This window comes from Triturus cristatus, chromosome 8 (genome assembly GCF_964204655.1).
Source record: "Triturus cristatus chromosome 8, aTriCri1.1, whole genome shotgun sequence".
Classification (NCBI taxonomy): domain Eukaryota; kingdom Metazoa; phylum Chordata; class Amphibia; order Caudata; family Salamandridae; genus Triturus; species Triturus cristatus.
Window position 1 is genome coordinate 1,280,936,134 of NC_140591.1, and position 72,089 is coordinate 1,281,008,222.

Genomic DNA, 72,089 nt, shown 5'->3' on the forward strand with positions numbered 1-72,089 from the left:
ACTGGCTTGATGAAAATGATAACTGGGAGAACCAATTGCTGAGGGGTACTCCTCAGGATATTCCACTCCAGAACTTTTGATGATGGGCTCCCGTGTACCTGAGCAACTCCCATATATTGTGAGACATGTGGCCTTCACCTGGGAAGCTGCAATTAAAGTAGCGATACCCTGTGGGCAGTTGTCCCATTTGGACAAATTGGCCAAGTTATGTCCATCTCCAGATGGGTGGAGGGAGGCTGTAAGATGATGGGCGATCTATATCTGAATCAGCAATTCCTAACCAGGAATCCGCATTTGACCTGGGCAGAGGTCAATACCTTCAGAGAATCTAGCCGATGTTCGAGGAGGAGCCGTCTATAACCGCCACCCTCCAATCTTTGTGACTCTAGCTGGGGGCTGTAGACTGGTCTTTCATATCTATCGGGCACTAAGGGCGGATCTCACTGCATGCCCACTTCCGATCCAGGCTAGATGGGATGAAGCATTGGAAGCACCCCTCATGGTTTCTGAATGGAAAAGGGTACACAAAGCGGTTAAACAAATTAGTTCCAATACTAGATTTAAACTTATCCAATTTAATGTTATTCATCAAACCTATTTGCCCCACGAGTGCTTCATAAAATATATCCTAATCGCCTCTCTTCTTGCCCCCGCTGTGGTTATAATGACACCCCCTTCTTGCATATGGTGTGGGAGTGCCCAGAGCTGCAATCCTTTTTGACTTCCATATTGGAACGTTTGCGCCAAATCACGGGTTGGGCGCTACCCCGATCCATCAAAGAGATACTGCTGGGTCTTCTCCCCTGCACCAAGGGGAGGAAACTTACCCATAGATTTCTTCAGCTTGGACTGGTGCTAGCCAAAAGGATAGCGATTTACTGGATGAGCTCCCGGCCCCCCAGGGTGGACTCTTGGGCCAAAGATTTAAGGGAATGGGCAACGGCGGAACTAGTCTGAATGAAGAGGGTTAGGAGGGATGAGAAATTGGAGGAAGATGCTAGAGCCTGGTACATCCAGATGTCCGAGGTCCCTCTCGAGGAGGCCGCTGTAATGCAGGTGTCAGAGGAAACACATGTAGACCTTGATAATGCTAAAATTGTGGTGCAGCAATCGGGCACTTCTATGTTGAGTATAGAGTAATCCCGTGACATTAGAAGTGGTCAGATGACGTGCCATAAGGCACAGTCGAAGAATTTCTATGTATGTGACCTTGGAGGGAGGGTTTGTTTGTTAAGTTAGATTTTGATGATTAGTTTATGAGGAATTTCATCCGCTAAACGCACTGTGCAGAGTTTTGATACAGATATCTGTTGTTGATATATTCAGTCTAGTCCTGGAGACACTGTTGAGTTCATGAGTAATTTTCAATTTCACTACAATCTTTGCTAATTACAGGAAATGTTCTACCATATTGTTCTGCTGATTCTTGAGATTGTACAATGCTGGAATTTGTATGTATCTATATGGATTTCCTGATGCCGGATGGTTAAACCCTCAAATAAAAAAGTTTTTAAAAAAAATGACAGTCCGGAGACTGTACCGATACAAGACGACAGGCCTCAGCCCCAGACCTTTCCAAGAGCAAATCCAATTACCAGTTGGTATGGCAGATTACCTATGAACGGTCTCTGACCTTTTCACAAAGAAGCCAATTACCAGTTGGCAAAGTAGACTGCTAACAAGTGCTCTGTGTCCCTCAAGGGTCCGCAGACCCACCAAGTCCAAGACAAGACAGTCTGCAGACTGTACCAGACACAGCCCACAGGCTTGTGTCATTCAAGCAAGGCACAATTTTCCAAGAATCAAATCACTCACCTGGTGCACACAGGTTAAGTCAGGTTATTCTCCACTGCCGACTCTTTGGACCAAACGGTCAGCTCCAAAGTTTTGCCTTCTCAGGACCCCAGCCGGTGACCACAAGCCGAGGATCTGCCCGATTGGAAGGGTAGGACAGCTGCGAGAACCAAGCTCGATCTTATGGATGTGGGGCCCCGATCTGCCCGACCGCCCAGACCAGACACCACCCCGGCCCCTGCGACCCGATTACGGAGGAGGGGGCCACACTCTGTGGGGTCCCTGTTCGGGCGCCATCTGAAGGACCTGGCCCTCTATGGGCACGCGGGTTGTACGCAACCACCTGCTATGCCTTTCCAAGAATGAAGAGTCGGTCAGACAGTAGAGAATGAAAACTCACATTTATTCAGGTATGTACTCTGCAGAGGAGCCCAGTCAGACCTTAACCCTAGGATGTCTGTCGAGGGGACTGCCTTCCCAGCTTTCTGCAATATTAGATAAACCCTTCTGAGAGACTTCGGCCACGCCCCTAATGGAAAAATAGCGGCCTGAGCCAGGCATGAATAAAGGAGGTACAGAGAGATGAGCTAACACCTGCCAGATGGGTACACTCTATCAGTTGTCCAAGGCCACTGTGCCGAGTTTCAGCATCTGCTAACATGGGAGCAGAGCTACATGTATACAATGGAATGCAGAAGCAGAATAATTGTCTGTTAGTGATTCGAGTTACAGCCTTGAACAGAATAGAAAATAATAACGAAGTACAGTGTTCTGCTGAGGCAAGCAATTCTGAATACACGGGGCCTAATACGAGTACAGCCCAGGCAGTCTAGTAAGGATTACGAAATACAAAATGGAGTCACACTGGCTAATAGAAGGCCTACATGCTGCAAGGGTAGCTCAGTGGGTTACATAGCGCAGTACAAATGCATGTATTTTAGCCACACAATGTTCACCTAATATAACATAACAAGTGCATTATGGGAGAGGGGAATTTCAAATCTAACAACCTCATTCTCAACTCAGCCCTGTGGCCTGAAAATTAACCAGTAACCCAGTACAACATCCAAACTGGTGCACTAAAAACGAATCTGTATCCTAGTACAACACATCCCTGCATCCTAAAAACGAATCAATGAACCTATGCAGAACCCATCCCTGCATCCTAAAAGCTAATCAATAACCTGGTACAATTCACACACCTCTCTCTAACAACTAACTAGTACCCAGTGCAATATCCACACTGGAGCCCGAACAATTACTAAACAGAAACCTAGTGCAACACCCATCCCTGTGATTTAAATACCAATCAGAAACTCAGTGTAACACCCATGCTGGAACCCTAGTCACTAACCAGTAAACCACTGTAATATCAATCTCTGTGATCTAAAAACTAATTAGTAACCTGGGGCAACACTAATCCTGGTAAACTAAAAACTAATCAATAATCCTGTGCAACACCCTGCCCAACACTCTGAACACTAATTCTAAACAGGTGCCATACCAATCTCATTGCCTTAAGAACTAATCAGTAACCCAATGCAACACCAATCTATGTGTCTAATGTCATTAAGTGCAAAAGTAGAAAAAGAAAGAGGCGTGGGTGGTGCACTGCAAGCTAGGTGAAAGGTATTTTCGTTCAATAAGGTCTGGGTGCGCAATCAGGGTGGTGTTATCCGTCCTAACACCATCAGTGAACAGCTGAGTAGTGTCTTGCAGAGATCTGCAAGTACATCCCCAGGGGATGTACTTGCAGATCTCTGCAAGACACTACTCAGCTATTAAGTGCAAAAGTCCCACTGGCTCTCTAACACTATACAGAAACCTGGTGTAATACCTTTCCCTGTCTCCTAAAATTTGATTGGTAACCAAGTGCAATACCCACACTGGCACCCTAAAAATTAAGCAGTAACACAGTGAAACACTCATCACTGCACCCTGAAAACGAATGTGGAATCCAGTGCAACACCCACTTCAGTGCCTTAAAAATTATCAGTAACAGGATTCAACACCAATGCATGTGCCCATAAAACTAATCAGTAACCCAGAGCTACACCAATACATGAGCCCTAAAAACGAATCAGTAATCAGGTGAAACATCCTCACCGGTGCCCAAAAAAGTAATCACTAACCCAATGGAACACTGATCACATTGAACTATAAACTATTCAATACCCAACATTGTGCCCTAAAAATCAATCAGTAAACCAGAGCTGTACCGCCACTGGCACTCTAAAAATGTATCATTAATACAGTGAATCACCTATCTCTGTGCCCTACGAAACTAATCAGTAACCTTGTGCAACACATAAAGTGGCATTCTAAAACCTAATCAGTAACCTGGTGCCACACCCATCCCTGCATCCTAAAAATTAATTATAAAACAAACCAAACACTCATCAATAAACACTCAATAAAAACAAATTAAAAAGCGTATTAATATATCTTTAAAAAATGTAGCTGTATAATTCAATGCACTACCTAAAAGAAAACCTCCAAAGCTAAACAACAAAGTATAAATTAACATGAATAACTTCAAAATGTAAAAATGCAAAAATCAGTTCAAACCTCTCCCTCCGGCCTTAAAAACAAGCCATAACATGTTAAAACACACATCCCTGCTATAAATAAACAGGTGCAATACCCATCCGTTTGCCCTAAAAACTAATTAGTAACCCAGATCAATACCTTTCCCTGTTTTCTAAAAAGCAATTAGTGACCCTGAGCAGCACCCATACTGGTGCCCTAAAACCTAATTAATAAGCCAGTACCACACCCATCCCTGCTCTCTAAAAACCAATCAGTAACCCTGTGCAACACCCACAATGGTGCCCTAAAAAACAATCAATGACCCGATGCAATACCTATCATTGTACCCTAAAACCAAACCAGTAAATCCGTGCAACACTGATCACTGTACCCTAAAAACTAATCAGTAACTCGGAGCAAAACCCATCCACCCATAAAATTAGCCAGTAAGCCACTGCAGCACCCATCCCGGTGAACTGAAAACGAATCAATAAAATGTTGTAACACTCAACCGTGCCCCCTAAAAGCTAAGCAGTAACCAGGGGCATCACCCATTCCTGTGCACTAAAACTAATCAGTAACCCAGTGCATCACCCATTCCTGTGCACTAAAACTAATCCGTAAGCCGGTGCAATATGCTTCCCAGCACCTTCAAAACAAATTAGTGAAATAATGGAGTTCCCACACCAGCACCCAATAAAATTATTGGTGAGTCATTGCAATAACCATCCATGTGTCCCAAAAACTAATTAGTATCTAGGTGCAACACTCACACTGGTGCCCAAAAAACTAATCAGTAACCAGGTGCAACACTTATCCATGCACCCTGAAAACTAATCAGTACTAACTTGCCATCCCTGCAAAACTAATCAGAAACCCAGTGCACCCCCCAACCCTAAAGCTGACTAGTGAAGTGACCTGTTACAACACCCATGCGTGCTTACTAAAAACTAATAAGTAAAATGGTGTAACACCCATCTCTGCCCCGAATAAACTAATCAGTATATTGGTGACACACTCAAACTGGCGCCCTAAAAACTGATCAATAAACCGGTGCAGCATATATACAGTACTCTAAAAACTAATCATTAAACTGGTGCAACAACCAAACTGGCTATAAACTAATCAACACCCTTCACGCCCCCTAAAAATAAATTATTAAAACAATACAACACCCAATAATAAACCACAATAAAGAATAAGAAAAATGACATTTAAATTAAAAAGTTTGCAAATACATCTTTAACATTTTAATAATGTACTAAATACATGACCAAACACACTCTATATAAATAAACAATCCAATTGACAAGCAGCATAAATAATTTCAAAATAAAAAAAAACATGAATTTAGAATCAGAAAAAGAAAATTTACAGCCTTGTGCCCTTATAATGAATCAGTAGCCTGATGAAACACCTATATCATCACACTAAAATATAATCAGTATCTGAGTGCAAAACCCAAACCTGCACATTAAACACCAGTTAGAAACCCTAACAACTAATCAGTAACCAGTTGCAATATCCTTCTCTGTGCCCTAAAAACAAATTACTAAATCAGTGCAAACCCAATATGGAGCCCTAAAAGCTAATCTTTAAGCAGGTTCAACACCAAACCCTGCCTCCTAAAACCTAATTGGCTACTCAGTGCCATCACTGTGCACTAAAAATGCATATGTAATCCAGTGCAATGCCCTTCCCTGCACACTAAAAAGTAATTAGTAGCACAGTGTAACTCCCACACCTCTGCCCCCAAAGCTAATCAGTGACCTGGTATAACACCTATAACTGTGTCCTAAAAATGAATTAACCCCTTCAGTGCCCGCCCCTTTCCCCGCCCTGTGCCGACCGTTTCATTAGCGGGCGGGGTTTATGATGAGCTGGTCTCGTCATGGGCACAGCGCAACCGCGGCCCATGACGGGACCAGCTCGTCACGGGCATTGAAGAGGTTAAGAACCCTCCTGTGCAACATGAATCCCTGTGCCCTAAAAACAAATCAGTAATAAAGTGCAACACCCATCTCTGTCCTAAAAATTAATCAATATGCTGGTGCAACACCAACACCGGTATTCGTAAAACTAATCAGTAACTCGACCCACCTTACAACCCTATAGCCTAAAAACGAACTTGCAAATCACTACAACGCACACACCTGCACCTACAAAATATATCAATAACACGTTGCAACTCCCATTCTGACAAACTAAAAACTGACAATTAAACCAGTGTAACACACATTCATGGGCCCATTAAACAATTTAGTAACCTGGTGCAGTCGACCCACTGGCTCCCTTAAAAAGTATCTACTGAAATATCCTTCACTAAAACCTAATTGGTAACCCAGTGCAATTACACTCGCACCCTAAAACCAATCCGTAACACAGTGCAACACCCATCATTGTGCTGTAAAAGTAATCAATAACCCAGTGCAACACCCACACAGGGCACCCTAAAAACTAATAATATGGTGAGACACCAATCCCTGTGCCATAAAAACTAATCAGCAAGCCAGTGTAATACCTACATCGGTGCCACTAAAACATGTCAGGAACCCAATACAATAGCTCCACTGGCTCCCTTAAATCAAATCACTAACCTGGTGATCAGCCTTCCCAGTGTCCTAAAAATGAATCAGTAAACCAATGCAGCACCCATCCTTGTGCCCTAAAACCTCTTCAGTAAGCTTGTGGAAGACACAGATGTCTGTCCTAAAAGGCAATCACAAAATCAGTGCAGTACCCCTACAATCACCCTACAAACTAATCATTAACCTGGTAGATCACCTAGCCCTGTGTCCTTCAAATCTCGTCAGTAACCCGGTGCAACACCCAAACTGGCATCCCAAAAATTAATCAGTATCACGGTGCAACACTCATTCCTGCACCCTAAAAATTAATAATGAAAAAATACAACATCCATCAATAAACACCAATAAAACATAAAAAAGTACATTTAAACTTCATCCGGCATTAATAAATATTAACATATCATATCCCGCGTGTTTGTAGGTACTAGACCAAAGTACTCTCTACAATGTGATACACTGGAGAAAAACCATGCTTCACTTTATGCAAGTGCACCCCTGTTTTCCTCATCTTGAGGGGCATCATTCCTTTAGTGTCAATGTTTGTTATTATGTAACAGACCATTATAATGTACCTAGGCTTCAGTTACCACTACCACTACAAAATCATATTTAAATGGTTGAGCTTATTTTACTGTGATATATTACGGACATGCAAGCCAGTCATGTGCATACTATCATGCTACAGTGTTTTACATTGTGATAGACTCATAAGTGCATTGCCTTCACCCTTGTCTTTAAATGATACCTATTAGGCCAACCGAACAACTCGCAAGGATTGAAAACTCTTTCCTTAGACAGCTGGTGGGTCTTCCTAATAGTACCCCTTTAACTCTGCTCTGAATGGACCTGGGCGTGAGCCCAATGGCACAGGAGGTAGCGCTCAAACCCCTACTTTACTGGCACCACCTATGGAGTACCCCAGAGTTATCCACGTATAAGGAGGTACTGAGGGAGGTGGCAAATCTCATGGGGGGCTAGCAAAATTTCCTGGCTCTACTACATTAAGAACTCCTTTGTAGCCATTGGAATGGGAGATTTATGGAATAGCCCGGAAGAAAGCTCTCTGGTTACACCAAGAAAAGTCCTGATAAAAAACTTTAAGGATCACCATCTCAATTTACTCCAGAGGGGCCTCAGGACAGGCACACTTACTACATCCTTTCTAGATGTCAAATTCCTATACCTCCTAGAACCTAGCATCGATGACATACAGCCCTTCCTAGCCAAAAAACTCTACATGCAGTTCAGGCATGGCGTATGCCCCTTACATGCTGTCACCTATAAGTGGGGGGGTAGTCAGACGAAAGCTTGTCCGTCCTGCAAAAAATGTACGGAGACCGACTTGCATGTGTTGTTTTTCTGCCCTATCTACAAGGCTATAAGGGCTCGTTGGCTAAGACAGCTTTGCAGGAACCTTGGCACTTCCCATTGCCTACCGGCCTATAGAATCCTGAAATACGACACTGGCACGCCAATTGTTTATTCTGTCCCCCGTTATTTGTTGTGTTCGTTGCGCAGTTCTAAAGAAAGTATAAGTCTAAACTGCCCATCCTCTGCACCCGGACACCTCATTTTATTTAGTCTGACCTTTTAATACATTCGACTGTATTTTATGATTGAGATACCTAATGCCTACCAAGCTACTTAATATTTTATTTGTTTAAGTTGTTAGATGTTTTTATATTTATGAGTATACAAACATTTTTATTTTGATAAATTGTAATGAATTTGTAAATGTTTTATATGTGCTTTTAAGGTCTTGTAAGGCCGAAATAAAGCTTCTTTTGACTTGACTTGATACCTATTTAGGGCAATCTTCTCTCTAGAAAGTAATCAAAGCCACTTACTTTAAAAGGTGTTCAAATCCCCACCTATTGGCGTGTATTACGTAATGGAAATATATTGCGTGCATCCAAGGTCATCCTGCCTCCTACTGCAAAAATGACAAAAACTGAGCTCACTATCTAGAACATTTGATCTGAGCAACAGTACACAGTCATAGATTACATTGCTCTTAGTGCATAATAGCCCAATTCCAACTGGGAATATTCAAAAGTGAAATGTGAGCAAGCTATTCCCCGTGTTGGGACAATTCGCAAAAGACGTGCACTCTTGGAAATAGGTAACCCTGGGCGTAGTTCGCGAAGCAGCACTTCGCGAAGCTACGCAAAGTGCAGTTCGCACTACACGAGCTACGCGAAGCACTTCGCGAACTGCGTAGTACCTTGTTCGCACTGTGCCAGATGTCGTTTTAAATGATTGCACAGTGCGGACAAGCAACCAGCACTGTGCAATCATTGAAAATGGCATCTTGCACAGTGTGAGCTGTAATTTTCTGCTGCTCGAGTAGATTTTTACTCGAGCGGCAGCTTTCTCAACGCAAACTGGTAGTTTCTCTTCACGAGCGGTCGCGAGCATACGCGACCACTCGCAATGAGTAACCTGACCTCCTCACGTTGGGAATCTCGCCGGGAGGTTTACTTTCCATGCTCACGATCGCCAACTTGATGTTGCTGATCACGAACAAGGAAAAAGTTGCGCCGGGATGTCATTTTGCTTTCTTGCGGTCACCAACTTTACGTTGAGGACCGCGAGCAAGCAAAAAATGACCGCAGCACTACGCAACACTAAGCTACGTGTGTTCGCACTGTGCTACATGCAGTTCGCGTAGTGCGAAGTAGCGCGAACTTCGCAAACTACGCGAGCGTAGTGTAGTGCTTTGCCCAGGATTAGAAATAGGTTAGGCAAGGCAAAACCTGTTATAGGAACCCTTGTCTTAAATAAACATATAACATCATCATTACTGAGCTCTTCCTGAAACCATAATATCCCCTCATCCAAATCATTTATACAATCAGTATTGTAACGGGTGCACATCGGATCGAAAGAGCACACCACTTACCTGTGTGTGGCCCGCCATTTCTGTATCTGCCTGCTAGATGGATGTACCTGCATTTGTGAAAGCGCCATGTAACAATGTGAGGTGTATTTTATTCTATGTACTAAGGCGCACAGCGGGTAAACTCAAATCCTAACGGTCCCGCCATCTTTCAATTTGAGTAAGAGTTAGTGACTCAAATTGGTATACAACTGGGTAGACGACTTCAAATATAGAGTGAGATGTATACTGAAACTTAAACAGCTATGTTTATAGTATAGAAGCTCAAAGTAATATCAACATTTTTTAGTCAGCAGTATATGAATAATTATTGTATTGTTTCCCACAAAAACAATCTCTAGCGTAACCTGTGATGTTCTCCACTGTTAAACATAGTGCCAAATACTCAGAGATACAGGGCTTGCACGTCTAACCTATAATTGTCAGTGTATAATTTTCACAGTCACGTTCACGTTTGGAGCAATAGATTCTAATATAATCCTAGTGTTTGACTGTCTATTTTGTGAATTGTGTATATATTTAATACTATTCGAGGAATTATCTTGGTCGGAATCTTTGTTCCAAATTATAGTTATAATTAATATCCAAATCTCTGTCCTTGGTATGTAGTGGCAAGTGATTGCAATCTAATTTAATAATTCCATATGTACTTTTCACTCTGTTGTCATGTTCAATACCGGCCACATTTTATCTTGTGTCGGTACAGAATAAGTATAATTATAATGATGGGATGTCCACAACTACAGTTTCCAAAATCTACAATTTTATACCGTTTTATAAGACACATAAAACTATAATATTCATGTAAGCGAATCCTACGTACAATTCCTAGCACAATTCCATTTATTTTGGGAGAGTGATGGAAATAGGAAAATGTATGTCTACCGACATCAGTCTACCATGATTCATCATTCGGTTATCTGGCCTATCCAAAAAATAATGTAATTCCTGATCCGTGTTTAGGCCATAATCTGTGTACAATCTCATAATCCACATTGCCTCATGTCTTTTTAGGAGCAATTCCATATTCCTACCCCTAGGTTCTCTTTGTACATGATCTATTCCAAAAGCAAAGTTTTTATGTATTCCTTGTTATTGACAATCTTTACTATGAACCGCCACTGGGTATTTCAAATCTCCTGTTTTCACTGCCCTCATGTGTTCACACACTATGTCTTTAGAGCCTGAAGTATACTCCCCACATACATACGTTCACATTCACACAATATAACATATACCACAAACATAGTTTGGCATGTGATGTTCATACGTATAATATATTCCTTCATTCTTATGTCTGTAAAGCTTCTAATTTTGTCCTTGGCCCATCTGTACATTGTGCAAAATCTGCATGTATAAACTCCCTGTGTCTGTTTGGTGAGCCAATAACCTGGTGCAAAATGCAATCCCGTGCCCTAAAAACTCATCATTACCTCTGTGCAATACTATTCCCTGTGCTCCAAAAACTAAACAGTATCCCAGAGCAACAGCCATACTGCTGCTCTGAACTAATCAATAATAATGTACAACACCCGCTCCGACACCCTAAAAAATTATCAGTAACCCAGCACAACATCTATTACTGTGTTGTAACAAATAGTCAGCAACCTGGTGCAACACCAATCTCTGCACTAATCAGTAATCAGGTGGAACACCAATCATTGTACCATAGGAACTGATCAGTAAACCGGCACAACAAGCATCCTCGCAAACTAAAACCTAATCAATAACCCAGTGAAGCACCCAACCCTGCACTGTATTCCAAACCATTAACCCAGTGCAAAACCCATTCCCGGACCCTAAAAAAATAATTAGTTGCCCAGTACAATACCCACACTGGCATCAGTAACCCAGTGTAACACCCATTCATGCGCCCATTAAACTAATCCATAAAAAACAGTGCAGCAGCCCAGCAAGCTCCTTATAACCAATAAGTAACCCAGTGCAATGCCCTGCCAGTTGCCTTACATAATTAGTAACCACAGGACATATCTAAACTGGTGCAGTAGAAACTAGTCTGTAGCCTGTTGCAACACCAATCCCTGTGCCATAACAACGAAGTAGTAAGCAAGGCAATACCTACACTGCTACCTTAAAATTGAATCTGTTGCAAGTGCAACACCCATCATAGCAAATGAAAAACAAATCAATAACACCCAACCCTGTTCCCTAAAGCTTAATCAGTAACTCTTGCAAAATGCATCCCTTTGCCCTAAAAACTAATCATTAATCCAGAGCAACACCCAAACCTGCCCCCTAAAATTCAATCTGTAACCCAGTGCAACACCCACACTGGCACCTTCAAAACTAATCATTAGCACGGTGCAACACCTATCGGTGAACCCTAAAAACCAATGAGTTAGATGGTGCAAATCCCACTCCGGCACCATTATAACTAATCTGTAACCTATTGCACCACCCAACCCTGCGCCCTAAAAACTAATAAGTAACCCAGTGTAAAACCCACACCGGCACATGAAAAACGAATCAGTACCCTGGTGCATCACCCATACCTACACCCTAAAAACTAATCCGTAACCCGAAGCAACTGCTATTCTGTCTCCCTAAAAACTAATCAGAAATTCTATGCAATACTATTCCCTGCACTGTAAAATCTAATTAGTATCACAGTGCAATACCTGTACCATAAGAACTAACCAGTGACCTGGTGCAGCACCCATCCCTATGACCTAAAAACAAAAATGTCTTCCAGTGCAACCCCCAAACCTGTGCTCTAAAATCTAATTAGTAACACATGAAACATCTATCCTGTGCCGTAAAAACTAAGCAATAACCCATTGCAACACCCATCTCAGCTAACTAAAAATGAATCAATAAAAGGTACAACATCCAAACCTATTTCGTAAAATCTAAACAGCAACTCAGTACAGAACTCATCCATGTGCCCTAAAAGTTAATCAGTAACCCGGTGCAACACCTCTTCCCTTCTCCCTAACAACTATTTTGTAACCCAGTGCCCTACCCACACAGGCACCCTAAAAACTAATCCGGAACCTGATGCAACACCCATCCCTGAGCCCTTAAAACTAGTCAGGAAACGTACGCAAAACCCTTACTGGTACACATAAAATCAATCATTACACTGGTGTAACTCACATACCAGTGAACTAAAAACCAGTCAGTAACCTGGCACGTCACCCAATTCTAATCAGTACCTAAAAGCTAATCAGTAACCCAGTGCAACTCCCATCCTGGTACCCAAAAAAACGAATTGGTAAGCTGCTGTAGAACCTTTAAACTAATAAGTAACACAATGATCTAGCCCCACAGGCTACCTAAAAACCAACAAGTAGTCCAGTGTATTACCCTTCCCTGCACTTAAAAAACGATTATTAACCTCACAAAATACTTACACTGGTGCCGTAAAGACTCATCAGTAACTTGGTGCAACACCATTCCCTGTGCCCTAAACAATAATCAGTAAGCCAGTGCAACACCAACACTGGTGCCCTAAACACTAATCAGTTACAAGCGCAACACCCATCCCAGCAAACTAAAAACTATTCAATAACCGGTACAGCACACTACCCAGTTCCCTAAAATGGATAAGTAACCAAGTGCAACACCCAAACCTGCACCCTAAAAAGTAATTATTAACCACTGGTACCAAGTGCAACACTCATCTCTGCTTTCTTAAAATAAATCAGTAACCTGATGCAACACCCATCCCTGCGCCATAAAAAAGGATCAGTAAATGGGTGCATCACCCATTCATATGCCTTAAGAACGAATCAGTGACCTGGTGCAATAAACTTTCCTGAGCCCTAACAATTAATCCCTAACACAGTGCAAAACCCTCCCTGCATCTTAAAAACTAGTCAGAAAGCTGGTACAAACCCGGGCTGGAGAACTAGAAATGAGGGAACAACCTTGTGCAACACCCAACCCTGTGCCCTAAAAACATACCAGTGACACGTTTCAACACTCGTCCCTGCACCCTAAAAATGAAGCAAGAACTCGATGCAAAACCCATCCCTGCACCCTAAAAACGTATTAGCAACTCAGTACCATACCCATCAATGAGCCCTAAAAAATAAGCTAATAATCTGGTGCAGTAACATTCGCTGAGCCCAAAAAAACAAATCACTAACCCAGTATAACAATGAAACTGGTTCCCAAACAACTAATTAGTAACTCGGTGGAACACCCAAACCTGCACCCTGAATACTAAGCAGTAAGCAAATGCAACACCCATGTAGACACCCGAAATAAAAACTAATCAGTACCCGGAGCAACACCTATCACTGTGCCAATAAAATTGATCATTGTTCTGGTGCAATAACCTTCTCTGTGCCAAAAAAACTAATCAATAAACCACACTGGTGTCCTACAAGCTAATCAGTAACCCACAGAAACATCCCTCCCTGCTCCCAAAAACTAATAAGTAATGTGGTGCGACACCTATCTCTAACTCCTAAAAACTACACAGTAACCTGGTGCAACATCCACATGATGCACAAATACGAATCAGTAACCTGACATAACGCCTATTCCGACGTTCTAAAAATAAATCTGCAACCTGGTGCAAAACCCATCCCTGCATCCTAAAAAAGAATTAATAAACATATGCATCACCCATTCGTGTACCCTAAAACATAATCAGCAACCCGTGCAATACCCTTATCTGCACCCTAAAAATTAATCAGTGACCCAGTGCAGCACTCACACTGACTCCCTACAAACTATTAATCAAGCTGGTGCATCATCCATCACAGTGCCCAAAAGCTACTCAGTAATTACACTTGACTGCACCCTAAAACTAATTAGTAACCCAGAGCATCACAAATCCATGAGCCCTAAATACTAATTAGTTCCCGGAGCAACACCTATTCCTGTGTCATAAAAATGAATCAGCAACCTGGTGCAACACTCTTCCCTGCGCCCCAAAAACTATGCAGTAAACCAGAGCAACAAACACACTGTGCTCTACAAACTAATCAGTAACCTAGTGCAATAACTATCCCTGTGTCCTAAATACTAATCAGTAACCTGGGGCAACACCAATCTCTGTGCCCTAAAACAAAGATTAGTATCTGGTATACCACCCATTCCTGTGTTCTAAGTACTAATGAGTAAGCTTGTGCAACAAGTATCATTGAGTACTAAAAAATAAAAAATAAAATGGAAAACACCCAAACCCTACACTCTAAATACTAACCAGTAACCTGAGTCAAAACCCTTTCCTGCATCCCTCAAAACTAATTAGTGCAAAACCCAACTCTGCACCATAAAAAATAATCGCAACCCAGTGCAAAACCCCACCCTAAAAACTGGTCAGTAAAAGTGCAACACCCACGCCGGCATCCTAAAAACTAATCAGTAACTTGGTACAATACCTCTCCATGTGCCTTAAAAACTAATAACAATTCATGAGCCTTGAAAACAAATCTGTAAACCAGTGCAAAACCCACTCTTGCACCCTAATAACCTTTCAGCAACCCAGTGCAATCCTCTTCTCTACAATCTAAAGATTAATTTGTAACTTGGTGCACTACCCATCCCTGAGAATAGAAAGCTAATCAGTAACCCTGTGTAATTTCCTTCCCTAAAAATTAATCAGGAACCCAGTGCAACACACTCACACTAGTGCCCTACAACCTAATCAGTAACCTGGTGGAACACTAAGCCCTGCGCCCTAAATGCAACAGGCAAACCAGCCCCCTAAAAACAAATCATGCGCCATAAAAATGAATCAGTACCCCAGGGCAACACAAATCACTTCACCCGAAAATCTAATCAGTAATCCAGTGCTTACTAAAAACTAATCAGGAAGCAGGTACAACACCACACCAATGCCCTAAAAAGCATTCAGTAATGTGCAGCAATAATCATCCCGGCACTCTAGAAATGAATCAATTACCCAGTAAAACAGACAAGCCAAAGCCTTAAAAATGAATCAGTAACCTTGTGCAATACCTGTTCCTGCACCCTAAAAACTAATCAGAAATCCAGTACAACACCCACACTGGTGCCCCAAATACTAATTAGTAACACAGTGCGACACTTCCCCTGTTTCCTAAAAACTGATCAATTACACGGTGCTCCACCAACACCTGGGCCCAAAAACTAATCAGTTATCATTCGCAACAACTATACCTGCGCACAAGAAACCTATCAGTAAACCGGTGCTCCACCCATCTTGGTGAACTAAAAAGTATTCAGTAAACTGGTACAACACCCAACCTTGTAACCTAAAAACTGATCAATAACCAGTGAAACACCCAACCATGCACCATTAAAACTAACCAGTAACCTAGAGAAACACACAACCCTTTGTCCTAAATACTAATCAGTAGCCCAATGTGAGGAACTTCGATTTTTGATCGTGATCGTGATCGTATCGACCCACCATTTTGTGCTCCGCCGCCATTTTGTGTTGCCATCACTCAGGCAGCACGGTGAACAAAGTCTATTCTGCTTATTCTGCAGCTTCGTGTCGGAATAACCCTTCTGCCTCTATTTGCAAAGCTGGTGTTAGGTCTGGCCGAGTACACTAATCCCTGTCTGTTTTTTTTTAATCCCCGTCTCAACTATCTTTTGGTTCACACTATTCTTTTCTGACTTTATCTTATCGTCTGGCCTTCACTGTCCTCATGAATTAGTTTAAGGGAGGGGTGACAAACATAGTTGGAGGAGAGGTTTCTTCGAGTCATCTGACACTTTGTTTTCAAACCTTTCCTATTGGTTCTGCCCTGTTTTTCAACTTTTCTTATTGGCTCTTTCTTATATGTTCTGGGTGTGTATTTGGTTAATGTATATGTTACCTATATGGTATAAAAGTTTGTGCGCCACGGAGTGAAGTGGCAGTCTCCTAAGAACCTACCTTGTGTACTTCTGGGATAACTCTACTCGGTGCAGCTAATAAATCTGATCTTCTAACGCCTAACAGAGTGTCCCGTGTCTCTGTGTAGCTGAGCAGGAGAACCCAGGAGATTAAGGCGTACCCTGCGCCGCCAGGCCCAAAAGGTTCTGGTTCTTCAACTGGCGCCCAATGTGTGGCAGCTTCAGTGGTACCGGTTCTGCCTGAAGGTCGTGAGGAACCCCGCAAGAAAATTCCGGAGGATTCGCGAGCCACGTCAAGCGACCCCTGTATGTCGAAAGTGGTCCGAAGGTCTTTTGCAGCGTGGTTACTCCTTCCTGACGGCTACGGACGACCGCTGCAGTGACTGCCGCCCTGCCTTGGCCCTTCCTTTGGTGATGTATGGTAAGGCGAGACGATAGACGGGCCTCTGTTGGTGTAAGAAGACGTCCTTAGTTAAGTATTTTGTGGGTCACACCCACAATTTTTGTCCTTTGTTCCTTAGTACCTCTGGTTCTTAGATTCGACTATTGCAATAGCCGAAGCCGAGTGGTAAGTGCATTTGTGCTGCGTAAACTGAGTTTTACCCCCTTGAAGTTTGTGAACAGTCCGGTGAAATCACGAGATGCCTGGTCTGACTAAGTTTGGAAAATTTTGTTGCTTTGGTTGTAATAGGGATTCCCGGCTTGAGGACTCTTGTCCGATTCCTTCGGTTGGAACTCCCACATATGAGCTCTATTCGAAACATGGTATTGGCCCCATTGCCTTTAACGAGGCATGGACCCGATACACAAAGAAAGATGGTGTTCTAAAATGGCCAGAAAATGGTAGCTTTGAGCCTGATGTGCTAGATAATTTAGAAGCAGTCTTATTAAAAAAAATAGCCCGGCCGGCAATGTTTGACTCTTTCCGCCTTTGGCGTAAGGAAGCCAAACAGAAAGAAATTAAGCAAGCAAAACGAGATAGAAAAGCACAGGGTATGACAATTATTCAGGCTGCTCAACAATTTAAGGATGATGAAATTGATAATGCGACTGAAATTTCAGAGAGACAGCATCGTATGGCGATAGACAAATGCTATCCGGTGTTGCCTGTTTCCCCTTCCGAAAACAAGAAAGATATAGAAGAAGATCCCCTAATGTCTCACTTATTGAGATTGCCTCTGCCCTATGCACAAAGTGCCAATGCACCCCAATTGTTCCAGCCTGTTCAGCCGCCAGCGGTACCTCCGCCTGTTCCGGGTCTTCCGCATTTGCCTCTTCCAGCATTACCGCCTCTGCCAGTTTTACCATTAACTTCGACTTCTTTACCCTCATCTCCTGATCTTCGACCCCCTTTGCCTTCTGCACCTCCTGCAATTATCGGTTCTCCTTCTGTTAGTTCGCCTAATACCTTGTCTCCTATTCTCATGTCCAATTCTCCGTCTATGCGTAAGCGACTTACGGACACTGTCACTGGTATTCTATCTCCTTTCTTTGTAGCTTTAAATGTGTCTCCGGCTTTTGCTCGAAAACAGTCTCGTAGTCAGTTTCCAGATTCGGAAGAACGAGAGAGGTTGGAATCTCTTGCACATAGATGGATCAAAAAGGGTCCCCAATACAGTGTACTTGATATCATGCCTACTTTCTCACAATGGAATGCACCCACACAAAGATATGTTTTCGATATAATGTGTGATACTCTCATTAAAGAATGGGAGGATGTGAATTTAAATTCGGTTCCTCAGGGTCTGTTAGATGTTCAGGCTGACTTTGATAAAGGACTTGTAGTGGGTCCTAAAGTTGAAAATGCTGTAAGGACACTTATTTCCTTTAGAAACTTATTATCCTCTCAGATCTTCCTTGATTCTGATCCGTCGGCTAAACTAACACTGAAAATTTATCCCATGAGAGAGGTTCCTCCAGTATGGAAGGAAGAGGTTGCACCAGTAGGTAATAATCCAGCTATTCCCGCTCATTTTCAGCGTATATGGGTACATGTCCCCTGGAAGAGATCTGAAGTTTTGGCCCTTAAACAGACTCTACCGGATCCTCGTAAAAAAAGATAAAGAATTATCACAGACAGTTGACGCTTGCATCATGAATTTAGCTGATATCGACATATTGATGGGAAATGTAGTCCCACAGACAATATGGGCTAAGATTCGTAAGGAAAATCACACACAGGAATTAGGTGCTAATTGGGATGTTATAACTGCTACAGATAGAGACCAAGTGGGTGGTGCAAAGCCTGATGCTTTGATTTCAGAACTCCCTGGTAGGATTATTACATTAATGAAAACGATGATGCCTGCATTGAGAGATAATTGGGATAAACTAGCGGCATGCAAACAAAAGAAAGATGAAAGTGTCTCTGATTTCTTTACTCGTTTCGAGGAGACATTTATCGATCACAGTGATCAAGATATGGCTACAGAGGGTGGACAGCGATTATTTGTGGACAAATTCGTGTTTAATTTGCTTCCCGAGCTGTCACACAAATTGAAAGATTCTGAAAGTTCATGGGCTGTCTCTTCTTCTGCCCAGATATTGGCTACTGCACAATATTACGAAAAACAGAGATAAAGAAGAAAAAGAAAAGCAAGAGAAAAAGACAAAAGAATTAAAAACGAAGGTTCTCTTGCAACAAGCTTATCCTCCTCGTCATGCTCAGCCTCAATTTTAACAGCCTCCGCAGTTTCAGAGGTTGTATCAAAAACCTGAGCCATACATTCCGCGACCTTTGTTAGGACCTAATCAATGTGCCTATTGTAGAGAGGAAGGTCATTTTAAGAATAATTGTCCGGTTTTATTGCAGCGCAATGGAGCTTTATCTGCTCCACGAGGTCATGCTGGCCTCCAGTCAGCAAATAGAGGTAGAGGTCGAGGTGTGTTGACTCAAGAACAGCATGCCCTTCCTTCTCCCAATTCCATGAACTACTTTGATCAGCAAAATGTTAGGTCTACTCAGTACTACAATGAAGATCATTATATTGAAAGCGGAAATGAAAGTCTTCATGCCAACTAGGACAGCCATGGACAAAGTAAGGGAGTTGTGTTGGTTCCAGTAGACCAGAGTGGTCCTTATGTTAACGTCACTACAATGGGTGTTTAGAGCCATTTCTTCTAGATACTGGGGCGATGAGAAGTTCTATCATTCATTCTAAACTCCCTGCGGCACCTTTGTCTGGCTTAACGAATGTTTCTGTAGGATTTTCTGGCGCCCCTGTTCGTAATCCGGTTTCTCGCCCTTTGCCTATTTCAATTGGCCCTTATGATTTGGAAGCTCCACTCCTTTTGACGAGTGGTTTCGGTGAGAATCTGTTGGGTTTGGACCTATTGAAAAGAATGCATGCTACGATATATTGTTCTCCTTCTGGTGTACATTTTACTTTAGGACAGAAACTGATTTCTCCAATGTATTTGTCCACCAGTTTCCACCTGAATTGCTTTCTCTTCCGGCAACGCTTTGGGCCACGGGTCCGAATGATGTGGGCTGTCTCGAAATTCCACCTTATGTTGTCACTCTTAAGCCCAATGTTGAATTGCCGCGTATTCCGCAGTATAGAATTTCCACTGAAGGTGAAAAAGCGCTTTTGGAAATCATTCATGATTTGATCCAGAAGGGTGTGGTTGAGGAAACAAGAGGAAACACATGCAATAGTCCTATTCTTCCTGTTTTTAAACGCACTGATCCTTCTCAGCCACCTGTATATCGTTTCGTAATTGATCTTCGGGAGGTAAACAAAATTGTTGTACCACAATTTCCTGTTGTTCCAGATATCACTGCTCTGTTGACAATGATACCTTCCACAGCGACTTGGTTCTCTGTTATCGATCTAAAGAATGCTTTCTTTAGTATTCCTATTGCAGAAGAGAGTAGGGACATTTTTGGCTTCTCTCTTGGAGGCCGAAGCTGCTGGTTTAAGCGCGCACCTCAGGGCTATTGTGAAAGTCCCTCCATTTACAGCCAAGCTTTAAAATGTCATCATGATACTTTTCGTTTGCCGTCTGATGCTGCTCTTATTCAGTACATGGATGACTTGTTGATCGCTGCTGATTCAGAAGATATTTGCAAAAATGTCACAGTTGCATTGTTACACCATTTGTTTAATCTGAATCATAAGGTTTCACCTCACAACTACATTATGTCCGAGAGAGGTTACTTACTTGAGTCATCTCCTATCAAAGGAGGGACGTCGATTAACACTAGAACGAATTCAGGCAATTACGCAAATGTCTGTGCCATCCACACAAAGGGAGGTACGGGCCTTTCTGGGTATTACTTCCTATTGTAGGCAGTGGATCCCTAACTTCTCTCTGTTGGCCAAGCCTCTGTTGGCACTCACTTTGAAAGATACGCCTCAGCCCCTTCCTTGGACTGACGAGTGCCAAAGGAGTTTTACTGATTTACGTACTGCTCTGTGCTCTGCTCCTGTATTGGGTACTCCTGATTACAGTAAGCCTTTCACGCTCTATGTTTATGAGAGAGAGGGTTGTGCGTTGTCAGTTCTAACACAGCAATTTGGAGACAAACAGCGGCCATATGCCTATTTTTCGGCTACATTCAAACCTTTCCTATTGGTTCTGCCCTGTTTTTCAACTTTTCTTATTGGCTCTTTCTTATATGTTCTGGGTGTGTATTTGGTTAATGTATATGTTACCTATATGGTATAAAAGTTTGTGCGCCACGGAGTGAAGTGGCAGTCTCCTAAGAACCTACCTTGTGTACTTCTGGGATAACTGTACTAGCTGCAGCTAATAAATCTGATCTTCTAACGCCTAACAGAGTGTCCCGTGTCTCTGTGTAGCGGAGCAGGAGAACCCAGGAGATTAAGGCATACCCTGCGCCGCCAGGCCCAAAAGGCTCTGGTTCTTCAAATGCAAACCCATTCCTGTGCCATAAAACCTAATCAGTAACCCAATGCAATGCCTAGCCCTGAGCCTTAAAAACTAATCAGTAACCAAGTGCAACACCAATTCTTGTGCCCTAAAAAGCTAATCAGTAATCCAGTGTAACACCTATCCATGTGCCATAAAAGCTAATTAGTGAGGCGATGCAACAGCAACACTGGTTACCTAAAAATCAGTCACCCTGTGCAATTCCCATCCTTGTGAACAAAACTAATCAGTAACCCAGTGTAACACCCAACTTTGAGCCCTAAAACCCAACAGTAACTTGGTGCAAAACCTATTCCTGAGTCCTAAAAATGAATGGGCAACTAGGAGCAAAACTTCCTGCACCCTAAAAACGAATCAGTAAGCAGGTGCAACACCCAGCCCTACAAACTAAACTGAATTAATAACATAGTGCAACACAAAGCCCGGGGACCTAAAAATAATCAGTAATCCAGTGAATCACCAATCCTGATAAACTAAAAACGTTTGAAACCTAAACCTGCACCCTAAAAAGTAACCAGTGTAAATTCCATTTGTGTACCCTAAAATATCATCACAAACCCAGATTGTCACCCAGCCCTGCCCCCTAAAAGCTTCTCAGTAATCCATTGCAATACCCTTCCATGCACCCTAAAAACAAATTAGTAACCCCACGCATCACCCATCTGTGAGCCCTGAAACAAATCTGTAACCCACTGTAACACCCACAGTGATGTCCTACAAACTAATCAGTAACCCAGTGCAATTCCCAGCCCTGTGACCTAAAAAAACTAATCAGTTAACCAGTGCAACACCAATACTAGTGGCCTAAAAACTAACCAGTAAGCTGGTGCAACATCCATCCTTGCATCCTAAAAACTAATTAGTAACTCAATGCAACACCAATCCCTTAGCATTAAAATGAACAAACCAAACAAAAATGGTGTAACACCCATCTCGGGAAACTAAAAACGAATCAGTAACCAGGAGCAAAAACTATGCCTGTGCCCTAAAAAGTAATCAGTAACCCAGTGCAACACCAATCCCTTAGCCATAAAAGCTATTCCATAGCCCATTGCAATACCTACACCGGCCCTACAAAATCTAATCAGCAACCATGTGCAACACCCATCCCAGTGCCCCAAAAACTCATCAGTAATCCAGTGAAACACACACATTGACACCCTAATAACAAATCAGTGAGCAGGTTCCACAACTATCCCTGTTCCCTAGAAAGTAATCAGTTGCCTGATGCAACACCAAACCCTGGGCTCTAAAGATTAATCAGTAATCTGAAGCAACACTCATCCATGACCCCTAGAAATTAATCAGTAGCCTGGTGCAACACCTATCCCTGCACCCTTAAAACTAACCAGTCATGGTGCAACACCTATTCCTGTGTCCTATAAGCTAATCAGTAACCAATTGTAACACCAATCCTTGTGCCCTAAAAACTAATCAGTGAACTGGTAAAAAACCAGGTCCAATGCCCGAAAAACTAATAAGCTTGCTATCTAAAAATGAATCAGAATCAGTAACCCAGTACAACACCCATTCCTGCACCCTAAAAAACAGAGTAATTTGGTTCAAAATGCATCTCTGCATCTTAAAAACAAGTCCATATCCCCTTGCCTGTGCCCAACCCAACCCAGCACCCTAAACACTGATCAGTAACATGGTGCAACACCTACATCGGCAACTTTAAAACTAATCAGTATCCTAGTACAACAGCTATAAATGTGCCCTTAAAACTATCAGTATGCAACACCCATCCCTATATCCTAAAAATTAATCAGAAAGTGGGTAAAACATCCGCACCTGTGCCCTAAAAAATAATCAGTAACATACTGCAATACCCATCCTGGCTAACTAAAAATAAATCAGTAACCAAGTGAAACATCCAGCCCTGTGCCTTAAAAACTAATCAGTTACTATTTTGTGCAAAATCCACACAAGCATCCTAAAAATTAAATCAGTAACTTACTGCTACACCAATCCCTGGGGCCTAAATCTATTCTTTAATCCAGTAAGCCAATGCAACTGCCATCTCGGTTTATTAAAAACTAGTTATTAACCTGGTGCATCACCCAACCCACTGCCCTAAAAACTAACCAGTAACCTGGAGAAAAGCCCCATCCTTATGTCCTAACATTAATCAGTGACTTGATGGAAAACAGATCTCGGCATCTTAACCCCTTCCATGCTCATGACGGAACGGTTCCGTCATGAGCCACGGTTGAGCTGTGCTCATGACGGAACCGTTCCGTCATGGGCTCGCCCGCGCACGAACCCTTCAGCACCGCGGCGGAATTCGCCCAGCGCTGAAGGGGTTAAAAACTTACAGTAACCTGGTGCAATACCCTTCCCTGAGCCCTAAAAATGAATCAATAACATGGTGCAACAGTAGTGCCCTACAAACTAATCAGTAACCAAGTGCAAAACACAGCTCAGCATCCATAAAACTAACTAGTAACCCAGTGCAACACCGATATCGGAGACTTAAATATAAATTAATAGCCAGGTGCATCTGCTATCCCTATGCCCTAAAAACTGATCAATACCTCTGTGCAAAACGCATGTCCACATCTTAAAAACAAAATAGTTACACAGTGCTATATCTATTCCGGAGCCCTAACAACTGCTCAGGACCTGGATGCAATACCCTTACCTGCACTCTATAAACTAAATAGTCACCCAGGGAAATACCAACACTGACACCCTAAAATTGAATCAGTAATCCAGTGCAGAACCTATTCCTGGTCCCTAAAACTATAAAGTAACCCAGTGAATCACCCATTCCTGCGTCATAAAACCTTTCAGTAAACACAGTTCAATACACTTTGCTGCACCCTAAAAACTGGTGCACCACCTATACCCAGCAAACTAAAATCTAGTCAGTAACCTGGTGAAATACCACATCCTGCACCCTAAAAACTAACTAGTAAACCAGTGTAACACCCACAAATGTGCCCTAGAAATTCATCTGTAACCCCGCAGAAAAACCTGACCTTGTGACCTGAAATCTAATTAGTAAGCCAATGCAACACCCACACCGGCGTCTTAAAAACAAATCAGTAATCCGATGCAACACCTACCTCTGTGCCTTAAAAGTACATCAGTAGTGAATAGCGAAACCAGTCCCTTTGCCCCTTAAAACTAATCAGTAATCTGATGCAACATCTACCCCTGCATTCTAAAAACGAAAACACGAGACTGATTTAACTATCATCCTGGTGTATTAAAAAAAATACTAATAACCTGGTGCAACACTTATCCCTGTGTTCTAAAAACCAACCAGTAACCCAGTGCAACACGCATTCCTGAGTCCTAAAAACTAATCAGTAACTCAGTGCAAAACCAAACCCTGTGCCCTAAATTCTTAATGTTAACCTGGTACAATTCTCATCCCTGCACCATAAACACTAATCAGTAACACAGTGCAACAGCAATCCCTGTGCCCTAAACACTAATCAGTAACCCAATGCAACACCCATCACTGCACCCTAAAAAGGAATTAGTAACCTGGGCATCACCCATCCTTGTCTTCTAATAATAGGGCTGGGCGATAAATTCTGCTCCGCTGTACAACTTTGTCGAGTGTTGCCTACTCTGTGCTATGCTTGTAATACAAAATTCCATGAAAACTCCACCAACCTCTGAGATTGTTCTCAAGCTCGGCTCGCCAATGTTACGTTGGTGAGTGTGAGCGAGTATTGGCATCTCTTAGCATTATTTGTGGGTGCTAGGATGGCACCCAGAGAGAATTTCTCAGTACCAGTGGTCGCCGGTGGTCACAGGCAGTCGTGACCATTTGCGGTGAGAAAACTGTCGCTCGTGATGAGACAGCTGCCACTTCGGTAGAAAATCTACTTGAGTGCCAGCAAAAAGCAGCATCTCCTGGCACACAGCGTGTTGCCATTTGCACTAGTTTTGCAGCTTGGAACAAGTTCCTGGCATTAAAAATCAACCTGTCTTGCTTATTGCGCCCACATGTGGAACTCCACGGAATCTCCCTGAGTTTCTAGGTCACTCTGAGGAATTCTGTGGAGTGAAACTCCATAAGTTCCCCCCTCCCCTACCTAAAAACTAGTCAGTTACTCAGTGAACTACCCTTATGTGCTTCCTAAAAAACAAATCAGTAGACCAGTGCAACAACTCATAATGGTGCCCTACAAACTAATCCGTAACTAGGTACAACACCTTTCCCTGTGCCCTAAAACCTGAACAGTAATATGGTGGAACACCCATCCCAGCGCCCTAAGTGGTGAGAAGTAAGCTGGTGCAACATCCACACCGGTGCCCTAAAAACCAATCAATTACACGGCACAGCAATCATCTATGCAAACTAAAAATTATTCAGTAAATTGGTGCTACACCCAACCTGGTGCCATAAAAACGAATTAATATTCAGTGCAACACCAATTTATAAGCCACAAAAACAAACCAGTAATCTGCGGAAATACACATCCCTGCATCCTATAAACTAATCTGCAACCCTGTGATTCACCCATCCCTGCGCCCTCAAAATGAATCAATAATCCACGGCAGTACCCTTCCCTGCACTATTAAAACTAGTTAGGAACCTAGTGCAGTCTCCACAACGGAACCCTAAAAACAAATCAGTAATTCGGTGCAACACTAAATCCTCTGGTCTAAATACTAAGCAGTAACCTGGTACAACACCTAGGGCCTGATTCACAGAACTAACTTAAGACAAAATCCTAAACTTACTACCATTTTGGTATTCACAGAAGGCACTTACTCATTTTGGTATTCACAGAAGTTAGGAGTCCTATCTTTAGGACTCCTAAATGCCTTCTGTGAATACCGAAAGCCTTAAAATTAGGATTTTTCTCAATTTAGTAGTACTAAACTTAGGACTCCTAACTTTAGGACTCCTAAATGCCTTCTGTGAATACCGAAAGCCTTAAAATTAGGATTTTTCGCAGTTTAGTAGTAGTAAAGTTAGGAGTCCTAACTTTAGGACTCCTAAAATGAGAAAAATCCTAACTTTAAGACTTTCGGTATTCACAGAAGGCATTTAGGAGTCCTAAAGTTAGGACTCCTAACTTCTGTGAATACCGAAGTGAGTAAGTGTCTTCTGTGAATACGAAAATGGTAGTAAGTTTAGGATTTTGTCATAAGTTAGTTCTGTGAATCAGGCCCCTATTTCTTTGCCCTGAAGTAAAAAGTAATCAGTGACCCGGTGCAACACCAATCTCTGTGACCTAAAAATTAATAATTAATTCTGCCCATATCGACACCATAAAGACTAATCAGTAACTTGGTGCAATTCTCATCCTAGCACCCTAAAAACTAATTAGCAAATCAATGTAGCACCCATTCCTGAGTCCTAAATACTAATCTGTAACTTAATACAAAACCCAACTCTGCTCCCTGAAATCTTACCATTAACCTGGAACATCACCCATCCCTGCATCATAAAAACTAATCAGTAACCCGGAGTAAAACCCATCTCCGCACCGTAAAAACTAATCAGTAACCTGGTGCAATACCCTTCCCTGTGCCCTAAAAAGTGATCAGTAACCAACAGGAACACTCACACTGGTGCCCTACAAAGTCATCAGTAACCTGGTGCAGCACCCACATCAGCAATAGACTAATTACAACAACTTTTTCTGTGTCCGTAAAAGTAATCAGTTATCTGGTGGAAGACTCATTCCTAGGCCATTAATAGTTAACAGTAAGCTGGTATCGAAGCTGAAAGCTGATCTGTTATCTGGTGCAGCACCCATCCCTAAGTCCTATTTCCTAATCAGAAAGCCTGTACAATACCTACTCCGGTGCCCTAAAGATGAATCAGTAACCCGGTACAAAACCCATCCCATTAAACCAAACACTTATCAATGACCCAGTGAACCACCCAACTCTGTGCCCTAAACACTAACCTGTAACCCGGTGCAATACCCATCACTGAACCCTAAAATCTAATCAGTAACCCAGGGAAAAACTCACATCGGTGCCCTAAAAACGAATCAGTAACCCCATGAAAACCTTTCTGTGCCCTAAAAACTAATCAGTAACACAGTGCTACACCAATTCCCCAGTCCTAAAGCTCAGTAATCTGGTGCAACACCCATGCCTGTGGCCTAAAATCTAATCAGTGAGCCGGTGCAACACCCACACCGTTGCCCTATAATTATTCAGTAACTCGGTGCAACACCTTTCCCTGTGCCCTATGAACTAATCAGTAACACGGTACTACACCATTCCCTGGGACCTATAACCCATCAGTAATCCATGTCAAAACCCGTCCCTGCTCCCTAAAAACGAATCAGTAACCCGTTGCACCACAAATCCTGATGAACTAACAATTAATTAGTAAACTGGTGAAGCTCCCAACTTTGTGCTCTAAAAGGTAACCAATAACCAGTGCAACACACAATCATGCACTCTAAAAACTGACCAGTAACCCAGAGCAACACCCATCCCCGCGTCCTAAAAACTAACCAGTAATTCCCAAACTCCTGGTTGGTGCCCCAGATGTTGCCAGTCTGTGTGTAATTCATGTGCTTATCCCATGTACTGAAGCAACTAATGCCCCTATAGGATAGCGGTGGAATGCCACCAGAGCACAATTTACCAGTATCTGAAAAGGAGCATACAATTGAACCTAATACAAGCATGTAATTAAACATCTTTTTTCCCAAATTATACAGAATATTATGGGATCCACAAAATATATGCTAAAATGGAGTGCAAGGAGTCTTGAGATTTCTTATTTTCAATTATTCTTAATTTGTAGTCAAATGCAGCAGCCCAGCCAACACGTTTCGTCCAACATGGACTTCATCAGGGCTGAAAAAACAATAATAAAACATACGTCACTTGAAATATCTCAAAAACACCAAAACGTTAGTAAAACCTAGGTGCAAAGACTAGATAAACATGATATATAGAAACAGCCAAAACAAATCAGCCTTTGAATGAACAAACATCAATAATCTAAAAGATGTGTTACCTCTCATCAAAGACTCCCTGCCTATATTCAATCTCAATATAATATTACAAATAACAATTGATGGTTATGAAACACAGCAGTATTATGAATTCAAAAAGTGACTCCAATTACTAAAAGTCAGACATGGATAATACAACATAGATTCTATTGTTAGTCTTACAGTTTTCAAATTGAACATGTTCAATCGTCCATTATTGAGACAATACATATGTTTATCAAAACCTAAAAATAAAGGAGAAATTCTCCTATCAAGATCTAAGGGCCCTCTTCAGTATGGCCAGAAAAAGAAATTACTTCCTGTTTGACTGTATCGACCAATAACAGTCTGAACAAAAAGGCAGCACCAAAATCAAATTCTCAAGATAGACTCACATGGAATTGTCTTTCTGAAGATCACCAAGGTGTTTCTCTAATATATTCACTGTAGCTTCTGTTAGATAAAGACCTTGAAGGAATTAATGCCTTCAATTCATACTGGAAAGGAACAGGAAATCGTTTACTATTAAAGTTCAGTAATCACTCTTTCAACGATTGGATTGAGAATATTATACCAAGGTATGGCTAAAAATTAGTTATCAATTTGAGATATATAAGTCCTCATCATTGTATCCGGAAACAGTTTTAATTAATGGTTAAATATATAGACCACTAACCATAGGACTAAGATCACAGCACCCAGATTTAAGGGTTCTCTTCATTGTGACCAGAAATTATTTAAATGATGGTTAAGTATATAGACCATTTACTAAATGAGTAAGATATCAGCACCTAAATAAATCTCTCAAAAATAGAATCACTTGAGATTATGGTATTGATGATCACCCAGAAGCTTAATTTATTGCTAGATGTAATGTCAATGCACTGGTAATCACCTTCACGTCCCTTCGATAAAATCATAAAATGATAATTGCCTAGGATCATTGCTAAAAGACGAGAGAATTTCATTTGCTATTTAGGATCAAATAGTATAGTATACCTTCCTAAAAGTTCACTTAAGATTATGAGAGATGGGAATAGTAACTACTTAAAAATAGTCCCGTGGCCAAGAATGGTTTCCCCTTAATAACAATCGTTCTGGACAAATATAAGGGTCCAACAACCAGCAAGGTTACTTGTCCACACGTCTAAAATACTACCAAGTGATCAAAAAATCCACCCGCCCCCGTAGAGGTCCCTTCCTTCATTAGGACTCACATAGCATGTTATCCGCTCAGGTATGTGAGGCCGTCTGTCTATCCGTTGAGGATTGTGATGGTTTCTCTGTCCCTTATATATGTTGTATCAGCCAATGGAAAAGCTTGTTGCAAACTCCAAGAGCATCGTAGGAGAAACTATTCAGTCTGGGAAATCAACCAATCAAAACGTGTCATTTGGATCCAAGCACAAGAAGACCGTGACCACTTCCTGTGTTAACAAGAAGTTCCTTTCAAACTCCCTGAATCTGAGCGAATGTTCCCTCTCTGGTCCGGTCCGGAGTGTACCAATCAGAATGTGCTATATCAAAACTAACAAAAAGGAGCAGTATTAACTTCTTTTTCGTTCTGTAATCCTGCTCTCTCTCTGGTCCATTTATTGTGCAGACCAATTATATTATTCCCCTTTTTTTAGGCTTTTAATTTAACTGCACAGGCCAAACCCCCATTCCGAATGTCATATCTTAAGTTAAAACTAAAGATCAAATCTACATTCAAAGATATATTTACCGTAAAGACCAATCTATTGTGGAGATTTAGAGTGTATGATATCGTCACTGATACATCTCTAATTATTCACAAGTGCATGGAAAATGCATGTTATTCAGACTTATATCACAAATATCCAGATTAGTGAGATATGTTCTATCAAATTGACTGAATTCTACAAGCAAACAGTAAAGTGCAAAGGGAGTTATAAAGTGGCAAACCCGGTAGCGTATTTGAAAAGCCAAAAAGTTCATTATCTCAATAATGGTAAATTTGCAAAAGCTTGTTTATATATAGAATGAATACATGTTATTCAAAGAATTCCGATTTGGCAGGAAAAATAACTAGGGTATTATCCTAGGCAAGCAATAACAAAGTGGAAAGTGCACTATATAGAGGCAGATCCGATCACATGTTTAAACGCTAAACATCCGTTATCTCAATTCGTAGGAGCTAGTTTAGTGTACTTTGATGATTTCCATATATGCGGATTAAACCACTGACACCTCTTGCTGAGGCTGATATCCAAAGCAAGGTGACAGTGTACTAGATAGTGATAGAATATATATTCTGGGGTGACTGGCCTTAACGTATGTGTCCTAATGTTACTGACCCATTACAGAATGAAAACAGAAGAACCACAGTACATACAAATAATAGAATACTTGATAAGCACAAAATATGTCACACATGTCTCACTTATATATTTCAAATATCCCTAACTATTCTCCATTTCATTATAGAATATTAGCAATATTATCATTGTACAACAAAGAGGGAGCTTGTGAATTGTTACATGATTTGGTGGGCAGATTTGTTGAATTAAAGCCAGCGATCATTTGGCAATGGGTGACACTATAAAGGCTGAATGTACCCACATAAAGCCAGTGATCGCAGAATAACCAGTCTATTTAACAACACAAACAGAGGGGGAGGTTTACTTTGATTTTGCGCTGTGTTTGCGTCGCAAAAATGTTGCAAAATGGCGCAAATTCTTTTTTTCCTAATTTACTTTCCAGCACTAAACTTGTTTAGTGCTGGAAATAACGTAAAAGTAATGCAAAGCAGCGCATAGCGCTGCTTCGTATTACTTTGCGCCATGGGGGCGTGCCAAGGGTAGTGCATGGGCGTTCCCATGGAACCACCCAAGGTTTCTCACGCTATACCCAATTTACTAAATACAGTAGATTGGGTTCAGCATGAGAAACCTGCGCCCTTTTACACTAGGCGCAAGGAAGGAGAAATGCTTTAATTTCTCCTTCCTTTTCCAACTTTGCATGTGTGCTGCACTGGGCAGCACGTATACAATGTGGGAAAAGCGTTCCCTCGTGTCTGGGTATAGTATTTTGTACAAGAAGGATACTCCTCCTATACAAAACCTATGCTAGACTCATACAAACACACCCTAGCACTATGGCGCTAAGGTGGTGCGTGGCGCACGTCAGCTGTAATCAGTGCTGGCGCAAGGGAAAGGGGAGGAGAGAGCCATATCTATGAAAATATGGCGCTCTCCGGTTTCTTCCTTGTCGAGCAATTTAGCACAGCCTTGCGGAAGGCTGTGCTGCGTTGCGTGGAGATTTGGTCAATCTCCCCCAGAGTGTCCAAATAAACCCTTGCAATTTGGAACCAGATCAGCCTCAGGTTTATACGCACGTGACAGGTTAATGCCGGAATGAAAACTATCATCACACAGAGACTTATATGTTAAAATAGCGCAACAAAAACCAATAGGAAAGTAGTTAGGTTGATAAGGGAGTTGTTCAATACTGATTCATGTACACTACCTCACTGACCCCTGCTCTGCAAGGAACCTCTTCGCACTTGATTGCAATTCCTGAGGGAGAAGGGACACTATTTACAGTCTACACATCATATAGGAATGTGAGTATTTAGCACAATGGTCATTTTAGCAGGTAATCACCTTTGCTCAGCACATCAACATTGAAAAACTGAACTTTCTAACATATAATGCCACAAGGACTTATTGTCTCGTCTTTCTCCTCAGGTACGAGACCAAAGACCAAGTATGGAAGGGAAAAATATTAGAAACCTATAGGACTTATACATTTATCATATATGTGGTGCTAAGGTTTCCTTTCAGTTTGACTGACACTGATGGACCAACTTTGTGATTGAAGCAAAAGAGGGAGAACGAGGCTCAGAGCACAACGATCAATGTACAGGGGTGTGTGTCTTGAACAAGGCCCCACACTAATGGTTGAGGTACAGATAAAAGAACAAACGAGACTTGAAGACATCTTTTATGCGTAATTTAATGGTTTCTTTCCATAATAATTATATTGTCTGAATATCTTCACTTTTGGAATTCTGACCTTCAAGTTCCGTGCCTACAATTTTGTGGAAAAAATACTTTTTTAATGCTTTCATGGTTACAGTGTTGGTAGTAAATTACTAGGACATCAAACAAAATTGCATTTTATAGCAAGGTGAAGCGCCACATATGTTCAAGAATAGTCATTTGGAGCAGAGGTGTGAAAGGATCTGAGCTATCCAAGAATAAAGTGGACATATATCTCTTTAAATATACTTCTAGGCTCCAAATCCATGAGAACTAATGTGAACACAAAGCAATCAGTAGAAGTTTTGACTTTCTAGCTCACATTCAGGAGACATTTGTACCTTTTTACTTTAAAACATCTAACTGCAAAAAACATTGTTTCTCGATATGCATGCAGGCTGTCATACGAAGGCTCACAATCTCTGTATTCAGTGTGAATTGCAGCAACATTGGCCAATCAGAAAAAAGGAACTTTTAAACAACCAGAAAAAATAAATGTTGTGGGAGTTGACCACAAAATATCTGTAAGACAGACACTGAAACAGACTTTAAAGTCTCAACAGAGCATGACATTGTTTTAAAAATGGATTCAGAATTTTCAGCACAGTACTGTGTTGATTATTTGAAAGTTTTTGTACCTTGAGGAATCTCTATTACAGGTAAGATATTGATTATTAAAGTGTACGTATTAATTTTACAAAATGAAATAAAGTGTTGCCATGTGTAAAAAACAAGTGTACTGTCTTTTTTTCCCAACCTCTGGAGTTACCTTGTCGTGGTGGTTGGGCTTAACTGCGGTTTCAGGTTTGGAATCACAGGACCAAAAACTCCCTACTAGAAATATTCAAATTATTTGTTTATAATGTTCAGGCCCATACTAAATGAGGACTAGTAATCTGATGGTACCATTTTAGGGATTTACTGGCTCAATCAGGATTACAGACTCTGCTGGCAGGGCTGGCTTTAGCGCCGGGGGCGCGCGGGCAACAATCTTTTTTAGCCCGCCTATGACCTCCTCCTCAAATGAGCTCACTACTACCCTGCAAAAGTGCCCCTCATCTCTCCATAGCCCCTCTCTTGCATATATTTCATTTCTTTTGAAGGGCTGGTAAAGGCTGGTTTTACTAATCCACTCAGCTATTCACTTTAAATACAGATCTGTGCTTTGCATGTAGGCATATTAAACCTCTGCGCTACTTTATGGCAAGTCAAAACTGCCACTAGGCAAAACTCTGATCTCTCTCTCTAGCAGGAACATTGATCACGAGTTATCTTGACTTTTTAATTGCTGCCTGAATTCTGGACGCATAAGGAACTTTGCATCAGCTGCTTTTGAATCATAAGTTATTGTTAAACACAGCACCCCCACCTTAGATCTGCACCCCAACTCCAGGTCACCACCCAGTGCGACTGCACCAATCACACTGCCCTAAAGCCAGCCCTGCCTGCAGGTACAAGGTAGATCCAGTATTTTTCACCTGACACTTTGCAGGCTGAAAGCAGGCAAACTTTAAAGTAAAATAACAGGCAAAACCGTAATCATTTGAGCAGTATCACGGATTCCTGCAGGCTATTGCCCTAATAGCATGCTTTTAAGAGTAATTCTGTACCCATGGGTTACCAATGTCCATGCTGTTGTCAACTGCAGAGAGATTACTGGGTGTTTTCAGGACAAATCATGTGCACTATATAATAATTAGAAATCTCAGTGCAAATATTTAGGACCGCACTACATGAGAGACAGTGATCTGATGGAGTGCCATAGAGGTTAAAGGTCTTGCAGAAACACTGTGGGTTCCTTTTTGTTTTCATGTGAACTTCACTGGCTGACTTCAGGCATAGTGCCCACAAGTAGTAAAAGGTGAAAACCTGTGACTGCAGAAACATTGAGTCACTCATTTTATTGCCCTAAATACGTACCCCAAGGGTTACCAATGCCTGCAGTTTCTGATCCACACATAATATGCCCTTTACAATTATCAGAAATTCCAGTGCTTGACTGATGTCAAGTTTGAGGGTTTACATTGTCTCTAGTCAACAAGAATCCCAGTTCTGCAAAGCATGCCCAGATTCTTACAATGTTTTAGGGCCATGCAAGCAGTGGTGGCCCCTCCGATAAGGCGCAGGAGCGTCACACCACTGCTTTTCGCCGTGGAAAAAGGCAAAAAATAAAAAGATAATAACTCTACATTATTATCATTTTATTTTTCCTGCTGTGGCGCCTCGGCGGAGGGCCGGGTGGCAGATCTGCTCTGCTCTCAGAGCAGGGGGAGGAGTGGTAAGCACTATGTAAGTGCGCATGAATGCTCAGGAATGTAAGTGCGTATGAATGCTCTGGGGCAACCAAACAGTCATGCGCACTTTGCATGCAGGCTACATTACAGCCTGCATGGAGATCATGCCCAGCCTCTCATCCCCTGGTTGAGTGTTGAATCACGGCACTCAGACGAATTACAACGCTGCATTGCAGCGTTGTGATTGGCTATCAGGGGGGCTGGGAGCCGGAGCTTCCTGTTTCCTTTGCAGAAAAGAAGCCAAGAAGAGGACACAGGAGAGGCGGTGGTGTCCGGCCAGAAGGCCGGCAGGTAAGTGTTTTTTGGGGGGTTTTTTAGACTCCCAGCCTCCCCTTTTTTCCCCCACCTCGCCCCACTGCTTTTTCCCGGGAGAAATGTTCTATAAAATTGCACTTGACGAGATAACCGGTACGGCAATGAGGCAACACAGACTCCTTTGAGGGAAGGCCGGGAATAAGGCATCTCCTCTTTTAAAAAACCAAAAGAGGAAAGATGTTTCTGGGATAGGGCCAACCGGCACCCATGTTTGGGGACTAGTAGTTATTTTTCTTCCAGAGACCTTAATCCAGAGCAGGAGAGAAAAAAACACAAAAGAAATAAGGATTAAGAAAAGAAAGACAGAAACAAAATAACAAAAGGAGAAAGTAGGAACCCACAAGAGTGAAACAAAGAAACAGTTGTGTCTAGGGGTGGATTAAAAAGACATCAAGTGGATTCAAGACTACATATCCTTGGCTTTTGGCACCCCAACTTCGATAGCGCTGGCTGTGGGATACTGAGCAAAACTTTGGGCCCTAGAAATTATTTATTTTCAAGTTAGGCACTGAACACCTAAGCATGTGAAAAAATCTGATGAAAATACTTTGAACATCATTTACGTTAGAAGTATGATTGAGACTTGGTTGCACATCGTCTTCTGGAAAACAGCAGTGACATGACAGTGAATGGGATGATAAATTACTGCCATTTGCCATATTGTATCATCCATGCCACTGCGGTCTCATAGAAGATCAATCCTCTGCAGTCCTCTAGTCTTACTTCCATGGGCAACTATGTTTTGTCTTTGGGGCAGCTTGGTGGGACAAAATAAGGCATATTTTCCATGGCTCCTTGAGGGTAACAAACATTTTTACATCCAAATGAATCCTAACAGAGGCATTTGAGCACAGTTTTTAGGAGTGCACTGACTCAGACATTCCTGTCATTCTCTTGAGTCAGATGAATTGGTTAAGGCTTGTTGAATAAATCAAGGTTTGGATATAAACAGTGAGCATCACAAAATATTTCGTTTTTTCTTGTGTGAAGATTACTTCAACCAACAGGCGAAGCAGACATAGGTTTTATTGGGGCCGATTCACAGAACTAATCTGGGATAAAATCCTAAACTTACTACATTTGGTATTCACAGAAGGCATTTAGTAGTAGTAAAGTTAGGACTCCTAACTTTACAACTACTAAACTGAAATAAAATCCTAAACTTACTACTTTTGGTATTCACAGAAGGCATTTAGAAGTAGTAAAGTTAGGACTCCTAACTTTACTACTACTAAATGCCTTTTGGGAATACCAAAAGTCATAAAGTTAGAATTTTGTCTCAATTTAGTAGTAGTAAAATTTGGAGTCCTAACTTTGCTACTACTAAAAGGCCTTCAGTGAATACCAAAAGTAGTACGTTTAGGATTTTATCTCAGATTAGTTCTGTGAATCAACAATTTCCCTTTCACGCCATAGAACTGTCAAACAATTTTGTCAAGGATCCTAGTGTACCGCCCAAGTTAATTCTGTCCAGTTTGTAATTCATGTGCTTAGTTTGTCATTTAATGCAACATCTGAATTCCCTACTGGACAGGATGGTCCGACAGACAGTCAAGCTTCTCATTTACCCGGACATTGGAAGGCGGAATGGGAGAAAGAAGCGTGGTGCTCTTTGTAACCCAGTTGTTTCATCCTGGTCAGAAGCACAGTGATCACAGGTTAGTACAGAAATGTAAACATATGAATACACAACATTCTTATTTTCTGCAACATCTACCGATCCGTCAAATGAATCCTAGCGATACAAGGAGGAATTTATTGCTGCTGAACATACTCACATGGAAGCTTATGACAAGAACTTAAGAATAAAATGGAAACCAACACCCAGGACGATATGATCAAATAGTAAACTACAAATCAACACTACACAATCAATGGCAAAGCCAATAGGTCTTGCCTTTTGGCGTTGCTGTTGTTTTTTTGTCACTGCTGTTCAGCATTGACATAAAAAATGGTTAAACTCAATAATAAACAGCATTAGCATAAACAAAAGTTAAAACAATGCAATAATGTAAACACATGCTTGCATCATCAAGCATGCACAATGATTCTTAGTGGCCACTGTGTCAACACACACTTGGACTTGTCACACATGGATCTGCTTGTGTCATAGTGGTCATTTAGTTTGTTTGTGTTTATTCATATAACAGTAAATAAAATAAAACGTAATAATGCGCTGAAGCACATTCTTTGTAGAAAGACAATATCAAAAAGGATGCTTTTAAAAAAAGAGAGTGAGATGGATGAGGAAAGGGCAGTGCAGGGCCTGTAATTAGAAATTGTCAGCGGCACTCAAGGCTGGATTCACAAACAACCTTGGTGGGTGGGGCTGAGAAAAACAAAGTAATGAAAAATTAAGAAATGAGAAGCTTAAGTGGGACTTGGAGGGAGCAAAACTAGTAGACAGCATGGGGGCAGCAGGGGAGTGGCAGGAAAAGCAGCAGATATGCTGGGACCGTGAAGGAGGAACAATATGAAAATTGTGGAGTAGCTTAATTTTATTCTCATCCTAAGATATTGTAGAAGTGCATCATAATCATGAATAGTCAGCACTCAAAAATATTTTATGTGGTTAACGTTACTATAAGAAGATGGAGAACTGTATATATAAAATGCTGCACGTATAAGAGATACAATTTATAATATTTGTGTTCGAGAAATGTGACTAACAAGGAAGTGTGATGTACTTTTAATTAATACTGTAGAGGGAAATGTACATACATGACCTAAATTATTGTGAGAATAATTAAATGAAATATATGTGCAAACTAATGTTTAGAAGAGTCATGTGTAACACAGCATTATTTTCTCTTGAGTGTATTTTATTACTATTTCTTAATATTCTTTTGCATTGTTCATGTGTTAAGAAATTTTGTTATGCAATTATAATTGTGCACGTATTTTTATGCCAGAGCAAGGCTAAGTTAACTTTAATTTTGAGACCCCATATATAATTTCAGTGCAAGTACATGATGCAGTTTAATATTTGGTTTGTGCTTAATCTTCAATGTGGAATGTTTTCATTGCATTTTGTTCGCACTGCAGGTATGGGTAAAGCCTGATTAGTTAGCATTGAAGAGTTTTTGTTTTCATTAGATAGCAAGTTATGAGAAAACGAAGTGTGGCAAGGAGAAATGCGGTAACGAGCTGGGAGATGAGTTCTCATGGAGGAGGAGAAAAATAGCCAAGGACGCATGAAGTTGCACCTTATGAATGTGGGAAAGGTGATGCAAGTATCCAATTTGTGCTGCAGTCATGGAATAATACTGGAGAAAGTCACATGGGATTGTCTACCTTGAATGCAACTGAAATTATATGCTGTAATTTAGTGAGGGAAAGGAGACATCTTAGGAGTTCATGGGGGCAGACTTATGCTTTTGCTCTATTTGGCTTCATGCTATATGCCCTGTGGTTAGAGTGCTTCAACTGAAGAACTCTGACAGCTGGCACCTTTCTAATTTCTACTTTTTATTCAAATCCTGAAATTCCTAATGCTCCTTAGAGTAGACGGTCCTGTTAAATTAGAGTAGGGAAAGTTAGGGCTAATGCTTACCATTGAAAGCCAACTAATGCAATTTAACTCTCAATTCTTTTTCCTAATTACTTACATTGTTATAATCAAATTGGTAGCATTCTTTCCTCTGTATAGGGTGATTCTCTTCAGGAGATTTGGATATATTTTATTTGTTTTGTATTTCTATACCATCATGCTAAGGTTGGTATATGTGAATCTATTTTTGAATTTTAAATTACATCTCACTAAACTCACATTCAGTTGTAGACTAGATTGGTGTGTGGCCACAATTTGGTTACACTGTATTGACATTTTAAATTGTGATTGTGTTCTCTCTCTTACCTCTCATGCAGCTAACAAAGTCCCTCTGGTTGATGGTAAATGTTTAAATGGGCCCAAGCTCTCTCAAGGGCAGGGGAAATGTCATTGGGAGGTAACACACAAGGGAGTGAGCAAGAAAGCACATGCAATCACACAGAGTAAAATATAAAGAAAAAAGTAGTTCCCTGCATTGGAAGGATGTAAGTTGTTCAAACAAAAGAAACATAAAAAGCAAGCAAATTATATTGACATCTCAGCCAACCAATAATAAACAGTGGGCAGGCAGAAAACCTCTATAAGCTCTGTAACTCAGTCAGTTGATCAACAATCAGGAGTAATCTCCTTAACGTGTAAGTCAATGATAATTTATACTTGTGTAAATATTTTATCAAATTAAATAAAGCCATAATATGCGAAAAATGGTAAGTGCATTCTATATTTGACCAACTTCTAAAGTTTCTTTGTTTTGCTGGTTAGGCTCAAATGCATTTTCATTTTAGAAATAGCGACACCAAAGATTCCCATCTTCAAATAAGCAAATGTTTTAGATGGAAATACTTTCATCCTGATTACTGTTGCTTGAATACAAATTTACCTTGAAAAACAAAGACAATATGCGTTTGGCAAAACAAGAACAGTTGGTTTAATTAAACACTGCGGCTGGGAGTGCAGCATACAGAAACAGGTCTGTGAACTGACTCAAAGTACAATTGTTTACAATAATTCACCATATATGTAGCATATGACAGAGAACGCCCACAGTTACAGTAATCATATACAGGTTACAGTTTGTTGACGAGTTCTGTGGCATGAGAGAACTGAGTGAGAACTACAAGCATAATATGTTGCATGTGATGATCAGAAAATTTCCATCAATCCACCTTCTGAAGCGAGGGCCATAGAAAGGAAACTTAGCGAAACTATGTTAAACAACAAAACCGTAATGTCATGGTGCAGATATTAAAAAAGAAAAAGGGGGTTGTGAGGGGTGGGCCTTTGAGCATTAGTCGCAACCTCCTCTCCGTGTCTGGTCACCAACCTTAGAGTTGGGTTGTTAGATGTAGAACAGGTTAAGAGCCCTAATCGCGGGGCACAGGCCATCAATGGTAGCCCCTCTCATAAGTAGCTCACCAATGGGGACCATATGTAATCAAATTATTTTCTAGTGTCTTCTACAATGCCGACTGTGCACTCCAGAGTCAGCGTCTTCCACAGCCACGCATGCCATTGAGTTATAGATGGAGCCTCTTGCTTTTTCCATGCGTCCGAAACTACAATTTTTGCTGCCCCCAAGCAAAGCCACACAACAGAGTTGGCGCTTCAGGATTGCATCTCGCACCCCTAATAGAGTGTGTTCTAAGGTTTGGGGAATAGGGTATCCCAACATAAGCTTTATTTGGTAAAGGATTTCCTTCCAAAAAGGCTGTATGGAGGGGCAGTCCCACCAGATGTGACGAAAGTCGCCGAATAAGCCACACCCCCTCCAGCATCTGTCCAAGGTGTTGGGGAAAAGTTTGTATAATTTCTGGGGTACCAATTGTACATGATTTTGTAGTGAGCCCTCCCTTAGGTGCATTGAGCGGTTGAATTTTGATATCTCTTTGCTTAAGTGTTCCCACTGTTTGCCCCCCAGAGGAGAATCTATAAATGTATCCCAAAAGCGTTTAAATCGCGGGGTTGCCTTGGGGCTCAGGGCCTGTATGAGAGCATATGAAAAGTAAATGCATCCCCTGGAGGAGAATCCTGACTGGGCAAACTTGTCTATGGGGAGCAGATCTCTGGTAGCGGCCGTACAATTGTTTTGAACGGCTTTTTATACATTTCTCAAAGCATCATAAAACAATTAATGGATCCTGTTGTGGGAGTGGAATGTAGGCTTATTCATGAAGCCAGAAATACCTCCCACCTGATGACCAATGCAGATGGGTCTCGACCTTGCATGGCCACAATGAGGGCCAGTGGGTAATGTGTCCAGGTGTCCAGCATGGTAAGTGTGGCACCACTGTGCCTGCTGTGTGTGCTGTGTCCTGATTGGCTGAGTGTTCCTAACTTCATGTGGCATCCAACTTTATGGTGTTTTCGGAACGCGCGCCCCTCCAGCCATGTGCGTTTTATTGGGGCCTATCTCCCAGGACCACTGTGATGATTTTGCCTATGTGTGGGACTAATCTGGGTTTTTCCTGTTTGCGCATTTGTCCTGCTGTTTACGTCTTCATGATTCCAATGAAGCCTTTATCAATCCTGTCCAGACTGCAGAGGTCCCCATTTGTATGGCCCAAGTCTGAATGTCCCTCACTTCCATTCAACATATTGCACACTTCCTACAGCTTAGATTGCTCTTCTTCCCCATCTCATTTTGTTGATTCACTTCAAGATGATGCATATTTGATACCTCTCAGGCTAACAGTGATGCATCATACACATGGTTTACAAAGCCCCAAGTATGTAAATACAACAGCATTTACACACATGGCAACTGTTGTGAATGTGTATCTAACATCAGACCTCACATTTTCCGCCATGTTTCAACCAGTGACCACTTGTGTTGGTCAGTGAATAGCATGTGTTGTCACTGTTACAGAGTCAGACACATGGACTCACTCCTTGTAATGGAGAGAATGGAATCTTCCACACAATCATGTGACAGGCCAGTGTGACAGATGACCAGAGTTAGCATATCTATAATTGGCCCATGAGATACATTTTATAACACAGAGCAACATAGCTGGGACCTAACAGTGGCACAATTAGCAAGCAAAACTCACTGATGCCTCAATCTGCCACCTGCTGCAGGGATGTATAGCATGCCTCACACATTTGTGGAAACCACACTGAGAACAGGACACACATTAGTCAATGTGCTGGTACATGTTGGGCATTTCTATTACTCCAGAAGGTTACCTCCATGCACATGTTTCTGTGATTTGTGGTGATCACATGAGCATGGCTCTATGGTCACTTCCCTGAATATAACTTACTCACATCTCCCTGATGAAAGAGGCATAACCAGGCATCAAATGGTCCCTGTGCATATGCATCTTACAAACCGGATCAGTGGGTTTGGCTGACTTACAACCAGTAAAAGGGGCAGCAGGCTAAGGTACTGTAACATGCATGTCTAACAAAGGTTTGCGAAAAGGCATATATTCACCCCCTCCTTGCTGCTGTCTGGCTTTCAACTGCCCATCCAGGTCAGGGAAGACCACTACTATGATGCAGAGCATGTGAGGGGTCAGTGTTCGGCACCCACCCCTCATGCCAGGACATGACAGGCCCAGCTGGACCTCAGCGATCTTCTTGGCCCAGCCACAAAGCTCCTGCCATCTCTTGCGGCAATGACGTATGCAGAAAAGCTCCATCCCCATGGAGCGCATCTTCTTGGGGATGGTCCTCCACAGTTGGGCCTCTTCATGGGCGTTGACCTGTCAGGATGACATGGTGATAGAACCTTAGTGCACATGCAACATGTTTCTGAATCAGACACCTGTACACACTGTTCATGTTCAGTTTGGCTATAATGTCTAAGGGCTAGGCATATGGCATTCTGTGGAGTTGTCCTGGGTTCAATGTTTGCTCCGTCCCATGGGAACAGTGATAAGATGTTAATCCCAGGACACACACTTCTACAGCAGTGTACATGCCCAGAAAAGTTATCTATACACTTTTAAAGTTATAGATAACATTTTACATGCTTGCCAATGAGATTCCTAATGCTAGTAGTGCATAGTGATTGCACATGTCCAATGAAAATGCAGTGTAATCATCACTCACCCACTCCTCTGGTTTGCCATACAGCTGGCTGTACAGTTGCAGGAGGGTGTCCAACTGTACGTGCCATAGTAGCTCCCAGAGGATGTGGTAACAGCAGTAGAGACATGGGATGGTGCAGTAATGATGCAGCTAGTGCAGGCAAGTGAAGTCTCTAGGGAACAGACAGACATATCTAAACAGCAGAAACGGTCTCAAATACATGCAGCAAAAGGGATAGGTATGCGTCAGTCGCATTATCCGAATCGGTCCAAAGCATTACATTGCTTGCAAATGACATGCCTACTACCACATTCAAAAACTCTTCATCAGATCGCGAGTGACTTTCATACATTGGTGATGGGAGGTTACCGAGTCAGTTTCCACGCGCATCTGTCACTATAACAACCAACATCCAATGGCTGTGACCGATTTGGTTCGGATGCGGCTACCGCGTCTTTTGCATACTCACTATAATAACTGTCAGCCAATGTCTGTGACCGATTCGGTTCGGATGCGGCTACTGCGTCCTTTGAACGATCATTCTGCAGGGCAGACACTTCTGTGATTGTTGTATGTTTTAAGCATTACATGTGTGTAGTTAGATTTTTAAAGCTGAAATGGACCTTTATATGCATAGTTCACACATCCATGAGTAGCTAACTTTGATGGCCACAGGACACACTGAAATTGTGGTTAATACCAAGAATGTTCATAAGTTTTCAATTTATCCTTCTAGGCTTGGTCACAATGCAAATGACTTCATGGGGATGTACAGGTTCATATTTTAACATATTCATGGCATTAAATGAGTCTGTAACCCAGTGTGCAATCAGTGTGATTTCTGACTATAAATAATGTGTGTATAATTCGTGGTTAAACCATTTACATTTGAATGATCAGACCGTGACAACATGCACCCAAACAAATGATGTGTTTGTTATGTGTTTTACCAGTGTATCTTTGTTATCCCAGACTCAACATAGTTAACGGTTTGTGTATGTGATTGTATGTGTGATGCTGACTTGACAACATGACAGTGTCCATCCTGGACAGTAGTGTGCATAATTGTCAGAGTGGGGCGCTGTATGTATGTGGTGTCCCATGTATCTGTGAATTCTTGATCCTTATGTGGGTACATTTTAAGCATGTAATTGTTCTCACACACCTATATCGCAGCTCATTTTGTGTTGAATTGTTTAGTATGTGATCCTTGATTGACATGAACGGTGACGGACAGTAGTGAATTTGTCAGTATGGCACTCAAATTGCGGTGTGACCATACCGTTGTATGCGATATGTATCTGAGATCAACCATATTCATTTATGCACGTGTTACAATTGATCTCTACTATATTTTATCCTCATTTTTCATGTTCTGTTTGGATTGATGCTTGTTATCTTGTATATTTGTATCTAACAACAATTGTGTTTTCACTATACACATAGATATCGCAGATGACTACCAGTCTACAGGCCCTTCCAAGACCTGCAAACCATGGAGGAACATGACCAAATTCGTAAATACTGTTTCACCAGGGCAATAATTGAAGAGTTGTCTGATCAGTTGACACCAGATTTGATGCCTGGCCGTACATATCCAACTGCACTGATCCCCAAGGGGAAGGTTATGGTTGCCTTACATGTCTTATGCACTGGTTCTTTCCCGTATACTGTGGCAACATCTGGTGGAATGTCACAGACGATGTTCAGCCATGTTCTTCAGAATGTGTTGGAGGCATTGCTCCTTCGGCTGGAACAGTACATCAAGTTCCCACACCAGGAGACTTATCTGACATCAAGGGCAAATTCTACACCGTAGGACATATACCACATGTCATTGGAGCAATACTGGAACCCATTTTGCTTTGGTACCACCATAGGCCAATGAACAGGTCTACTACAACAGGAAGCACTTCCACTCCATCAATGTCTAGGTGGTGTGTTTGGCGGACATGTCGATCTCCCACGTCTGTGCACATTTACCTGGCTCTGCATATGATGCCTACATCATGAGGAACAGCGTCATCCCCCACATGATGTCTCAGCTGCAACGTGACCATGCTTGGATTGTTGGTAGGTGATGTTTCATGTGTATGTTGTGCTGTGTATTGATTACATGTCAGATAGTGCTCTGTTGTCAGACAATTGAACTTTTTTCTGTGTTCTACGTAGGTGACTCTGGATACCCCAACCTTCCCTGGTTACTGACCCCTCTGCGCAACCCAGTCACCCCTGCCGAAGTACAGTTCAATGAGGCACAGGGTCATAACAGGCAAGTGGTTGAGCGTACATTTGGTTTCCTGAAAACAAGGTTCAGGTGTCTGGATCGGACAGGAGGAGTACTACAATATGGCTCCTTGAAGGTGTGTAAGATTATCACAGCTGCATGCATGCGCCACAACCTTGCAATCAGAAGGAAATTCCACTAATACTTGATGACGGAGACCAGCAGCTGCCAGCAAGGAACGATCCCTGCTTGGGACATGATAATGATGATGAGGACAATGTTGGGGATTTTTGACAGCAACTTATCTGCAACTTATTCACCTGAATGTAAGTATTCAATGAGAGATGCCAACACCAAACTGTTCATTTGTGTGTTGTCCAATGTGTATGTATGATGCTGAGTGTATGCTAATTATTATGAGGTTTGTACTGATTTGCTTAATCAAATTTTACAGGTGACGTACAATGCTACACTCAATGCTAGCTCGTGTTCACAATGACATTTGCTTGTTTTAGCTGAGACAGTTAGCAACATCATTCCTGAGTTCCTGACTTTGTTCTATGTTTCTCCTAACCAGGGTACTTTGCCATGTGAGTTGTGACCTCACAAGACCCATGATACTGTGCCATGCTCCAACATTGAACAGTTGTGGAAATCCCTGGAACGCAGTTCCTTCAGAACCGATGGTCATTTCTTTTTACTTGTGAGCATTTTGTAACTGTGTGATGGGTTTTGAGTTTGGGTTAAGGTGCAAGGTTGTATCAGCAGAATAAACCTGTGCTCCACATTGAGGTGTGCCTTGTCTGTTTACACACATCCAAAGGTTGTTCTGAAACAAAACATATTCCATGATGATCTGGTTTGCTGAAAATGAATGTTATTTGTGCTTGTGAATGGTGATATCTAGGCAGACAGTAGACTTAAATTGAATCAGTACCATGTACTATGGGTTGTGTGAAAACCTGGTTGTGTCTATCTATCATGCTGTGACAGTTTACATTTACTCCCAAGCCAGTATTTATCATTTCTGAAGTGATTTCTTATCCAATGTTGTTGACACTTTCCTTGTTATTTTGTGCGTCATTGCAATCTGTACATTTGTGTTTCAAAGTCACGACATGACCAAGTATTTTGTGCAAAGTGAGTTATTTTAGTGCATGACGTAATGTTAAAAATTAACAGAATGGGAGAGTGCTCAAACAAACATAAAAAACAAAGCGCAGTGAGAAGTTGGTAGTGCTTGTAGATGAAGTCTTCAGAAGAAAATCCACAGTTGTTTGAGTCCAAAGTCCTATTTAGACCCTCCCGCCAATGTGGGACAGTTCAATGAGAGTCAAAAAAGTAAACACTTGGCACACAATGGAGGATATCAGGAGCAGGTTGTCACTTCCTGGGGATGATGAGTAGTCATCAGTGTCTCATGGGTTCTTCTTCAGATGACCCTTTTTCTGTTTTTCAGGAGAACCCTCAGGTGCAGGCAGTGGCAGTTCAGGAGGCTCTCTGCCAGAGTCAACATCCCTCCCTGTGGCTGGTGCAGATGTTGATACACCAGATGGTGTGGGCCCACAGGGAGGTGTGCACATGTTTGTGGCAATCTGGCAGAGGCATGTGAGAATGTCCCTGTGCACAGCAGTCAGGTCATCAATTTTGTTCATGTACCTGTCCATTTTCTCATAGTGGGCTGCCTGCTGCTGTTGCATGGTCCTGACGATCCCGACTACCAGGCCAAAATCTCCGGTGCAACCCTCATATGTGTTTAGAATTCTGGATAGGTGTGGGGAATCTTCATCAGCAGCACCAGCTGCATAATGGCACAGGTCCCCACGGCCCCTCCCACCACCCCTGCCCACCCGAGCAGAACCAGTTGGTGCTGGCACAGTCAACACTGACCCTTCTTTCTGTGGTGTTGTTGTCCGCTAACTCAAGAGTGCCCCGTGTTGCTGTGCTGTCGGTGGTGGCTCGGGCTGGTGTGTCCATGAGGGTAGGGGTCAGCTAGGTGTTGTCAGCCAAGGCGGGAGTTGTCGCAGAGGATGCTGACGTTACTGCTGCTGTGGGCTGGCCCACACCTGATGGGCCAGGTAGTTCATCGTCATCCGAAGATGGTTGAGAGACCTCAACGCCAGAGAGCTCAGGGTCGTCCAGAGTCCGGGACTGGCTGTCCTGGTTTGTTCCAGAGGCGTTCCCAGCTTGCCCTGTGGGTACATAAAACACACAACGATTGATGTGAATGTCCACAGCCCCTCAAATCATACCCCTTACAAAAGCTACTGAACCTAATGATGAGTTTATGTACATAGGTTGGCCTCCTTTGGCCATGATGCTGGCCTATGTGTTTGGAGAACAATGTAATTTTGACAAGATGGGGATTGATGAGCATGTCCAGCTCTGTGCAAACATCGGCATGTTGTGTTTAGTTGACATTACATATCCAAAGACATTGATTGGTTTGTGACACCCTGTGAATGACACAGGTGTGTTGGTGTTTTCCACATCTGTACTTTCACGGTGATATGCGTACTATTTCTCTCCCAATGTAGTTAATTTTTAGAGCTGTGTACTGGGCTTAGTGCATGTCTCTAGCAGTCACATTGGTGTGGCTGCCTACACACTCACAGTCTGGTATATTTTCCAGATATTTTTGGTATTGTTGTGAGTGAGGTGCTTCTTTTTCTCATCTCATTATACTTTCATCAGCTTTGTGCTTACACAGATCATGTATTTTGTACATTGCCTCCAGAGACAGATGAGTTCACAAACTCTGCTTTATGCCATTTTGTGGCAAAGACCTTTGATGAACAGAGGTTTAAGTGCTTGTGTTCTAATAGTGAAACGTACACTCCTCCTCCCATCCAGCCCCACCAGGCCACCAGGAAGAGTGTTGTCCACACAATGCTGGCAAGTGTACTTGCAAGATGTTTGTCGCTGGTGGCTGGTATTTGTAGTACAGAGGTAAATGTGGTAGTTGTGATAGTTTCAGACATCAGTCCACAGTGTCTGACATCTTGGTAGTACACATGAACTCACTGTGAGGTAGACATCCCCCTGATGAAGTGGTTATGCTATGTGTGTGGAGGAGTGTTTGCTGTTATTCCGACTCTCATCAGGCCCAGTCCTACATACACCTTCCTGCCTATCCATCCAACCTTGAAGTATGCTTTCCTAAAATTGAGTGGCAATGTACTTGCAAGATGTCTGACACTGGGGAAAGGTGTCTGCCTTTAGACCACCTCTCATCAGTGCCTTGTGCTCCAAAAACCATTCCCCAGTCTCAGACCTTTTGTTGTAACATTCACACTCACTGTCAGGTAAGCATGCTTCATTGTGGGCCTGTAGGGCTGTGTGGGAGGAGGAATGTTTTCAATGGCCAGATCTCCCATCAGGCCCTGTACTACTCACACTCATTCCAACGTGCAAAAACAGCACCCCTGGAATTATGCTTTCCATGAGAATGAGTGGATATGTGCTGACAAAGAGGGCTGACACTAGTGCCTGGTGTTTGGTTCAGGGCACAAGGCCCTATTGGTAGATGTGGCAAAGTCAGACACCAGTGACCAGTGAAATGCATCCTACTAGTAAATTTGGACACACTGTGTTTAAACTTCCTGTTGGTCTGTTTATGCTTGGTGGGAAGGTGTATGTTGGACAGGGCCTGATGTGAGTTGCAGCCATTACAAATACTCCTTCTCCCACCCAGCCCAACGAACTCGTCTGAGACAAAGGCTAACTTTTAGAGAGGAGAAGTGTACTAGCAAGGAGGCTGACACTGCTGCACGATGCTAAACTTGAAGGCAACTCCCGACCAGGCCTTGTGCACCAAACACCATGCAACAGTGTAAGCCATCTTGCTAGTGTACTTCCATTCACTGTCAGGTAGCCATAGGCCCAGATGAACTGGTTGTTGTGGGTGTGGGTAGGAGTGTTTGCTATTATCTCAACTCCCTTCAGGCTCTATCCTCCACACACCTTCCAAGCCAGCACATACCGACCACCTGGGACTATGATTTCCTGAAAGTGACTGTGTAATATACTGGCAAGATGTCTGACACTGGTGCCTGTTGTTTGACTTGACTGCAACAACCATTAATTCCTTCGGCTCCAGATACCATGCAGCAGTGTCATCCATCTTCGCAGCACATTGCTACACGCTGTCAGGAAAGCAGATTGTCTGGTAAGATAGTTGGGATGTTTAGGAAGGTATGTGTAGGACAGAGCCTGGTGGGATATGTAGTCAGGGCAAACACTCCTAGCCCCACCCAGTAAAAGAAGGTAATCTGTTCCTATGGCTACCTGACAGGAATGGAAGTGTACTGGCAAGATGGCAGACACTGTTGCATGGTGCTTTGTGCAAAGGGCCTTAATGTGAGTTGGCTTCAAGTTGATCACCATGCGTCAGTGTAAGCCACCTTGCCAGTACACTTCCCCTCATTGTGAGGTAAGCTCAGGGCCAGAGGACGTCTCTGACCAGGGTGTAAGGATGAGTATTTGCAATGGCTAAAACTCCCACCAGGGCTTGTCCCACACCCACCTACCCACCCGGCACCAGAAGCCAAGCTATAACTCTGCTTCCCTGACAGTGAGTGAGAATGTACTTGAAAGATGTCTGACACTGATGACTGGTGCCTATTTGTCCACAACTCATAGCAGGGCCTAGTTGTCCAGAACACCAGTCCCCAGTGTCAGCCATTTTGTCAGTACATTTCTACTCACTGTCAGGTAAGCACGGTTCCTGGTGGGCTTGTTAGGCTGGGTGGGAAGAGGAGTATTTGCACAGACTTCCACTCCCATCATGCCCTGTCTTCCACACACATTTCCAGCCTGCCCAAACAGCACACCTGTGACTATGCAGTCCCTGAGAGTGGATGGAAATGTACTGGCAAGATGTCTGACACTGGTGCCCTTTGTTTGCTTTGACAACAAATCCCATCAAGACCTTGTGCTCCTGAAACCAGGCCCCAGTGTTAGCCGTCTTGCCAGTACATTTCCACTCACCATCAGGGACTGCATGGTCACAGGTGCCCTGTTTGAGCTGGGTGGGAAGGTGTGTGGAGGACAGAGCCTGATGGGAGATTTAGTCAGGGCAGCCACTCCTCCTCCCAGGCAGCCCAACCAGGCTATCAGGAAGAGTGATGTCCTGATAATGAGTAAAGTGTACATTCAAGATGTCTGACACTGGTGCCTGCTGCTTGTTTTGACCCCAACTCCCATCAAGGCCCTGGGCTCCTGACACCAGACCCCAATGTTAGCCATCTCACCATCAAGGACTGCATGGTCCCAGGTGTGCTGTTTGATCTGGGTGGGAAGGTGTGTGGAGGACAGAGCCTGATGAGAGATGTAGTCAGTGCAGACACTCCCCCTCCCAGGCAGCCCAACCAGGCCATCAGGAAGAGTGATATCCTGAAAATGAGTAAAGTGTACATTCAATATGGCTGACACTGGGGCCTGGTGTTTGCTTTGCCCACAACTCCCATCAAGGCCTTGTGCTCCTGACACCAGTCCCCAGTGTCAGCCATCTTGCCAGTACTTTCCACTCACTGTGAGGAAAGCACAGTTCCAGGTGGGCTCGTTGGGCTGGGGGGAGGAGGAGTATTTGCACAGACCTCAACTCCCATCAGGTCGTGTCCTCCACACACCTTCCCAACCAGCCCAAACAGCACACCTGTGACTATGCAGTACCTGAGAGTGAATGAAAATATACTGGCAAGATGGCTGACACTGGTCCTGGTGTTTGTAGCACATGGCCATGATGGTATTTGGCATCCAGATCAACACCATGTAGCAGGAACAGTCATCTTGCAAGTACACATCCCAACACTGTCAGGTAGCTATAGGCCCAGATTAGCTATTTGGGATGGGTGTGAGGAGGCGTGTTAGCTGTGACTACAACTCCCATCAGACCTGTGCCCACACCCACCTTTCCAGCCATTCCAACCATCCTTCCTGTGACTCAGCTTTCCTGTGAGTGAATGAAAGTGTGCTGGCAAGATGACTGATAATGATGACTGGTATTTGGAGCACAAAGCCTTGCTGTGAGTTTGTAAGAAGTATGTACATGCTAAGAAATTGTTAAATTTTCTATTTCATTCCTGGTATGTTGTTTGTCCATATGGCATATACATCACATGCTCATTTACCCTAGATTTTTAGACCTTTGATAACAGTCATTTGTATCACTGTATCCTTGACAGTGATGTATGTGGATGTGTAATTGATAACATTAGTGGACAGTTGAGTAGGCGCTCACCAGACTCTGGTGCTCCTGGTATTCAGCAGACATTCTCCGGCGGAAGGATGGCACGAACCTTCTCCCTCCAGGAAGTGAAGTGCACAGGTGGTACAGGAGGGCCACTGCCAGTCTGCTGACTTTGTGCGTGTTCTCTTGCTTTCACTTTCTTGAACCTCCTTCGCACATCGTATTACCTGTTCCTGATATCATCCATTGTGCGCAGGCAAGGTACTTGAGCGTTCACCTTGTTGACTATCCTGTTCCACATCCTATTTCTCTGGGACAGGGGAAGTCACCAAATAACTGTGGCTCTACTCTGACAATTTCATCTACAAGCACTTCCAACTCCTTCGCTGTAAACCTTGCCTGCTTCTTCTGGGGCATGGTGAGGGTGAGTGTGAAGGTGAGGGTGACTGTGAGTGTGAATAAGTAAAAGTGGGTGTTTGAAAGTATACTTTTGCTGTATAAAAATGTGTGCAAGTTGTGTGGTGGGTGAAGTGTGGGTGTATGAGGCAGAGAACAGTGAGTCTGTGGCTATTTTGTTGTCGTCTCAGCTGTTCAGTTGTTGCAAAGGATCATGGACATCTATTTGGCCCTTTATATAGGTGGATTGGTGGGTGTGGCTAATATTTTTGGCATTGCTAATGCTTGGTTTGACATTATTTGACATCTTCCAGTAGCCTTTTGTGACAGAAACTGACACAGTTCATGAGCCGCGTCATATGCATCGTCGTCTGTTCGCGGGGTAAACCGAGATTGAATCATGCCCTGAATGCTATATTTCAGAGTTTACAAATGAGCTGGTTGATCTGGCTTGTTTCCGGACGATTCGGTTGGACGGATTGCGTTCCAAACGAGTTGGTGGGAGTTTACATGCAATGCATCGTACTCCGCCGTTCAGGCAGCTCGTGGTTGACCCATCCAGAAACCATTCCAGAACTGATTCAGTCGGAATGCTTTCCCAATGAGATCATAATCGACCCCTTAGTTAGAAGTGCCTCCCTGACTCTAGGGGAAGGCCTGCTCTCCATCAAACCGGGTTTGTGGGGAGCAAAGGTTGTCCTACGATGAAGCATGACACCTGGTAGTGTGTGAGAACAACCCGTCACATTTTTGTATATGTCCAATGACTCATATTGAGTAGAACTGTGAGGGATGCATAATTAAAAATTAGTTATTCTCTGAAAGCTCTTTTTGTGTGCATATATGCATACATTGGTTTCATATTTACAACTAAATTGTGGAATATGCCGAGGTAGTAAGTTTAGGATTTCTTCTCAGATTAGTTCTGTGAATCTGCCCCATAGTGTATTGGCACAATTTTCACATATATTTGTTCAAAACCATAGACTCTAAAAGAGCACTCATAGTAGTTTCATGGTGTACCAGGCCAATGACGCCTGACACTAACCAAGAGTTGACCCCATTCAAAACCAAATATTTGGCAGGTGCCCCTTATGTCAATAATGACCTCCTTGGCCATTTTGTTGTGAATGTCCCCGATTTGCTGCAAATGTACCCTTATGCCAATAATTACATACAAAACACCTTTGTAAGTATTTTTTCATTGACTACATCCATGTATCATGCATCACCCATATACCAACAATTACCACTAGCATATCAGGCCAGCATTTTCATGGATACCTCCTTATGCCAAAAAATGACATACAATATGCCGGAATGTTTCAACAAAAGGCATCCACATTCCAATGGTGCCCCTTACGTTAAAAATACCTCTAGCATGACCAGGCCAGCATTTTGTCATGTTTACCTGCTTCCACCCCCCAAGCCATGGTTTCCTCCATCATGTCAAGATTTATTTACAGAATGCTACTGCCATCATTGTGTAATGGGCATGCTATATGCCTAGAATTAGCTCTAGTGTGCCAGCACCAGCCTTTTTGCCATTGGTGGCTGTCATTCCTAGAACTACACCCAGTATGCCAGCACCAGCATTTTGCTATGGGTGCCCCTTATGCCAAGAATTGTGTCCAGTTAGCCAGCCCCAGTATTTTACCTCAGGTCTCTTATATGCCCATAATTACCCCTAATGTGATAGTGCCAACATTATGCCATGGGTACCCCTTAGGCCAAGAACTACCCCAAAATTCCAGCACCAACATTTTGACATACGTTCCCCTTATGCGAAGATTTACCTCAAGTATGCCAGGACAAGCATTGTACCATGGGTGCCCCATATGTCAAGAATTACATCTACAGTGCCAGCATTTTTCTGGCTATCTCTTAAGCAAGAATTAGCTCCAGTATTCTAGCATTTTGCCATGGGTGCCTTCGCAAGCCAAGCATGGCCTCCAGTATTCAGGGATCAGTGGCAGACACAAAAGCATAACAAATACTTTCACTCACATACATATGTACACACTGCTCACATTTCCACTTATGCTCACTTTTAATCATTTACATTCTTAGATCCACACTCCCTCACCATCATTTATTCTCACTCATTCAGGCACTCTCATGCACCCTTACTTTACATTCACTCTCAGTCTCTAATTTTGTCCAACTAATTCTAACTAGGGTGGGCGCAATTTGTTTAATTCCGTGTAGCGTAATCACACATAATTACCCAAAAATTCAGAGAGATTACATAGAATTATACAAGAAGAGTAATTCTGCATTTAGCACTATTTTCTTCCAAAATGGACACAGGGATGCATTTTGTGCTAATAGCGCTAAAAGCAATAGAACACAAATAGCAGTGTGAGCATCCGCTCGCTACAGTTACTCATGTGGTAGGATTTTCTCTGAATTTACGCCCAGTAGTTATTGCTATTTTCTTAGCACAAAACACACCCTTGCTTCCAAAATTGATGAGAGAATGCCTTTTGTGCTAAGAAAATAGCACTGGATGCACTTTTAATTTTAGTATTAGGATTAAATGGGGGATAAGGTCAACCCCCAAGTTTTCTGCGCTAATCCGACCCCCCCCCCCCCTAAATACCCCAATTACTCCTAATTACACAAGTGGGCATAATTGCATAATTATCAGACATTCTGCATTAAAGAGTAATTTGAAATTACCAAAATTACTCCAAGTACTCCGTTGTAATTAAAATTAGGCCCAGGCCTAGTTCTAACTCACTTTCACGCACAGTTACATTGTCCATTGACCCCTGATCCCACCCGCCCTCATGATGAGATGGAAGAGGGTAAGGTGATTGCTGATTGATGTGGAGACCTGGGCATTGCAAGACTTAAGCCTACTGCTCACAGAGCTACCTTTACCAGTGATGTTGTCACTAATGAAGAGGCCCTGAGGCATGGAGGCCCAAGACCAGAGTTAGCACTTCACCAACCCTGGGCAACCTCTCATGGCTGGTGCAGGTGCCTCTATGCACCTTTAGTACATACTATTTTGTGATAATTGCACCACTACCACATAATTGAAAGTCCATTATATGGAATGTTAAAAAAAATCTTGCCTTTCATATAATACAAAATGTCACTTTTTTTGGTAGTGGGTGACAGCTTGAAAAGAAAATATCTCCCCTTGATGCATTTTGCCTCAATCTATTCCCTTGTAACATCTAGAGGAACCTTTCTGTGAACGGTAGGTCCTCGAGTCGAAAATTCACAAGAGCTACGAAGACAAATCCTTTTGCACATCTTGGACAGGGCTAAAAATGGAGCCCTGTCAATATTACATGAATAGCAACACTGAATTACCGAAAGTCTGCAGCTACTCAGTACTGAAAAGCGGTGGAGCATGAAGGGGGCAAGTGCTTACGCTCCAGTAAGTGGAGCAAGAAAGCCAATCTACAGTCAGTCAAGTAGTTAAAAATGAAAAGGGCAGGAGTCAGACCCAGTAGTGTGGGAATCCATTAGTACAGGAAATGAAAGAAGAGTGAATATTACTTAGCATGCTTGATGTTGTTCATGAAACTCTTAGTTAATGTACATATATCGTTAACTTGTTAATACATGTGTCCAAGTTGTGAATTGCTAATATTCAGTGGGAAAGTGGCTTCATTTGTATCTGCAGATGCAGCTATGCAAACGTTGCTCGGATTCAGTCCCACTTCGGGTTTTATGGCAAAGAGCCTTTAACAAAGTACTGAATGCGAAAACATATTCTGAAGTGCTTACATGGCCCACAGCGCTCTGCCACTTCCAGCTCTTAGCATTTCTTTTAATAAGCTGGGAGATGGATGCAATGTTTTTCTCTGTTACTAATGCATGTGATCATAGTCCCTGCTCTCTGGATGCAGGTAGATGTTTGAAGGCCTACTGATTAATGTAACAAGTTACACAACTTCTAAAACTTTACATTTTTGTTGGGGAGATAATGGATTAAAGAAGTCTTTCCTTTTGCTAACTGTTTAGATATGTCTGCCAGTGATCTTAGTGGCTTTTGGGGATATTTCCAGCAAGGTAACAGCGCTCTTACTCCACACAGTTACCAACCCATTCCCATCTGCCCCTAGATGGTTTGACTTTAGATGCTCAAAGACCTTTCAAACCTTAAAAAGTGCTCTATAAGCCAGCCCTAGAGATGGAAAGCATGTTCTTATCTCTCGTTTGAATTACAAGTCTGAGTCAAAAAGGCACAGAGACGCCTTGACGAAAGAAGCTTGGGATGACCTAGCGCAAGCAAGCACGGGGAAGAGTAGTTTGACCTTCTGGCGCATTGGTAATCAGCCGTGTTTTGCTCAGGCTAACTATCCCACCGTATGTCATCACATCACTGACAACCTGTGGGTTTCCGACTTTGAAGGCATGTATAACCACTTGCCTCATGCAGAGGCAGTTGTGCCTGAGATGCCTATATCCGAGAGGTTAAATTTGGTATTTAACCTGGAGGAAGTCACCCAGGCGATTTTGCAAGCAATAAGACTCCGGGTCTGGTAGTATGCCCCCAAATTTGTAGCTTGGTGACGTTGTAGTTTGGGGCCCAGTATTGACCCACATTCTAATTGCTGTGGTCAGGAAGGGTCCCACTTTTTCTTGGTCCACTTCAGTTATACTTACAGTTTTCAAAATGAGGATAAGGACAATGCACAATGTTGCAGACCTATATCCCTTATTGATTTGGTCATAAAGGTCTCGGACACGTATTATTGACTAGACTATCAAACTGAGTGGGGGAGAATAACATCAATTCAGACCTGCAATATGGTTTCAGGCAAGGGATTTCCACCTCCTACCAGTATCTGTAACCTGTACCTGGTTGTTAATAAGTACACTTTTGCCCCCCTAAAATCTCTCTATCTGGCCTTTTTGGACCTAACATTGGCCTTTGATATGGTAAACAGGGATAGATTGTGGGCGCAATCCTTCTCAGGATACGGGTAGACTCAAATATTGTGTATTTCTTGCTGTACCTCCATGCTCATACTACAGCATCATTTACATATTCAGTCAGACTGCCAAGGGTGCATACTGGCCCCTTATTTGTTCTCCCTTTGTAGTAAGGGTCTTGAACAGGCTTTGCCGGTGGCTAGGGTTGATTGCCCTCCCTTAGGATCCAGCTCACTCTCTGTTCTGCTTTATGCAGATGATGCAGTTTTGAGCGCAAGGACTGCTAGGGGATTACAAACCCTCTGAACACCCTTGCACCCTTTATGGATAAGCTAGACCTAGAAGTTAATCTCACTAAGTCTTTTGTGATGGCGGTGGACCCTAGCATAACTAATGCACAAACTTTTATGTAATCACAAATTTTCTAAGGTTAAAGCTTTCCCATATTTAGGAGTCTTCTTTGACTCCAACACAAATTTGAAACCCCTAGTGGCAGCTAAGAATGAGGAATGTATCTGTTGCCAATTAATTTGAATGAGAGGCAATATAAGAGCAAGTGTAAGCAAATTATATAGTAATATATCAACAAAAAATATTGCGCATATTAGTGTTTTCTGTTCTTTTATTTTCTGTTGCATGTCATTTAAAAACAGCCAGCCAACGCGTTTCGACCAGACATGGGCTTCTTCAGGGCTGTAATAGCATACAATATAAAGATGTTTTAGAATAAGCGAAGAGGAAAACAATACATTACAATAGACATGGAATTTTAATTTGAGAAAAAGCAAAACGAGATAGAGAGATAATGAAAACAAGAAATTGGTTGAGCAAAAAACAATAAAGAGGTGCTTAGTATAAAAGAAAAGATAAGTCCAAATGGACCAGAAGTCTAGTGAACTGGTCATTTACACCCGTGAGAAAAAGGTAGTACATGGAGGCCAGCACCAAAATTAGTAAAAAAGTAAGCAACATAGACTAGTGAGAGAAGAACAATGAGAAAAACGCCTTGAGACCTAAAACCTATGTGAGTCAAAAACCGAAAGGAAAATACAACTAGCTAATGTGCTAGCTTACCAAGAAAAATGTTAGCACACAGCGTATCTTCTGGTGTGTTAGTCAGATGATGACTGAAAGCAAAATCTAAAAAAGATTGTATTGCCAGAAAGATTATGTCAGAAATGCGCTTGCCTGCAGTCAGTAATAAGAATCAATACACAGAACGAAAGCAAGAAAAAGATCGACATACCTAATGCACAATGTTGTGGCTCAAGGTGGGCCAAATGTCGCTAGGTATATGTGCTGGTGATTCTATCTATAAAAAGATAGTTAGAATGAGAAAGTATGCCCCAAGTTTAGCAAAGGAGCATTCACAAATTTGATTGTGCAGAAAAAATTAGTGTAAAGACCGATCAAACCCCCAAAATGGCCGTAGCCGCACATGATCAGCAACAAAGCCCATGCAATAAAGCAGTTGAAACACCACAATGATCTACACAAATGTCTGAAAAGAAACATGCGCTTTAAAAAAATATTTTTGGGGGTCATAACAAAATACAAAAATCGTAAATGAAATAATAATGGAAACATTCTTATGAGAAAGTACTAGACTGTAGCCCTGTTAAAATAAGGTATAAGGAGTGCGAGTAAGACACATACCAAGTCCGAGCAGCTGCCCGTTCACGGAGCACAGAATGGGTGGGTAACAAAGAACAAAAAACTATACACTACGCCAGAGGCAACGGGTATTCTAACCAAAACAAATATGACAATATACTGACACACTGTGTATATGCGTGTCAAAAAAGCGCTGTAACCTAATACGTTTAGTTAGGAAAGAGAGCACCAGGAAACTAAGTCTGTAGCAAAAGAGTACACGGTGATAGACAAGAATCTACTCGTACTAAATCATAATTCTGAAAACAACGAGCAACTTTTGTAATGGAGAATTAAAAATCAATGCTAAAATATATAGCTTAACCCCTGTGTGATGATTACACCTCGGCACAATGTAGTAGCCGGATCGCCACATTAGCTCTTTTATAAAGAGCACCAGAAAGTTAAATGGTCACAAGATGTCTCGAACGCGAGGTGAACAACTTACTAGATGACGGTATTAGCCGCATCGGAAGAGATTCGGATCCGTGTCCGTAGTCAGCGACCTGGGGCCAGCACGATAAGCCAGGGAGTGAAGGAGGCTCATAAAGACATTTAAAAGGCGTCAGCCAATTTGACACGTGTTTACAAACACTAGACCGCAGCACAGGAAGTGAGTTCATTAGCTCGCTTCCGGGGACAAAAAATGGTATGGGAGAATAGGAAAGAATGACGACTAGAACGTAAACAGTGAGTTTCAGAAAACACACTTCCATTTTGGATCCTCGGCAATGAAAAAAGTCATTATGTTCCAATCGAAGCAAAAAGAGAACACGAAAACCGAAAGACCTAAATCTTAAATAAGTAAGGCTCGTTAAGTATTTACAGTAACCTTAAGGACGCAAGATTCGATCACTAGACCGCCCCATGAAAATGAGTTGCTTAACCCATTTGCGGGGTCATTGTGGTGTGGAAGGCTAGGCAAGTAACAGCTAGACCAATACCAGCGAGTTCAGATAACTCACTTCTGATTTGAAACCTCGGGTGAGAATAACCATGATCGAGAAGCAAGATGACTGCAGAGTAATTAAAATGAAGGAGCGGTATAGTAAATACCCGACTCCAAAAAATAATGACAGGTTCCAGTACCCAAACTAAATTACATAATAAATACATCCAATTAGTTAAGATAAAAAGCACATGAAAAAAGTGAGAATCAGAACAGGAAACTGGTAGTGACTCTCAAGTAAACTAAAGCACTATTCAATAAGAAATATTATTTATCCAGCTTAACCAGTAGGGTACAAGAATATAAGTGATAACCAAAATGGTAGAGTGCAAGAGTTATGTTTAGGGGAGAGACAAGTTGGAACGACAGAAGAGTCTCTGTTAGTTGCGTCATAAGTAATAATTTACCAGACATTAGTCAAAGCTGAGAACTAAATAGGACTGAGGCCCACTATGTACAGATTAACTTCAAAAGTGAAAGCAAGGAATCATTCTATATCAGAAACAACAATCAAATAAACATTTCGTTCCATATGATTGGCAGATAGATTACAATGCCATTAAAGAAATAATCTAAGCTCAAACAAAAAGCAAGTTAAATATAAAGAGACACAGAGCATGAATGAGGCAATGCACAATACTGCTAAAACAAATAGGCAGATGTTTACAAGAGTCCACCGGTAGGTACAGTGAGACACAATGCACAAATGAAAAGGCACACAGAGATATATTGTATATACAATGCAAAGCAAACAAGAGTGCAGTGGCCAAGTTTGTCAACTATTTAGACCAGTTTGACAAAGAATTAATGTCCAAAAAACAAAAAGGCACATTTGCTGTTAGCTTCCTGTACATGAGAAGATAAAAAAACAGACAAGGTCATGCATTAATAGTAACACCCTCTAATCGTATGATGCAAATTTAATAGAGGCAGTAAGTTCCGATGACTACATGATCATACTGTTTACAGAAAATAGTGTAGTTCCCTATCTGAATTGAGGCCCTGAGTTGCAGAGCGTAGTGTACAAATCCATCTAGCCTCCAATTGTCTCAACATTAGTGCCCTGTCACCACCCCTAATATTGCCGGTGATGGTGTCTATGCCATGAAACTTAAAACGGGCCCGGTCAATACCCACCCTGCATTCATGTGAAACAAGAGCATACGAATTATCCCCATTCAGGGCAGCTCTTCGGTGTTCCTAAATTCGAGCCTTCAATTGTCTAGTTGTGCTGCCTACATAGATTTTGTTGCAACCACATGTAATTACATAGACAACAAAAGTGGTTAGGCAATTGATAACGTCATTGTTCTGTTACATCCCAGATGGCAGATGTTGCAGGTGCTACATGTGTAAAACCCAGTGGGTTTACTCAGCCATGTGTCGTGTTTGGGTTTGGTTTGTAGGGTGTAGCTTGGACATAAAACATCTCTGATCGTTTTGCTTCTCCTGAATGTCATGGAAGGTCTTTCCATAATCATGCTACCAATTCCTGGCACCCCTTTCAGTAACGTCCAGTGTTTGGCCAGGGACTTAAAAACCTCATGATTTAATGTTGAGTAGGTGGTAATGTAAAAGAGTCTCTGGGATCCCTGGTCACGTTTCTTTTTGTTGCAGTTTAGCGTGTCCTCTCTTTTAATAGTCTGGACCTTCCTGACTGCTGTGTCAAGTAAGTGTGCATGATAGCCTCTTCTTTTAAGTCTATCTGTGACCATTCTAGAATGTTCTACAAAATTACCCTCCTCACTACAATTTCTGTGGATGCGCAGAAGTTCCCGATAGGGGATTGCTTTCTTTGTGGATGGAGGGTGTGAACTAGTGAAATGTAGAATACTATTGACAGCTGTTTCTTTTCTATGTAATTTACTATGGATGGTCCCCCCTTCAACATACAATTCCAAATCAAGACAGTGGATTTTTGTTTGGGACATTTCAAGGGTAGAGGATACATTCAGTGCATTATCATTAAGAAAATTGTGGTATGCCTTGAGTTCTGGACCAAATCCAGTCCAGATGATGATGATGTCGTCAATATAGCGGCCCCAGAATTGGATATGTTTAGTCCAATCTGAGGCTGCCACTGACCATGCATGGGTGCGCTCCACCCACCCCATGAAGAGGTTGGCGTACGAAGGCGCAAATTTTGAACCCATGGCGGTCCCCTGCTCTTGTTTAAACAATGTGGTGTTAAACATGAAGAAATTATTGTCAAGGATCAGGTCTATCATCTCTAATAACCTCTGTTATTGACCCAATACCCGAGATGATAGGTCATCCCGGTGGGAATGGCATTTTTTGTGCACCTTGGGGAGCAAATAGATACAAGGGTATCTGGGATTGCTTATAGCCAGAAATCTATACTCCGTATCTGATAGAAGACCCAGCTCTTTCCAATGTGTTAGTTGTAAATTGATTTTGATTGTGTCAGCAGTGCAGGGATTGTTGGCGAGCTTAGTATAATGTGCGGTGTTGTTAAGTTGTCTTTCTACCTCCTTCTCGTAGTCGGTCCTGTCATAACGACAACATTCCCTCCTTTATCAGCCTCTCGTATTATGATGTCACCAGTCTTACGTAAATTCTGAAAAGCTGCTCTTTCCAGTGATGATAACTTATCTAACATATGTTTTCTAGGTCTGCTGATGTGCTTGTCCTCTAGGTAGTACAATTCCTTGGTGACCAACTGATGAAATAGATCCAAGGTATTAAGGTGTGCACCCTGAGGCATAAACCTACTGTTGTTATGAAGGCCACTATCACATGTGTAGTCTTGGGTGATGTTCATACTCTCTAATACATGTTCATAGGAGGATTCATTGTCAGTGTCTAATGGAAGCAGCGTGGCTACATTTTTGACATGTGAAACAGTAACATCAGTACATAATACGGGTGCTGAAGGTACAGAATGCTCATAGTTGTTAAGAGAAAAGTGGCATTTAAGTTTCGCAAGTCTCACAAACTTAAGCAGGTCAACATGAAGATCAGTGAACAAACCCCCATACACTGGACAGAATCCATACCTTTATTCAATACATCAAGTTTGTGTACATTCAGGGTATAATCAGACACGTTTATAACTAGGTTGTCACCAATGGAAGTTTGCGCCAAGTTTGTCAAAGTATCACAGTGATTAGAGTCTGGCAAGCCGTTGTTGCTGCAAGTTTTCGTCATGCGCGTCATTGTGCCATGATTACTCAAGTCTAACGTTTGTTCATTTGACTTTTCTGATATCTTGTCTGAACGCGATCCTTTCCTATGATTTTTTCTCCTCGCCCCTCTCCTGGTTTGTCTCTTGGTTGTTTGTTCCCAATCCGGAAACGGAGAACCTCCTCTAAAAAAGTCGAGGAGCTTGCTCCTTGAGTGTTCAGTTCTGTATTAATTTCCCTCCCTGTATCCTCAAAAGAGGAGGCATCTGAACTGACACTAATACTGGAAATACTCCCTGTATTAAGTAAGATTGGTGTTTTTTCTTTAGGAACCTGTATGTTATCAAATTTGGCTGCAAAGGTGAAGATACGGCCGTGATCATAATCACGGTCATCTCGCATGATTTTATTAAGCTTTCTGTTCTTCACGACAGCTTGATGACTGATTATCTGTTCCTTAAGAATAGCATAGTTTTTTGTTGTTGCTTCTACCAGATTAAGCTGTCTGATCTCCTCTTCCAGGGCTTTAATCTCAACCTGAAGCTTAAGGCATTTGCTCTCAGCGTGTTTTATCAGAATTCTCATCATTGTAAAGGACGAATTATGTAGGTTATCCTCCCACTCAGGCAGGAGGTCCTGATCAAGATCATCAAAGTTTGGGAACGTGAGTATCCTGAGCCCTCTAGGGACCTTTTTGTTTTCAAGATATCTTTTGAGGGTAACACCGTCCCACCACTTTGATAATTCACTTTTCTTGAGCCTTTCAAGTTTCTGGAATTTTAGCTTAAGTCCTTCTTTTTTGTTAAGTACCCCACTTGAAATAGCTTGTTTCATCTCGCTATTTGCTTTAAAAAGATCTTTGGCCAATTCCTCTCTATCGTCGACGAAGTTCATTTTCAGAGAAATATCTTTAATGTTTTGAACAGTGCGTCTGGCCTGCAAGTCGACCCTAAGAAAGTATATAAAGAGGAATCGAAAGCAGCCGGGTCATAGAGGACCGCACCACCAGTACTAGTCACTAGCAATATGCAATATGACTTAAGCTAAAATTCCAGAAACTTGAAAGGCTCAAGAAAAGCGAGTTATCAAAGTGCATCACCCAAGACTACACATGTGATAGTGACCTTCATAACAACAGTAGGTTTATGCCTCAGGGTGCACATTTTAATACCTTGGATCAATTTCCTGAGTTGGTCACCAAGGAATTGTACTACCTAGAGGACAAGCACATCAGCAGACCTAGAAAACATACGTTAGATAAGTTATCATCACTGGGAAGAGCAGCTTTGCAGAATTTACGTAAGAATGGTGACATCATAATACGAGAGGCTGATAAAGGAGGTAATGTTGTCGTTATGAATAGGACCGACTACGAGAAGGAGGTAGAAAGACAACTTAACAACATCGCACATTATACTAAGCTCACCAACAATCCCTGCACTGCTGCCACAATTAAAATCAATTTACAACTAACACATTGGAAAGAGCTGGGTCTTCTATCAGATACGGAGTATAGATTTCTGGCTATAAGCAATCCCAGATACCCATGTATCTATTTGCTCCACAAGGTGCACAAAAAAATGTCATTCCCACCGGGACGACCTATCATCTCGGGTATTGGGTCAATGACAAAGGCACTTGCCAAGTTTGTTTATACCTTCTTGCAGCCGCTAGTAATGAATTTGCCCTTATATATCAGGGACAGCACTGATCTACTCAATACATTCTCAGATCTGGAATGGGATGACAACATGTGGTTTGTCACGTTAGATGTAGAATCTTTATACACGTGTATCAAACGAGAATTTGGGGAAAGAGCAGTAGCTTTTTATATTTCCACCAGACACGCCAGTCTATTTAATCAAAATTTGATGTTATTAGAGATGATAGACCTGATCCTTGACAATAATTTCTTCATGTTTAACACCACATTTTATAAACAAGAGCAGGGGACCGCCATGGGTTCAAAATTTGCGCCTTCGTACGCCAACCTCTTCATGGGGTGGGTGGAGCGCACCCATGCATGGTCAGTGGCAGCCTCAGATTGGACTAAACATATCCAATTCTGGGGCCGCTATATTGACGACATCATCATCATCTGGACTGGAACTGGTCCAGAACTCAAGGCATACCACAATTTTCTTAATGATAATGCACTGAATGTATCCTTTACCCTTGAAATGTCCCAAACAAAAATCCACTTTCTTGATTTGGAATTGTATGTTGAAGGGGGGACCATCCATAATACATTACATAGAAAAGAAACAGCTGTCAATAGTATTCTACATTTCACTAGTTCACACCCTCCCTCCACAAAGAAAGCAATCCCCTATAGGGAACTTCTGCGCATCCGCAGAAATTGTAGTGAGGAGGGTAATTTTGTAGAACATTGCATAATGGCCACAGATAGACTTAAAAGAAGAGGCTATCATGCACACTTACTTGACACAGCAGTCAGGAAGTTCCAGACTATTAAAAGAGAGGACACGCTAAACTGCAACAAAAAGAAACGTGACCAGGGATCCCAGAGACTCTCTTACATTACCACCTACTCAACATTAAATCATGAGGTTTTTAAGTCCCTGGCCAAACACTGGGCGTTACTGAAAGGGTTGCCAGGAATTGGTAGCATGATTACAGAAAGACCTTCCATGACATTCAGGAGAAACAAAACTATCAGAGATGTTCTATGTCCAAGCTACACCCTACAAACCAAACCCAAACACGACACGTGGCTGTGTAAACCCACTGGGTTTTACACATGTAGCACCTGCAACATCTGCCATCTGGGATGTAACAGAACAATGACGTTATCAATTGCCTAACCACTTTTGTTGTTTATATAATTATATGTGGTTGCAACAAAATCTACGTAGGCAGCACAACTAGACAATTGAAGGCTCAAATTCAGGAACACCGAAGAGCTGCCCTGAATGGGGATAATTTGTATGCTCTTGTTTCACATGAATGCAGGGTGGATATTGACCGGCCCGTTTTAAGTTTCATGGCATAGACACCATCACCGGCAATATTAGGGGTGGTGACAGGGCACTAATGTTGAGACAATTGGAGGCTAGATGGATTTGTACACTACGCTCTGCAACTCAGGGCCTCAATTCAGATAGGGAACTACACTATTTTCTGTAAACAGTATGATCATGTAGTCATCGGAACTTACTGCATCATAAGATTAGAGAGTGTTATTATTAATGCAAGACCTTATCTATGTTGTTATCTTCTCATGTACAGGAAGCTAACAGCAAATGTGCCTTTTTGTTTTTTTGGACATTAATTCTTTCTCAAACCGGTCTAAATAGTTGACAAGCTTGGCCACTGCAATCTTGTTTGCTTTGCATTGTGTATACTATATATCTCTGTGTGTCTGTTCATTTGCGCATTATGTCTCACTGTACCTACCGGTGGACTCTGGTAAACATCTGCCTATTTGTTGTAGCAGTATTGTGCATTGCCTCATTCATGCTCTGTGTCTCTTAATACTTAACTTGCTTTTTGTTTGAGCTTAGATTATTTCTTTAATGGCATTGTAATCTATCTGCCAATCATGTGGAACGAAATGTTTATTTGACTGTTGTTTCTGATATAGAATGATTCCTTGCTTTCACTTTTGAAGTTAATCTGTATATAGTGGGCCTCAGTCCTATTTTGTTCTGAGCATTGACTAATGTCTGGTAAATTATTACTTATGTCGCACCTAACAGAGACTCTTCTGTCGTTCCATCTTGTCTCTCCCCTAAACATAACTCTTGCACTCTACCATTTTGGTTATCACTTATATACTTGTACTCTACTGGTTAAGCTGGATAAATAATAATTCTTATTGAATGGTGCTTTGGTTTACCTGAGAATCGCTATCAGTTTCCTGTTCTGATTCTCACTTTTTTCATGTGCTTTTTATCTTAACTAATTGGATTTATTTATTATGTAATTTAGTTTGGGTACTGGAACCTGTCATTATTTTTTGCAGTCGGGTATTTACTATACCGCTCCTTCATTTTAATCACTCTGCAGTCATCTTGCTTCTTGATCTAAGGTATTTCAATATTTGATGAATCCTATTTACCCTTTGGCCATTTTACTTAGCGGCCGCATCTGAGTCCATCTTTTGATCAGTATATCATGGTTATTCTCACCCGAGGTTTCAAATCGGAAGTGAGCTATCTAAACTCGCCGGTATTGGTCTAGCTGTTACTTGCCTAGCCTCCCACACCACAATGACCCCGTAAATGGGTTAACCAACTCATTTTTATGGGGCGGTCTAGTGCTCGAATCTTGCGTCCTTAAGGTTACTGTAAATACTTAATGAGCCTTACTTATTTAAGATTTAGGTCTTTCAGTTTTCGTGTTCTCTTTTTGCTTTGATTGGAAAATTATGACTTTTTTCATTGCCGAGGATCCAAAACGGAAGTGTGTTTTCTGACACTCACTGTTTACGTTCTAGTCGTCATTCTTTCCTATTCTCCCATACCATTTTTTGACCCCGGAAGCGAGCTAATTAACTCACTTCCTGTGGGGCGGTCTAGTGTTTGTAAACACGTGTCAAATTGGCCGACACCTTTTAAATGTCTTTATTAGCCCCCTTCACTCCCTCGCTTATCGTGCTGGCCCCAGGACGCTGACTACGGACACAGATCCGAATCTCTTCTGATGCGGCTAATACCGTCATCTAGTAAGTTGTTCACCTCGCGTTCGAGACATCTTGTGACCATTTAACTTTCTGGTGCTCTTTATAAAAGAGCTAATGTGGCGATCCGGCTACTACATTGTGCCGAGGTGTAATCGTCACACAGGGGTTTAGCTATATATTTTAGCATTGATTTTTAATTCTCCATTACAAAAGTTGCTCGTTGTTTTCAGAATTATGATTTAGTACGAGTAGATTCTTGTCTATCACCGTATACTCTTTTGCTACAGACTTAGTTTCCTGGTGCTCTCTTTCCTAACTAAACGTATTAGGTTACAGCGCTTTTTTGACACGCATATACACAGTGTGTCAGTATATTGTCCTATTTGTTTTGGTTAGAATACCCTTTGCCTCTGGCGTAGTGTATATTTTTTGTTTTTTGTTACCCGCCCATTCTGTGCTCCGTGAACGGTGGGCTGCTCGGACTTGGTATGTGTCTTACTCGCACTCCTTATACCTTATTTTAACAGGGCTCCAGACTAGTTCTTTCTCATAAGAATGTTTCCATTATTATTTCATTTACAATTTTTGTATTTTGTTATTTTTTGTACCAAAAAAAAACTTTTTAAAGCACATGTGTCTTTTCAGAAATTTGTGTAGATCATTGTGGTGTTTCGACTGCTTCATTGCATGGGCTTTGTTGTTGATCATGTGCGGCTATGGCCATTTTGGGGGTTTGATCGGTCTTTACACAAATTTTTTCAGCACAATCAAATTTGTGAATGCTCCTTTGCTAAACTTGGGGCATACTTTCTCATTCTAACTATCTTTTTAGAGATAGAATCACCAGCATATATACCTACCGACATTTGCTCCACCTTGAGCCACATCATTGTGCATTAGGTTTGTCAATCTTTTTCTTGCTTTCATTCTGTGTATTGATTCTTATTGCTGACTGCAGGCACGCGCATTTCTGACATAATCTTTCTGGCAATACAATCTTTTTTAGATTTTGCTTTCAGTCGTCATCTGATTAACATGCCAGAAGATACGCTGTGTGCTTACATTTTTCTTGGTAAGCTAGCACATTAGCTAGTTTTATTTTCCTTTCGGTTTTTGACTAACATAGGTTTTGGGTCTCAAGGCGTTTTTCTCATTGTTCTTCTCTCACTAGTCTATGTTGCTTACTTTTTTACTAATTTTGGTGCTGGCCTCCATGTACTACCTTTTTCTCACGGGTGTAAATGACCAGTTCACTAGACTTCTGGTCCATTTGGGCTTATCTTTTCTTTTATACTATGCACCTCTTTATTGTTTTTTGCTCAACCAATTTCTTGTTTTCATTATCTCTCTATCTCTCTTTTCTTTTTCTTAAATTAAAATTCCATGTCTATTGTAATGCATTGTTTTTCTCTTTGCTTATTCTAAAACATCTTTATATTGTATGCTATTAAAGCCCTGAAGAAGCCCATGTCTGGGCGAAACACGTGGCTGGCTGTTTTTAAATGACATACAACAGAAAATCAAAGAACAGAAAACACTAATATGCGAAATATTTTTTGTTGATATATTACTATATAATTTGCTTACACTTGCTCTTATATTGCCTCTCATTCAAACTAATTGTCAAGAGTATATTTGTGATCTACAAGCAGCAGATCTCGTGAGGTGGGCAATATTGCATAGTGCTAGTGACTAGCTCTGGTGGTGCGGTCCTCTATGACCCGGCTGCTTTCGATTCCTCTTTATAAGCTTATCTGTTGCCACAACCTTTCACTTAGTGCCAAGATGGGGTAGTAAGCTCATTAAGACCTTGGTGAAGATCTACAAAGCTAAGTGTATCTCCGAGGTCTCATATGGAAGTGACATCTGGGGCTATGTGGCAGCTAGCTGCCTTCAGATAACTGAAAACAAATTCCAGCATCTGTAAGTAAGTGTCCCCACAAAGCACCTCTTCCCTGTGTGTTCACAAAGAGCTGGGTGTTGGTTAAGTGAGTGATATTTTAGCACTCCGTCCCCTATTGGATTAGATTAGACTGTGGACCATGTAGGAACTCAGTGTGAATAGATTGATTTTAAAAGATTTTTCTTTTGCTTGATTGTGCTCTTAAAATCCCTTGCATCAAATATATCAAAGACTACTTTTTTGTATTTGTGGAGGGGGTAACTCTTTAACCATCTGAGAACATATGTAGCAGGTACAAAAAAGTCTGTTTCTCAAAGAGGGAGGGATCATATTCATTTGTATCTGTTTGCAGCACAGCTCTGACACTTTGAAGACAAAGGAAGCAGGCGATAATTAGGCATGGGCAATCTGATGTAATGAGCTCTAGCTCTTTTTAATTCCAGTGGTTTGGCAAAATATATTATGAGTAGACATGGGATTAGATCATCCTATTAGATCATTATAATTTTTTTTTCTGACATATCAAGAATGCCACTGAAGTGGACATTATCACATGTGGAGTGGTCCTCTCAATCTATGAACTTTTGTCTAAGATGCTAGACATCCTGACCCCAAATTGGGCACTTGCGCATCTGGGTGATTTTGGAAGGCTGAAATCCTAGTTTGGATTAAATTAATTTCTGAAGATATGTCCATCAAATTAGAGCCCATTTTGGCCATGATTAAATTGAGTTTAACAGTTTTGAGTGACCCATCTGACATTTTTGGAGTGTTTCTTTGTGCAGGATTCCTGGTGTCTCTGGGCTCTTAAATGAAGATCTACTGCCTTACCTGGTGTGATGATGGCTTCGGTGTCAGTGTATCATATAGTGATCAGTATCTAGAACTAATATCTGGGTCAGATATAAAGATGTGCAGTACAACCTCTGATATATGAGAGTTATTTTTTAACCTCAACCTGTGTTCAGGTGTGAATGCCCCAAGATAAAGCAGTGGCAGGTGCCATGTGCCACAGGACATTATGCCAATAGTACTATAAAGTCAAATGTATAGCAGAGTACTAGTGTATGCAGGTGAAACCTTAGGGAGGGACACCAAAGGCACCTGTAGAACGCTCAAAGGATATGTAGTCTTGGCCCACTGGTTAGCTGTTTGCAGGCAGGAAGCTGTAGCACAGTTCACACATTGGGACACACAGTAGAATCATTAAAAGCTATTGTCAATATGGTAACAGCTGGGGCAACTGGCACACTTCTCATTATAAGTAGAGGTCAGCCATGCAAAATTGAGAGCTATCTGTCATCTTTTCATCAAGGATGGTGAACACAGTGAGGATCAGTTGGAAAGGTGAAAGCACAGAATAACATATGACAGTCAGTGTGGGCCTGGAATAGGCCTTTCATCTCAGCAATTAGATAAGACTCCTCAATAGTCAGCACATTGACAATATCCTCCATGGGACGGTGATTGCTGAAAGGTGTCTTAGTAAATGGAGGGTTTATTCTCTATCTTTCAAGTGTATCTACATTGAATAAAGCCACTCTGTAGATGCACCTGGACTTCCATTTATGTGCAGACACTGTGGTATTTTGAATGTGAGGTAGGAATAAAACCTGCTGGAGATCAAATTAGTTCTTTGGGAGGACAGCGAGCCAAAACTCCACAGCGGGCTGCATGTCTTCTGAGTCACCATGGGGCAGGAGTGCCAAGAGAATCATAGCGCTTCCCCAGCTGAGGGTACCTTTGGCGGTTATATCTACATCAGTGTCACAGTAACAGTCTTGCGACCCATATCAAGGGTGGTGCTGGCCTCTCCTGTTGTGGCAAGAATTACCCAAAGAGGAGCCAGCCCAAACAGTGCAATTGGTGACCACCATCTAGGGCGAGGCCAAGTTCTTCTTCACTTATTTCAGTTGAACTAATTGGCTTAATATTTTGTTTGATTTCTGAAAAGAAGAAACGGAAATCCCAGAACACTAACCAATGTAATGTTGCTCTATATAAAAAAAAACAAATAAGTGGTTTTCCTATGGGATCTGGTCGGCTCAATTAATTATGTAATATTAGAGCAGACTGACTGAACTGAGGCAGAATCACTGTTTATGGGGCACTGATCATTTGATGACAGATATGAATCCCATAACTATAAGGAAAGTATAAAAATGATAGACTTTCTAACTCTGCGCCAACTAATGAATCTACTGCAGCAATCCAAATTTCTCTTTCCATGATTGGTTGGCAGCGAGAACACATTGATCAGAATATTTGTCAAATTTTGATCATTTTTTCCAAGACTTTATAAATGCGCACAGTTTTATTAATGCTTGACTACGCCTGGATAAAATGTAATTGAATTACAGTGAGGTAATTCATGTAATTGTGAGAATTTTGCATAAAGCTTGTTATGCAAAATTCCCAAAATTATGGCAGTACACCACTTTACCTAGTTATACACCATTCTCAGTTAAAAATTACTGCCAGTGCATAGGAACAGCAGACAACGATTGTTTGCAGTGCGTTTGTTTAAATGTCTCTTAGTTCTAAAAATTGATGTGAGGACGCATACCACAGTATAATATAGCACAAAATAATAGATTTGGTTTTTGCGTAATTTTGTAGAAATTTTCCATAATTCTTAAAGCCATTTACACAATTTCCACACACCCCTAGGCTTCACCCACATCTGTTTTACCCTAGTTCTCCCCAGTGCTAGGGTATCAGACGTAGATTTCAATTGCTTTGACTAGGGATCGGTGCTTAATTTGTGCAGGTGCTTTCCGGTGCTCAGCACCGGCACTTATTTGACAGGGCCGGAGCTATAACATTTTTCTCCCTTCGCAGTGAACCTGATAATAATTTAAAAATAAATGTACCTGTCCTTTGGGTGGCTCCAGATCTTTCTTCACTGACTGGCCCTCTGAGGTCCAGGCATGATCATCACGATGCATCATTACCGTTAGTGATTATATATCTCACGTAATTTCCGTTTTTCTTACTCCTACGCTGTGTGTGTATTTTTTCCTAGTTGGAGACTTGAGCAGAAAACCTGTTGCGCAGAGTTGTAAAGCAGGCGCCTGCTGCAGCTGCGTGCACAGGGCTAGAGGCATTCTCTGCTTGATCTTTTGTAACAGTATGGCGAGTATATTGACCAGCTTTTTTGTACCGATGACATATCTTGCAAATAATTTTCAAACAGACGACCCCGGAGCGAAATTTGCATAAGCATTTTTCGCAAGAAATACGCACTGAATCAAATGCACTTTGTCACCCACAAAGACCTGAGCTAAAGCGTGGCAGGCAGGGACAGCCTAGGCACAAGATGAAGTGTTCAGTAAGGCATGCGTGGGAAATGATGAGCGAGCTGGAAGTGCGTATGTACCTTTTGCCTGCCTCACTGGTTGGATCTGTAAAATGACTGTAATTCCACCTTTGTTGGTGTGC